We start from the raw sequence: 72,089 nt of genomic DNA on the forward strand, positions 1-72,089 counted from the left end.
TTTTGCAACTGTTGAATTTATATAGAATTAATCAGTTTACTAATCGTAATTATATAATATAATATTTCTATTATCCCGCTGTTGATCAATCATAACAAAAACATTCATGAGTGACTAATTCTTTTTTTTTCTGGACGTGGTGATATTGCCACATAAGCTTGACGCTTGGGCGTGGGATATGGAAATGGAATATTGTAGCATATGAAAAATGTTATGTCTAACTGGGATTCAAACCTGGGACCTCCGGATGAAAAACCAAGATGCTACCACTCCATCACAGAGATTGGCATTTAATTAGATCAGCAATCATTAAATTAGGTAGTGGTTATGGTAGTTCTGCCTCACTCAGGGCAAATCTCTCAACACCCCTCACCTAAACCTGTGTAACAAACACATCAATACTCACATACAAACAGTGGCAAGTAATAAATTGTTGCATATTAGATTACACTGATCAACAATGATTTTGTTAGATGAGAGTGAATAACTGATTCTTATATATATAATCAGAATTTTTCTATCAGGCTTAATTTTTTTGTAATTACCAATCTTATTTTCAGGTAGTATATTATGCCTGAACTCCAAAGCATAGCATTTTATTATAATATTTGTCAACTAAATAGCTTTTGTTTATTTATTGCAGTACCTTAATTGTTGTCACATTGATTTGTTGGACATTAGTTATGTTTATTATTTACACACTAAATTAAATGAACAAGAATGTGACTCATTTTCCTATTTTCATCTTACAATAAACATATCTGCTCATTAGTTATTTTATATTTACTTGTAAATTGTCATACAGACTAGAAAAATATTTTTAATTCTCATTCAAATGAGAGTTCTCGTGTGTAACATGCAGCTACGTACTGGCTTTTGAATTTGCAGGTATATTTTGTTCACCAGAGTGTATGTTTATTAAATTAGTGCGTTTATAAAGTGTTAATTTTTAAACAATATTATTTATTATAATTTATTATTATATAATATAATAATGCCTTGTAGTTGCATTAATCATCCAAACAATTTCTGCTACTCTGTGGTGAGGTAATGTTGAAGTCTCGGAAAGAAATATAACTTCACTGATAAAAAAGTTGTATGAACTGTACTTTGGATGTAAATTAGTTGATCAGATAAATCTTGGGCTCCTCATATTTGCTGTGCTTCCTTTGGTAACATTGTGGACTGGTTGGCTAAATGGATCTCGTCACATGCCATTTGCATTCCAATGGTTTGGAGAGAACCGAAGGATCACACCACAGACTGTTATTTTTGTGTAATAAAGATATCTGGAATAGCAGCTAAAACTAGATGTACTGTTAAATACCCTGTAATTCCCTCTGCCATGCGGCCAGTGCCATATAGCCAAGAGCTTCCAATTCCAGTACCACCAGAATCATGAAACTTAGATCTTGTGCTGACTTATTAGGCAATGAAGAAAGAGTTCCAAACTTTTTAGAAAATAGATTTACTGAGTCCCATTTAATTAATCAGTTAGAATTAAATGATCTGGTTCGTAATCTTAATTTATCAAAGAATCAAGCAGAAATATTGGCATCAAGACTGAATTAATGGCATCTTTTACAACCAAACACTAAAATAACTGCTTTCCATGACAAACGGTCAGAATTTGAACATTTCTTCTCTCAGTATGCAAACTTAATACACTGAATATAATGATGTGGACTCTTTATTGGAAGCTTTGGGAGATATGCACCATCCTGACGAATGACAGCTTTTTATTGACTCATCACAGCTTAAAACTAAGCTGTTCTACTTCACATTGGAAATAAATACCTATCAATACCATTAGCATATGCTGCTCACATAAAGGAGTCTTGTGAAAATACGAAACTTCTATTGAGCAGGATTCAGTATGAGAAATATTTATGGCATATTTGTGAAGATCTGAAAGCAATAGCAGTTTTACTTAGATACACTAAGTTCTGTAGCTTTTTGTGCAAGTGGGATAGCAGGGATAGGAAAACCCATTACATAAAAGAGTATTATAAGCCAAAGAGAGAGGTACTGACTGTAGGAAGAATATTGTTAGTCAGGCATTAGTAAAACCAGAAAAATTTCATCTTCCGTCACTACATATTAAGCTAGGTTTATTCAAAAATTTTGTTAAAGCAATGGATCATAATGATGGTTTCAGTTTCTACAAAACAAATTCCCTAATATAAGCGATGATAAAATAAAGAAAGGTACATTTGTTGGACCACAAATAAGAAAACTAATGAGTGATCTGGTGTTTGAAGAATGTTTGAATGACTTGGTGGAGGTTACTGCATGGAAATAATTTCAAAATGTGGTAAACAACTTCCTTGGAAATCATAAGATCAGTAACTACAGAGAACTTGTGAGTGAACTCCTTCAAAGCTACGAAGAACTTGGCTGTAGCATGTCACTCAAAATCCATTTCTTACATTCCCATTTAGATTTTTTCCATTGATAAACTGGATTTTTTTTTATCAGTATGAACAATGAGAACACTTTCACCAGTTGATATCTACAATTGAAACACGATACCAGGGAAAATGGAAACAAAAAATGTTAGCGGACAATTGTTTGAATCTAAAGAGGGATCTACCTACAGCAAATTACAGTAAAAATCCAAAAGAAATAGATTTTAGATAAGCACAATATGCATGTAATTTATTGTCATACTATGTTCACCATACACCTTTTGTTCCAAAAGAAATTTTGATTACGAAAAAACTGAGCCCAATAGAAAAAATGTATTAACATATCTGAAATCAACATAAAATGTACTATAAGAATCAGTCATGAACTGATTCACTCTCTCATTTAAAAACAAAAAATTAGATTTTGTTGACCAGTTAGTGTTATTTAATACATATGACTACTTTTTATTAATCATAAATTGAGCTTTTCTCAAAGCTCAATTAGCTGTTAGTGAAACAGAATGCAGCTTCAAAAAAGAAATACAATGAGCACTTAAAAGTTTTCCACAGCAACTGGAGTTAATAACTTCCAACCATTTCATAGGAGGGGCTATCCTCCTATCCAGTGTGATCAATGAGACTGGTGTTCTGTACAAAACCTGTGAGAGCACCACCTGAGATAAGACCCTCTGTTTCGATGTCCTGCGATCCCGATATTGGTCATTATCTGACCAATGACAGCTACAGTTTTTCAGTCTTAACCAACACTTCTGTTACATATCTCTGAAACTTGGCATTCTTATCTATCCACACCCGTTCACTGCAGGGGTAGGGTGGACTACTGTGGTACTGACTAAATGAAATTGGGGTCAGCGTATGCCAACGAGAATATGACATTCAGATCTTCTTGGGCGAAAACTGAAGCCCAACTTCCGGCAGGCATGAGACAATAATATTTACCACCTTCTTCCTAGTTTACATCACTGCCCCCATTGACTGTTACATCAACAAGTTCCAAATCATCAGTGAATATCAGTCATTATTGATCAATCAATAATTTCTTTGATAGTATTGATCCCATCACTAAGCCCTGTGGAACACCGCAGCTCATTCTGATCTGTACCTCTCCTTTGACGATATTACCCACTGCTGACCTTTTGGAGAGATAACACTGGATTATTCTCCTCAGGTACGGACTGACTAACATAATCTAGAACTTTACAAGTGAAAGATGGAAACACTACTCCCATAGAAGTATATTATAAAAGACCAATAAATGTTTTACTGGTCTTTTAATTTTAAACATTTTTGTAAAATTATTTTTTTAACATTAATGACTGGCTGTATTATTTGACATTTATTTCATCATCAATTTTTGACTATGATCAAAAAGAAGAACTCCAAACAAAATTTCAAAAGATTTTTTTATATAACATTTATTTCAGACTACATTTGCTTAAATTTTTTCCTGTTTAAAATATATCTGCGAGTAAGTTCAAAAATCCTCCTTTGTAAGTTTAAAAGAATTGGATGTTGAAAATGTTGTTACAAATTTAAGTTTTAAATTATGCTTATTTTAATTTAAGCTTTAATTTTTTATCCAAAAAGTTATTAATAATAATAATAATAATAATAATAATAATAATAATAATAATAATAATAATAATAATAATAATAATAATAATAATAATAATAATAATAATAATAATAATAATAATAATAATAATAATAATAATAATAATAATAATAATAAAAATATAACAAAAATAAAATAATAATGAATTTATTTCCAATATCTTCAGATATTTTTACAATCATTTATTATATTATCTAATATTATATATAGCCTATTTAATCGTTTACTCAAAAAGTTATCTGTAAATATTTTAATTAAAATACTGATTCTAAATTTCAGTTAGACAGAACTACTGACTTTTTACAGTTTTACTATGTATTTTACGTTACAGAACACTAATAGTATAGATTTGACTAAAAAAACCAGCCATCCCATACAGAATTTAGCACAGTTTAACTAAAATATATAATTTTCTATAATATATTACTGCAGTTCCTCTGTAATAAATATAAACCAAGCTATAGCAACAGTTTAAAGTTCTACATTAGGCAAACAGGATGTAGTATCAAACAATGAACAATAAAGACCAAAATCTCTTTTACAGTGATATACAGGTAATATTAGCTAGCCACATCATAGAAAAAGTCACAAGTACTATTATAAACAATCTCAGTTCTGTGTATACTCAAAAAAGGATAAACTTAGTTTAGTGAAACATTGTGAATACAATATAAAAAAAACACATAAAATTAAACATTAAATTAACAGACCATGTTGATTTAATAGACTATTAAATCATATCCCATGTAACTTCCTAACAAAAAATTATCAATACCTGTGGCTATTGATACATGTGAAATGATACCATTTATAATGTCATATAATAGAGGATGGAAAGTGGCAAAAAATGGTTGAGAGAGAGAGGAGGGAGAAATTATGTAAAAAAAATTCAGGCAAAATATCTTCTTTCTCTGTATTTAAAGAAATTGTTCGACGTATAACTCTCACTTTTAATTATCATGGATAACATCACATGTAATCCAATGAAAATTATATAATACAAAACTTCATCCGAAAGGTTTTATAAGTTGGTTTGATTGTTTTTGCACGATCTATAAATGCAAGTAAAGTAATGAGTGAATGCGCTTCATTTGTGCATATAACACATGTTACCGTGACTAGAGTAATCTGAATAATATACTTACTTCATTGTCATCCAAACTTTGACAGTCCTTATTTCCTTATTTCTGTGCTGTGTATGTCATAAGGAGACAAGACTTCGCACGAGCACGGAACTGAAACAACAGTACAGCTGTTTTTTGCACTGCAGTCTAACGTGTGACGAGACATGAATTCATCATTATGAACGGGAATCAAGAAGACAGCATAAAGTAAAAGCGTAAGAATTCACGGGGCAAAAATTTCCGAAACCGAACATCGGAAGAAGAAATCATGATGACAATCTTTTGGTATGCAAACACCTCGTTTTTTGTCGATCATCTAAAAAAATCAACGAATAATAACTACCGCATACTTCTGTGACGTGCTTATTATTAATAAAGTTAAGCCAACAGAGTTGAAAAAACGCCCTGGATCTCAGCGCAAAGGCCATAATTCTACTTCAATATTAACTCAAGATTATTAGCACACACTATCTCCCAAAGCGGATTAATGCCTTATCAGTTTACACTATTAATTCAAATAAATATATCCGATAACAATTTCAGCAAAAGTATATGACAGTATGAATATTTAAAATTATAAACTTCTAGAAAGAAATATATGTTAAAAAATTTAATATATTGAATTATGTACAGTTTTTAAAAAAATTGAGTAAATAATATGAATTATATAAATGCTAGAAAACATTGTCAGAAATTTGTTGATCGTTGTACAGAGGAAGTTCAATAGATCGACTAAATACAATAGCATATTCTTTTATGACGACAGTAAGCAGCTAATTACATCGTTTACTCGGGAAGGTGTATTGATGTAAAACAATTACATTCTCAATACAAATTGGAATAATCAAAACAAATAATTAATACATTTTTCAACGTAAACCGTGGCAGTTCTTCGTAGCTACAAAATTTTTCTTTTATTACACTGATGAATTTTAAAAAGATGTGTACTTTAAAAAGATGTGTATGAATATCTATGTATCCTACCATCTAATGTATAATATCTATAAAAGTAATTGATTTTTATAAGATTTTCGCCCCTGCCAGCATATAAATGAGATCGTGCAGGAAAATATAATGTTCTCAAAATATTGCTATTGTATAATGAAATATTTTACCTTTTGGTAATTATATAACTACGTGACATCGTATCGTCCCGTAACTCAGAATGAATTAGGAATTACGAATATAAGTTGGCTGTCATTATTTTACTAAATGACTTATGTAAATGAATCGCATACTCTAATGTTAAAGGGCGTCTGTTTGTATGAGAAATTCGTTTTCTCTCTGGATGCGCATTCACTTTATATTTTTACTCTCCAAACAGAAATATTTAAAAACATTAAATATTCGATTACCATACCTTTTTACTTTAAATGAATTTAATGTTTCAACTTTTTTCAAAGTTATTTTATTTTATAAGTAATGAAGTTGATGCACTAGTTTTTCCAATTTGCGTCCGTGAACGGAATATTTCAAAATGTGTCACCGAAGCGAAATATGACACGGGTTATTTCTTTTTGATTAAAATTACAACAATAACCCTAACACAGAACGTCAATTTCAAAATTTCACGAATTTGCACGAGTATAAATTGTACACTCTCCTTATAAGCGTATGGATTTTAAAATAAGTTAATTCCTTTTCTTGTGCTTCTTTTATTTCTTCTCTACTTTCGGGAAAATAAATCCAGTCTGCATCATACGAAATATATTACAATACATTAAATACTGAATTTTAATTTCTTTTAGTAAAAATTAATCTACTTTAGCCAAAAAAAAATTAATATTATGTTCATTAATTTTATATCCAAATACTGTATATATACACAAGTGAATGTATTTAAAATATATATTTTAGATTATAACGGATAAATTAAAAAAAAAAAAAAATTATTTCGGTGTCGAAGGCAGAAAATCATCACTCTACTATTATGATTTGATATTCTACATGATTTACTTTATCTAGAAAAAAAGTTGTACGCTAACAACAAAAATGTATCCTAATTATCACATTTCAAACTATTTTAACTCTTTTTTTTTTTTTAATTAAAAAGTAACCGTTTTAAAATGGTTATTATAAAACTTCTTTGGTCATTGATATACTCCAAACTTATCAGCATTTATTTTTTTTTTACTAAAAAATTAATTTAAACTACTATCCGGGATAAAATTTAAAGGTAAATAATATAAAAAAAGAACAACTCATATATATATATATATATATATATATATATATATATATATATATATATATATATATATATATATAAACCAAAAATAAAAATAATAAATTTAACAAACAAAGAGGATTGTAAAAGGCTCCTTCTCGGATAACAAAAAAATAAAATTTTTTAACGAAATTCGTAACAGTATTAAAAGGTATCTAATATACCAAACTTCTAAGTAATAAAAATACCCGGTCCACAACTTCTTTATCGTTACCCGGGATTCGACGAAGGTTCCTGGGCGATTTAAATTTACGACGCAAGGTCGCATAACGGATATAATCCACAAGGATCTGGCGCACAGTCATGAGGCAGTTGCATCGTATGCATATCGGTGCGTTTACTGCTGATATCAGATAACCGTGAGAAACTCTCGTATGTCCTATCCGCAATCGGCAGAGGACCACTTCCTCAGGACGATTTTTCTGCAGAGTCCTATGGCAACACAGAATCCTTAATGTGCCGGAGTTAGTTACCAACGGTAGCCGTCCAGTCTCCTTGCCGCTTTGCTCGAAGAGACTGTTTTATACAATTAATAAAGTCAGAAGCAGCAGCACGAGTGGTAAAGGGAGGTTAATTGCATGCGTCTTTAGTAGCGGAATCTGCACGTTCATTCCCACGTACCAAGGAATCCCAACAGAAACTTCTTTGTTTGTTGCGATGGTTCGACTCACTGATTGCGTTATAGATTTCAACGACCAAGGGATGTTTAGAGTAAACATTTTCTAAAGTTTGGAGTGCACTCGCTTCACGACTCGCTACAAATAAGGATAATTCGGTACTTAGGGTTAATGATATTCACAGTATAGCTATTGCGTCAGGGTTTATCTTGGAGAGCATATAATGAAACGTTTGCTGGAAGACGTTAGGTGGTGTTGATTGTTTATTGTAAATCGTAAGGTCAAACGTAAAATTTGTAAGGTTGATTCCCAAAGAATCGTGTCAAAAGCCGGGTGATTTGGCTGTTCTTGAGGCAGGAAAAATAAGAAACCAAAAGCTGGTCCCGTTTATCCCAAAGTGATAGCTCACCACAGTCAGCAAGTAAGCTTGCGACAGGGCTGGATCTAAATGCATTTTTGGCAAGCCGAAGGAAAGCATGAGGTACAGCATCCGGCATTTTAAACACGGTATGACGCGCTGAAGAGTAGGCGACACAACCGTAATATAAAGGATACCGAAATAAGGAATAATAAAAACGTATCGTACATGACCGATCGGCTCCCCAATTAGTGTTGCTAAGAACTCGCGGCATATCTAAAAGTTTGGAACATTTTGTTTTTAATTCTTTCATGTGTTTGACCAAAGTAAGGCGGCTATCAAAAAATAAACCAAAAACTTGATAAATAGTTAGTCGGACTTTTTATTTTTACGTCGGTGAAATCGACTAGAACGATTATACAAGGCATTTTGAACAGCGTATTCTATTTTTGTTTCGCGTCGATTTCAGCGGCAGTTCGCGGAAAATGGATCCAATCGGGAGCTTTTTCCGTTAACCTTTGCAGAACATAGTCGACTGTTTTACAGACGACAGTTCTATGTAAGCCACAATCTTTGCTGATGCCGCTTTGAAACCCCGGATCAAGAAATATTTTCATCTTCTGATAACAATTTAATCCTTCACCCTTTCCTTTATTTACCTCAGACAGAAACCGATTACATAGATATTCAACCGATTTTGTTTGAAGCAAAGATATTCTTTATATCTGCTAGCGCCGAAAGGATCTACGCTCTATGTAAATTTGCGATTACGCATGACTCATCCATTTTACAACGCTCAGCACTTGATTCTACTTTTTAGATCGATCTGATCGATCTATTAAAATTTTTGTAGTAATTAAAAGAAGAAAAAAGCTATTATTCGCTTCCTTTTTAAGTATTTACAGATACTAAAAAGTATTTATGTGTATTTTACAGAAAATACTCTTCAGGACGGTAAATACTCAAAAATTTATAAAAACCAAAAAATGTTAATTTTTTTTAAATTAGAAGATATGTACTTCATCGGTAGACATGTACTGCCCGTATTTAATGTAAAAGATGTTACATTGCGTGGAATATTATATTTAGCATTCCTGATGCTGAGTATATATATAAAATTTTTAAAACTTTACTGAATGACCGAAAATTACATTTTTGAAAAAATCTTTGTATTCATCACAACTGAATTTTCAAAACATACGTAGTCAGTTTTTCTTAATTTAATAGATATTACTAATACTGATTGTAAATGCCATGTTGTTTCATAAAATATCGATCATTGACGTTTCCAATAATATTTGATGTAACATTGTACAGCAAATATGATTACGCATTCGTATGTATGATTAAATTCCATAAAAGCATAAATTTTTTAGATGACCTGACATGAATCACGAGTTACTTCTAAAACTGGTAGAGTCATCCTCAAGAATAACAAACATTCCGTGCCGCATTTACTAAGAAATGTGAGGACTGAAATGTTTCCTGTCGCCTTATTCATCGCGTCAAACATATCAGCATGCCGAGTCCGCACAAAATATCAACTAATATTTAGCTGACAATGGACTTTCAACTGTGCTCCGTAGGAGTCGCGGCTGTAGAGCTAGGTCACTTTCAGTATCTGGAGTTTTCGCCTAATTAAGGTCATATGATTGTTAAAAATAATTGTTAACGATTAAAAAATAATATTTAAAAAAAAAATTTTTTTTTTCAAAAATCCACACCAACCTCCAAAAAATTCTATTTTAGTCTTCTGCTATGTTTTGACGACACAGGTGAGCGGTAGAATTAAATAAATGAATAATACTTAAAGTGTAAAAAAGTAACTTGGTGTGCCCCGGTTTCGAACTCGATCAACCGGTCGACTCGGTACCTGCGTTAAGCCTCGAATGTCACTTAATCCCAGCCTTCCGCTATCGTTATCGTTCTGCCGTTTCTGGTTTTATGTTTCTTTTACTTATTTTAGTTTTCGTTTACATTATAGTCGGATTAGCTGTTTTAAGTTTTCTTTTGTACTTTGTCTCCTTTGGTTTTTAGTTTCTTCTAAACTTTAAAAAAAATGTTTAAACCGGTGGCTTTCTTTCATTTATGTGATACTTTAAGGTTGTTTCTTAGCTCTTTTTTTGTGAAGCCTCTTTTAGTTTTATAAATGTTCAACTCTGCGGTTCTCAAAAATACATTTTTTAAAGTCTATATTGTTAAACTTTCTTTTTAAAATTTTGATTTTTTTCATTATATCTAACGAAAATTATTCGCAAACTTTGTTAAGTTTGATAGTAAATTAATAATTTCAAGATAAATTTAATACAATTTAGAAATCAAATCTAATAACCCAATAATTTCATTGCAAAATCAATTTTATTTCACCCAAATCGGTTAAAAAAGTTTGGAAATATTTTAATATCTCCATCATAATATTAAAAAGTCCGTCTGACGTGTTTTCTTTTTCTGAACGGGTAGGTACAGAATGCTCTTAATTATTAATTCAAGTGTTAAATACATTTAGAAAAAATAAAGGAGTCAGAACAATCGACTTATAAAATTTTACGATGAGAAAAGATGCTAATCGAAGGATCGAAAACTGAGTTTTGGATTTTTTAAATCTGTTAATCCATATAGCTAATTTTTTTCTGCAATCTTTATGAACGACTAATTTTTGTTAAAAAAAGTGGTCACTTATACTTTTAAAAATAACAATATCTACCTTTACAAAACCGGACAACGGAACTGTTTTCGTTTATAACTCGATACTATATTTACGATAAAAGGATCTTCTTATGGTATCGTTTTAATAAATTTCCAAATCATTTGAAAAATCTTCCAACCGATGTATTTAAAATAGAATAAGAGACTTTTTTTTACGGGAACGTTAATGAATTTTTAGATAATATTAATTAAAAAAACAACAAAAAAACACGATTTATCTGTTTCCCGTTCAATGTGTACTAAAAGATGCGCTCAAAGTAATCTTTAATACCGAAATTTTAAATCATTTTGTAGTAATCTTTTATATTTAATGTACATTATATTTTAACATTATTTCACGCGTTTGTATTTAAATAATTAATTTGGATTTCAAACACATCCATTTTTTACAGAATTTTCGAAGAAAATTACGGTTCTAGTTTCGGTTACACGGTGAGTGTGGGATTGAAATTGAATTTTCTTTATTTTTTGAGATATCAGGAAATTTAATCGAAAAAGTAGCAGAAGAAAATAAACGTTAGAGAAATTAAAAAGACAGGAATGTACAGATATTCACGAAAAATATAACAAACTTTCAGGACTTGTTCTAACACTGTAGGCACAAAACAACTCGGCTTACCGGTCTCAAATTAAGAAAAATACACTTCCAGAATATTGTATTTAAAGGAAAACATTCAACGTGGTTCTAGCATTCCACATATCGGTTATCTGTTTAATACAGAGTGATTCACCAAGTATATAACAAATATTTAGGACGTGAAATACCGGTGAAAATAAAATTTATACTAATATATGTTCGGAAACGCTTCGTTAACGAATGTCGGTTGGCGAAAGATTTCGCCCTGCTTTCTGTGCCTTCCATAAAATTAAGGGCAGAACGAAGAGGTCTTCGGAAGTAGAAGAAGGAAGACCAACCACTCGCCTCAACATCACGGACTGGAGTCCGGAACAGAGCCCAGCAGAGATGCGTCCTGAAGGGCAGCCATACCAGAAGCGGATGAAGAGCTTCTACACAACCTCTCCTATTTCAAAACTTACAATAAGACAAAATAACCCAGCAATTGCGACTCCTCCGGAAAAGGGGACGCATTGCTCCCTCCTTATAGCTAGTGCCCCGTTGTGGCGTATTCCTGCTAGCCTATTAAAGAGTTAGCACCGAAAGGACTTCAGTGGACGGTCTGAAGGGGAATTACGTCGGAAGGACAGGCTTTATAAGCCTAGCCTTCCGCGGTCGGCCCATGAAATGGGTTCGATAACGCTGGTTTAACAACGGATTGGAATGCAATTAAATCCGTCTTAAATTCACTAAAATAATAATAGACAAAACTTGAAAAATTAGATCCGAGATTAAAAAAAATAACCTTTTAAAAAAAAAACAAGCCCGATTAGAATGATCCAGCAGCAAGGGACTCTGTCCAGGTTCTGCGATAAAGTAGGGAGTAATAGACTCCTGCCAACTTTGCATTCCATTCCATTCCTAAAATTAAGCTAGACTGTAATACTGGCATCCAAATTAAGGGAGAAGTTGTAGTTTTATATGAAATCTGACCTGAAAAATTGAAAAACGTAGGTCTTAGAATTGTATTTTTTGAGAAACTGTGTTTTTGAGAAATTTGGTGTAATAAAACAAAAGATTGTAGTTGAAAAAAAAAAACACTATTTTACGTTTGGTTTAAAATAACATTGTTAAACGGGGATAAACACATTAAGGTTTTAAACAAAATCTGTAGAGAATTTGATTTCGAGTAAAACAGTACGAATAAACTGCACAGAAACATAACGCAAACAAAAGAATTTGGAAGTTTATTAAAAAAAATATTTGAAAATGCGATAGATTTTAATCGGTATTAAACGAAACAATATGTTCAAAATTACAAAACAAAAGAATTAAATATTTTAGAAAAATAAACGAAATAGAAAAAAAAATCAATAAAGCAATAAATTAGTTATTTTTAAAGCTAATTAATAATTAATTTTATTTAAATTTATTTAGATTCCAACGATTAAGGTTTGCATTTGAATAGTAGTAAATATTTATTGCTGTTAACATTTTGTTTCGTTTAAATGCGTAGTTAAAATCTGCCACATTTTGAAATATTTTGGTTTAAATAAACTTCAAAATTCTTACATTTATTAAAAAATAAAAAATAACTATTAATTTGTACACATCTTTACGTGAGACTACATCCTCGTCGCTTCTACTTTAAAACCATATATATATATATATATACTCACGAAATTCCCTCTCTTTTCTATTTCACCTCTCCCCCACCATTCCAATTCCATTTCGGTTGTTAATAATACGCTAGTCAATTCAACAAACTGAATATAACTGTCTTTGATTTAGCTTATCCCTTTTATAAAACTTACTAGTAAAACCACTGTCACACGTCGTATTTATTTATAAATAAAAATTCTTGTTCAAGATATGAATATAAATATTTTAGACGACAATAAACCGACAAATGAATATTTAACCGCCTTACATATAAATGGTTTTAAATCCTAGATAAATAAACACAATACGGTTCAAATTGAAAATATTTCATGTATCGACCGTATTTTCCTTAAAAGTAACAACATAAATACCGTTTTGAAAACGGAAAAAAACAGATCGCTTTTCCACTTCAGTGCATACTAATGTCGACAAACCAAACAAGCTTAAAAGTAATTCGACCATCACTAACGTAACTAAACTTAATTATGAAAATTTAGAACAAGAAATATAGATCAGCATTTATTCTAATAACTCGGATAATATAGCCGACTACCACACTGACAGAATACATAAGAGATTACGCTTATACATTTATGATATCCCGTAAAAAGCAACCGCTTAAAAATGGACAACCCCACGCACAGTCGATTTCATTAGGAAGAAAGACAGTAGGTTTACCAAAAAAATTAAACAACCGTTTAATATCAGAATGAAAAAGAACTATAAAAAATACATTTATTTCGAATAATGTAATTTCAAAATAAAAAATTGAGTATTTTAATAATAAATCTCTGAACGTATAAGGTAACGCAAAGAAACCTTGCAAATATATTACCCAAATGATAAACCCGATAAACGATGAACGTCAACCGAAAATCGACTCTGAAATCTTAAACGATCACATTGTGAGAAATACGCCAAAAAATTATCGAACGATAATATAAATATTAAATTTTTTATATAAATATTACATCGATGACATCATGTCCTGCAGCTAGATTCGCTACCGAACCGCTGATACTAATGAAATCTATAATACATTATTCGTAATTTAAAAAGTAATTTATTTATCGCCAAGAATAGAGAATTGAACTGGAATCTGTCTGAATAAAATTCAACTTTTATTGTAAATCTATGGGAATCCACACAAATGCTAGACAGTTTTTTTTTATCCGCAGAGGAGCACATCTGCCATTTCAATTTATCAGAATAAAAAATGTATTTAGGAAATTCTTTTTTAATCATAGGTCCTAAGTCATTTTTTTTTAACCGTGTTCCTCAGTCAGATAACGTACATAGGGAAGTGGTGTTTATAATTTCGTTGGCATGTTAAAATATCAATTTTCTTTTGTTATTTATTAATTTGTTTTTATCCAGATTAATTTTTAACCATTATTATTATTATTATTATTTATTTTTCCATGAAAATAAATCATTACTTTAAATTATCTCAGATAAAAATATTAATTTTATAATTTATCAGAGAACAGAATAAATTTTTCCAAACATTTTTTACAAAAATACTCAGAAAAACATTTTTTCATGAATTTTATACGATCGCTTACTTAGTGATATCGTTAAAAATTAGTCTTATCGCTTGAAACATAGGTATACAGTTTTACAGGTTTGAGAGTAAATAAATTAGTTTATAGTATCTTCTCTACGTTCTACTGAATGTAGCAAATTAGACGTGCATTAATAACAAAATATAAAGAACACAAAATAGAATAAACCTTTTTAAACCTCCTCGTGGAAACTGAATTATTACGTAAAGTTACGAACCGCACCAAACAAATCCTAACTTAAAATACGGATAAAATTTGCGCGATCCACCGCTCAGGAAGACAAAAATTGCTAATTACGTGAATATTATTCTCATTAATAGTAACATTTCCGTTGTGTACATTACGTAAAAGATTTGGACTTACAATATTAAGTCCAAATGATTGAATTACTTTTAAGATCGTTTTGGTTAATCGATATTAATATGTGAAAAAGCGGTCTGTTGTTCATAGGCCGCTTTTCAGTACAATCAATAACCATTATCTTGTAATTTGAGTTAATAGCCTAATAAAAGTAAATAACAATAAATACTGTAAAAATAATTCATTTTTTATCTGATGTTTTCGTTTCGCACCGACTGAATCGAGGTTATTTATTAATTAATTACACGGCAGCTATATTTTAGGTTATATCGATGCTGACAAACCGCGATAGACAATAACGTATTAAAAAAATACCGGTAAGGAGTAACAAATCGACTCACCCGGTATATTACTGCACTAATGCAATCACACACGTTGCAGTAAAACTCACTGCTACAAACAGCAGCTAGGATAGCCCTTATCCCGAACATAATACAACAACGAATTTTTAACCGTTGACCTAACTTGCATTTCGAAACGGAAGCGGTTTATTGCATTGTTTCTCAAGCTGTGGAGCGCGCTTCGTAGGGGGGCCTGATAACATTAAATAAGAGCGCGAGCATATCGAAAAGAAAATATTATTAAAAAAATGTATTAATTTGCCGAAAGGAAAGCAAAATAAAATACATTCTTACATAATAAATAATAAAATATACATTTACACTGATATAATACATTTATAACTAGTTTAATAATTATTAGCGACTCCCTTGGGCCCGTCTGGCAGAGTTAAGTTTTCTAAAGGAAGGTTTAATATTCGAAACAAACACTCTTCTTTTTTCTATATTCTTTTTCTATATTTAGCCGAGATTTATATTTTGCCTTCAAAGCAGCCACCGCAGAAAATCCGGTTTCGCTAAGGTAGGATGTTGAAAACGGTAACCGTACACGAAACGCTCTTGTTTTTTGTACAAAATCCATCTACCCCTAACAAAATTCAAACAGCGATTTTTAATAGATTGTCTTTTGCTTACGCCACTTTCTACGAAGACTATGAAGATTTCTTCGGCATTTGAAAGCCCTTAGGTAGTATTTTGGAACGGAAACCTAAGCTACTCGTAACTTGCTATCGAGTTTTCATCAGCAAGAAAAACTTTTTAAAATTCTTTGTCGGCACCGCTAAATGATTTTCAACGGTTAAAAAAACAACTTTTAAATTTTTTTTTTCGGCCCTGTAAGTTTTAACACGTTCATTCGCATTTACAAATATTTCTAGATCTTTTTACTTTAAATTTCTGCTCCGCTATTCCAATTTTCTACAAAAACATTAAATTTATCACTCGTACCAAACATATGTGTATTTCCTCCGTGGAACTGAAGATTCAAGGTATTTAATTTCTCAAATATATCGACCGAGTAGGTCAGTTCCATCGTAAATAAACCATCTCGAAACTTCTCGGCTTCCGGTCGGTTTTCCTCTTCTACAAAAATAGTGATTTTATCTCTTAATTCATAAACACGTTGAAAAAATTTCCCGTGTGATAAACATATTGACCCGCAATGAGATAGTAACGCTGTGAATGTACTGCGACCGTGTCTTTACGAAGTGCAGAAAATATTCTTGATTTTAGGGGTTAGCACAATACACAATATTCAGACCGCGAATCATTTCTTTGGAAACCAGAGCTTCTCTGCGGATCATTCAATATATCCAGACACGCTGTGGAGATTTTGTTTCGTAAGTGCTTTGGAATCTTAGAGACACTGAAGGAGCACCATCGGTGCATATTCCGACGCAATTTTTCTACTCTACGTTTGCCTCGTTTATAATATCATTTAAAATAGCAAATAATGCGAGCGCTGTTGCTTCGAGTTCTATCGGTTTGCATTAAAGGTGTTCTTCTACCGTTGACATACCATCACAAAATCGCAACATAGTCAACGAAATACTTTCTGCTATTTATTGCTATCTGTTGTCTCATCAAGCTGAATTGAAAAACGTTTAGTCACGCGACTTCCCGAAAAGCTGATGCTGTACATCTTCAGCTACATCGCCGATTCGACGGGCAACAGAGTAATTTGATAGAGGTATGGACTGTGATTGTAAGTTTTCACCGATGGTGTGAGGCTTTACATGAAACTTTGTAAGAGGCAAGTACGGCTTTTTTTCACAAGGTATTTTTTACAACGATATTGTCTTTCATGATTTTAATTTTAATCCGAATAATTCTCGGGGTTTGTTACCGTACTCGCTATGAAGCGTTTCCAAATGTCGTTTAAGTTTATTAGGTGTCATGCTAACTGCTGAAAACCATTTGAGCAAATGACACGCACGGCTTTTCTTTTTTATTTACTTCAGTACTAGTAAATCCAAAATTTAAGATTTCTTGAGAATATTTTTTGATTTTATTTTCAGAACCACCCTCCTCTGTGCACCTGTTGATGCTTCAATATCGTCTAATGCTCGCTTACACCCGCTTAAAAATTTATCCGTGATTCTGTATAAATTTACCGCCGTGAATATTTTATATCGTTAATCGCAATTAATTCGCAAATTACAACATACGCATTCACGATAGATTCGAATAGCGATATAAGGATCGACTCGACCGAGACCGGCTGGAATCGAACGAGGTGCAGCATTTATACACGTTTGCGCAGACGTTCCAGAATTTTCGAGACGAATCGGAACTTATCGCGAAGTCGCGAAAATATCCAATATGGCGGACGTATGACTGAGAGCAATAGAGAGGCATCGATTCTGGTTTTGTCAATACAGCGGGCGGATCGGAGTCGGCAAATATCAGTAAACTTACTTATTCTTGGCAATTTGTAAGGTTTGTAATTAAGGTCGTGTGTAGCTTTCATGTCAAAATACTCAAAATACATATTTATTGTATGAGAGGGGCGATGAAAATTATGATTGAAATTTGGGTCGCAAATACTGAAAGGTTGAAAAACGCTGTTTAAAGTAGTAAACCAATAACACAAAGAAAATAAATATTTCTTACATCAGTAACCATTTTAGAGCCGTAACAAAATAATAAATACAGTATTGCGAATCACGTACAAACTGCTGACGCATCGTTATTTGTAATGTACGACATTATTTGTGATTACGCTTGACATGCCGACACCATCAAACAAGTAACGTAATAACATGTATCAAATTATTTTTAATTTACTTTTTGTTATCAAGATTCATTATAAATTATAAAATATTTAATAAAGATTACGAAATTCAAATAATGTGCAAACTACTTTAACATCATAAAAATGATTTACTATAATACTTTTGAAAATAATAACTATTAAAAATAAAATAATAATAATAATATGTGTGTGTGTGTGTGTGTGTGTGTTATACTGTAAAAATGATTACTATTTTTTCACTGAAATTTCGATTTTGTTTTATCTTCACTTTCGTGAAGAAATTATATATATATAATATATTATATATAAAATATGTATATAAATGTGTAAATAATATATATATATGTATATAATATATATTATATATAAAGTATGTATATAAATATGTAAATAATATATATATATATATATATATATATATATATATATATACACCGGAAAGTTTTTGTTGAAATTAAATTAAAAAAATATTCAAAATTAACATCAAAGAATAATAGCTGCATATAATTTTGTATTACGTTTATCAAGTTACTAGGCGATAAACATACCTCGCTAAAATTTTTATAATTTAACTAGTAATGCTTTCTACTATGTATTTCAATTTACTCAATGTATTTCCAAAAAAATATTCGCATCCTGCGAATGTAAACAACGTCGAGGAATACATAAACCGGTAAGTAGAAAATTAAATTTTTTATAAATAATTATGTTTACTGCTAGAACAATTTAGATTCGGAGTAACAGTACAAGGTGAAAAGATAAAGATGCTACGATTTGCTGATGATATAGTAATTCTAGCCGAGAGTAAAAAGGATTTAGAAGAAACAATATACGGCATAGATGAAGTCCTACGCAAGAACTATCGCATGAAAATAAACAAGGACAATACAAAAGTAATGAAATGTAGTAGAAATAACAAAGTGGACCGCTGAATGTGAAAATAGGAGGAGAAAAGATTATGGAGGTAGAAGAATTTTGTTATTTGGAAAGTAGAATTACTAAAGATGGACGAAGCAGGAGCGATATAAAATGCCGAATAGCACAAGCGAAACGAGCCTTCAGTAAGAAATATAATTTGTTTACATCAAAAATGAATTTAAATGTCAGGAAAAAATTTCTGAAAGTATACGTTTGGAGTGTCGCTTTATATGGAAGTGAAGCTTGGACGATCGGAGTATCTGAGAAGAAAAGATTAGAAGCTTTTGAAATGCGGTGCTATAGGAGAATGATAAAAATCAGACGGGCGGATAAAATGACAAATGAAGAGGTATTGCGGCAAATAGATGAAGAAAGAAGCGTTTGGAAAAATATAGTTAAAAGAAGAGACAGACTTATAGGCCACATACTAAGGCATCCTTGAATAGTCGCTTTAATATTGGAAGAGCAGGTTGAAGGAAAAAATTATGTAGGCAGGCCACGTTTGGAATATGTAAAACAAATTGTTAGGGATGTAGGATGTAGAGGGTATACTGAAATGAAACGACTAGCACTAGATAGGGAATCTTGGAGAGCTGCATCAAACCAGTCAAATGACTGAAGACAAAAAAAAAACTGCTAGGATGTAATTTATTAAAAATATTTCACTCACACCCACTGACAGACAGAAACAGGGAGAGATTGAAAGGTTGCTTGGGACTTACGTACTACTAAAAACGCAAAACATCATTTGCACTTTGGCGCAAGGTCAAAGTAGTAGTAAACAACACGTTCACCGCATGAACTGGAATACGAGTGAAAAATATGTTTAAATTATTTTTATTATACTACTAAAAACTTCCTAGAAGCTATATATTTAACGATGAAGATTAAATATATGATATAATTATCATTTATCATTAAGATAAAATGATAAATGAAAAAATGTCAGAACTTGCCGGGAATCGGACAATTATCGAGTAACTATGCTCGTTATAATGATGGAACTATCTTAATTTTTATTTCCGAAATATGTCAGACAAAATTAGATCGTTCTTTGTGTCCTTCATTTATACAGTTGATACAGTTTATACAGTCTTCTTTAATCGTAGTCGAAAAGAATCGATTAGCCACCGATGATAATTTTAATTTAATTTTATTTAATTTGAAAAAAGGCCTACACAATTTGTAAGAAATATCAGTGTTTTGTAATTTCTTCCCAGCAACAGTTTGGTCAGCACAGGACCCGAAACTTTAAACGAGCTGAAGAATGCGGGTTTCAAAATAGTCGGCATATTAATTAGTAATTATATTACTAATATTATATATTAGTATTAAGCATATTATATTAGTTTATAAAAGGTTTCTATAAATTATAATTTCCGCTTAACAACAATTATTAGTCGAGATTATATTCTAGCACTTTCGGTAAATATTGTTTCCATCTTCAGGAACATATGTTAATTAAATATATATTTAACAATCATTTGTTAATTAGATGAACAAGAGATTGTTATCTGTTATGAATAGCGGTGTAATGAATGAAAATACAAAACCTAATAACAATATAATTCGTAATAATGCAATTAATTGGGAACATAAGTTTTGAGCGGACTTACTCAACACTGCTAATATTGAATTTAATGATAAAGAAAGTAACATTATTAAACACCCGTACAAATTAATCTATCAATTTCAATAATCAATCTTTATAAAACAAATATTTTAGAAAAAATTTCGTATATATTGTAAGCCGTTGCACCCCTTAAAAAATCCCGAAACTGTTTTTTCGATATATATCTGAAAGAGTATTTTGTAAGCCCCAATCTAGCGAATACGTATCTCGTTTAATATAGTCGGAAAGGGGGAAAATTTGCAAGGATTGCTCAAATATGCTTTTTTTACTTTTCTTATTACTTTTATGGCTGATTTTCAAAAAATGAAGAAACTTGTTTTTAAATATTTAAATGAGAATTACATACGCCAAAGACCAAGTTGATATCTTCATTTGTTACTAAAAATAAAAAAAAAAATACTAAGTTTCATTGTTACTCCGTTTTAACTCTATATACTGGGAATTTAAAGAAATTCATTTTACTGAAATGGAACACCGTAAGAAGAACAAAATTCAAAATTTCATCCGTTTTTCAGTACTTTTACTGGACGTTAATGAATCAGTCGATCATTCAGGACATGTTCTTTTCTATATACCGGGTGATATTTCAGTACGGGAATAGCTTTATACTGCGTATCTGAGAGGTATTTGGAAACGGAAAGAAATGGAGTTCTACATAATTTTAAAAAATCTGCCTTAAATTTTGTTTAAGTCTGTTTTAATCTGTTTTTTTTTTTGATCTGATTTTGTTTTAATCTGTTTTTAAATTTTGTCCGCCATATTGAATCAATTTTTTTTAAATAGGAAGTTGGACGTATGACGCATGATTTCAATGGTGAAAACCGTTTTTCTGTTAACCTTCATGGTCGAGGTATAAGCAATCATATTTTCCATGACGGAAAAATCGTGTTAACAATAAAACGAGGTAAACGGGCTGCATGAACACTTTTATTGTACTTTACGTTCATAATGCATACAATAATGATTTTTAACAGATGCTACGATACTGATAACAAAAAAAAAATACTGATCGTAAAAAAAATTGCAATAAATAATTATTCATTATTCAACAAAAAAAAAAACAAAATGGAAAAATATCGGTAGTTTTGCTGAAATAATATTTTATGTACTTTTCACTTAAAAAAATGTGTATAATATAATTTAATAAGCGTGCAAGGAAGTCAAATGATGTCCATACCATTAAGATGATTAGCTATTGAAAACTTTAGTTTAATTGTGGAAAATTGTCCAGATACAAATCTCGAATCGAACCCAAGACCTTTGATGTAAGATGTAGTAAGCAAGCACGCTTTCTGTGACACCGACGCAGCGATATTACATTTTTATTGTTAATTACACTTCGATTTTTTAAATTTCTGCTTTAAATTAAAATAATATTTATCAGAGTAAGTAATATTAGTAATATTTATCAAAAAAAATCTAATGCGGACACCACATGACTTCCTTGTACGTTTATTAAATTACATATACACATTTTTAAAAGTACATAAAATATTATTTCACTAATAACTTTTTTATCGTATTTTTTTATTGTTATTATTGAATTATTATTTATTGTATTTTATTTTTTATAATCAGAGGTTAATAATTATTAATAAATTAATATATTTAGACTAAAAAAGTTAAAAAAGGGAAGAAAATGATGCAAACAAAGAAAGAATAAAACGATTAAGAGCGGATGATGAATAAAAATGGAAAAAATTTGAAAACTAGAGAACGTATACGCAAATTAAGATCAGAAGAATTATATCAAACCAAAGAGCGATTAAATGATCGGCAACAAAAAACAAATAAACGAAATGATCGACTCCGACTAAGAGAGAATATTGTCTGACAGTATCAGAGGAGTAATGAACTAAAATATAAGAAAATATTTTGCAATTTATTAAAGATCGGGCATGTATGCTTCAGTTTCTATGTTGTTCTTGTGAGAGTCTATTTTTCAGTCGCTGTAGTTAACTTTAATGTAGATAAAATTAAACGGAAATTCAGAATAATTAAATAAAATTAAACAGAAATTGAAATAGAAAATCCAAAAATAATACGATTCTAAATTATAATTTTCAATTAGTATTAAGAAATCAGATGTTTCACCAAATCTGTTACATATACACATGTGTAATGGTGCCTATTAAATTACACATACACATTTTTAAAAGTACTTAAAATTTTATTTCAGTAATAACTTGTGATTTTTTTTTTATTATTGAATAATTATTTATTGTATTTTTTTTTTACAATCACGGGTTAATAATTATTAAAAAAATAATTATAATTAAAAAAAAAAAAATTTAAACAAAAGGAGATGAAGTCTTATTCAAACCTATGTGCCTTCCTTTATAAGCTCCAAATATTTCATTAATTAAAATTTTATTTGGCTATAACTATGGAACCACTGAAAATAAGTATTCCTTATGATTATTACAGTTGAAAATCTCTTACGATATATCGTTGAGGGCTTATTACTGCAGTTAAGAAAAAGTCCAAAATCAAAATGTTTTTGGATTTTGGACTTTGTTGAATACTTTTGGTTCAGTCGATTGCAGTCAAAAAGGAAGGTGCACAACTAGATTTTACAACAGTCCTGTATCAACATGCTACGTTTTGAGTCGTACATAATCGTTTTTGAGTCGTAATACGTAGGTACGTATTTGTACAGACGTCACGCCGAAACTATCAAAATGGATTCAGGGATGTTCAAAATGGATATTTCCGTTGAAATCTGAAAACCGAAATTTTTTGCGATCTCAATACTTTACTTCGTGGAAGGAAGTAAAAGGGATTATAAAAACACGCAGGCGAATGTGCTTTTATGTATACGTGCAATCATCACGATATCATGTGCTGTTGAAATTATATATATATAAATTGAATATTAGATAAAATTAAATAACTGAAAGCCTTACCATTACCCGTTCATGTACCGTTGGCGATGTTCTTCAGCTAATACATACAGGTTAATTTTAAAAGTCGCTTTCATTTATTATATTGTACATCGTAAGTTATCACGATTAATAAAAAGAAATCACAACAAAAATATCGGCTAAAATTTTTTGTCGAATAAAAAAATTAATAATAAATCTGACCATCTAAAATAAAATCCGACCGTTTTGATCTGCAGAATACATTAATATAAGTTAAAAAAAGTGCCAAAAATTTGTAAACTATTTCGTACTGAACGATACCTTTCTAAAATAGATACCTAATTTATTAATCACGAAATGCAGACAGGCAAAAGATTTCGTTATTAACAGAAACGTAACTTTTAAAAAAGTTAGATTAGAACTTCAATAAATATTGATACACGAAATAATTAATAAGCAGCAATTATTAGAGCACATATAAATAGAAATAAAAAGTTTAGTCTACCAAAGAATCCGCAACCGTCTTCTAGTTATCGGTACTTTTTTGAAAGCAAATCGTTTTTATAAAATAATCTATAATAAATTTTATTTAATTTAAATTAAAATAACAGGAATAAAAATATGTTTGGCTAAGTTAAAAAAAATTATTTTTTAAAGCCTTACAAATCGAGCAAAAATAAAACGTTTAGTTCATTAAACTACCATAATTCCTGCTAATACTTGTACTTAATCGCAATATTTTTCTTAATACAAAATACTGTTATTCAAAGAACTTACCTAGTTACATGTAGAATTCGTCGTTTAGATTCACATAAAATTTGATAGTAAACAAAATTTGATACGGTTTTAAACACGGTACTACATATCGTAAAGAAATACATATTATTACTGTATTTGACAACGTTAATCGTAAATAACACTTACATTAGATTAATAAGTTATCAGAAAGAAAATATCACATAATATGCTATATAAGTTTTGTTTATTTTCACTATAATCGCCGTATATAATGAAAGGAGCTAATAATATTATAATCAAATATAATTTTTTATCAACGTAGCAAATAGTTTGACACACCAGTTGTTTTGACGAACCAAGTCGAAGGAGGAGAGGTCGAATGCACTCATAGCAACTAACGCTATCTTGTGCCATTTCTTCGTACACTCCCTCTCACAATCAAAATTATGAGCAAAGTTATCAGTTAGTAATTTTTTTTTTTCACTCTATCTTTGTTAAGAAGCCATCTTTTTATTTAAATTGTTAGGCTTTTTTACTTCCTTGTACGAAATAAAGAAAGTATTGTGATCACGAAAAATTCCTGTTTTCAAATTTCAACAGAAATATCCATTTTGACTAGTTCGGCGTGACGTCTGTACGTACATATGTATGTATCTCGCATAAATCAAATACGATTAGCCATAGGATGTTGAAATTTTGGATTTAGGACTGTTGTAACATCTAGTTGTGCACCTCTCCTTTTGATTGCAATCGACTAAACCAATAAAGTCCAAAAAAATTTGAATTTAAAATTTTTTCTTAACTGCAGTAATAAGCCCTCAATGAGAGATTTTCAACGATATGTCATAAGTGATATTTATTTTCATCGGTTCCAGAATTATAGCCAAAATAAATTTTAATTAATGAAATATTTGGATCTTACAAGGGGAAGGCACATCGGTTCGAATTCGACTTTATTGAATTTTTTTAACTTTTTTTATTTTCATTTACACGGTCTTAATGTGATGAATAAAACTGATAGCCGGATAAGCATAATACGCTACGAACTTTCGCCAAGCTGAGAAATACTCTTAGATTTTCAGCCTAAGGGTAACGTTTTTTTTAATTGATAATACCCAGAAAAACATTAAACATGTCAGCTATCGTTCAAGCCAAGAATCGGACCCAAAACCCTCAGTATATCATTCGGTTTTTCTGTTACGGAGATGACAAAATAGATTACAAAATCCGAAATCCGACTAAATCTAATTCCATATTATTTAATGAACTTTCAGTTTATTTTTTGGATTGTTTCATTCATCGAGAGCCAAGTATTATTTAAGAACGACGAAATATATTTTAAAAGATCTAAATAAAATTAAATTAGGATTTACACGTGTAATAAAGTGTATTAATAAATAGATCTGTGGGTGTACAATATCCATTTGATTTTGATATTGCAGACGGGCTTAACAGTAAAGTACCGAAATCGGCTAGATATGATAACTTTGAAATTTAGATATAATACTAATCATTACCTCTTTACGTACCATTTGTAGTTTTTATAATCTGTCATAACAGATGTGGCTTTGTTATTTTTCTTTTTGAGCTGATAACTATTAAAGTAATTAGAGAATGCGCTATTATAAATTTTCCAGATCCTAACCGAGTAACGAATCCGGAACATTTAGTCTAGCAGGTAAGCAACTACCTCTCTAATATTGTAGAGGTCACGTTACATCTAAAAAAAATAATACTATTTTTTTTTAATCCCTGATTTCATATTTAGACAAACACAGTAATAGTTAATAATAAAAAATGTACGCGTGGGTGAGGGTCCGTATTTACATGTATTTGATTACTTATATAAACTGATAATTAGGTGTAATTAAATAATAAGTGAAAATCTCATTATAACCCCTTTGTGTCTGGTTGGCTGTTAGAGTAATACGTACATTTATAGTGTAAGTGAAAATTTATTCTCATTAATATAAGTTCCGCAAGATTGATAATAAATTTTAAAAATAACAACAGTAATTTAGTATTAGACAACGCATAATGGATGGTCTAGTTAAAAAAATTGATGGTGAAAGAAGCAGTTTGCGAACTAAATTTTAGATGGAATAATTTTGTTGTTTAAAAGTGTGGTTGTTGTGTCTTACGGGCGATGGTCGTTAGAGTAGGGGGGGGGAAGGAAGACAAACGTCATGATGGTAAACTAAAGAAATACAGGCAGTTGTTTAGTCTTGCATTATTGGCGGGAAACTGTCGGATATAATTACTCAATTCACCGTACCTTTAAAGCCTCTAGCCAACAGTGTTCTTTAACGTAACCTAATCAACGCATCCATTGTACATCTCTATTGGTATATTCCTTATTACTGATTAAGGTAAGTTTTATTTGCTTTTCTAATATTAGAATTTTTTAAACAATTATTTGCAGTTATTTTATTCTTTGTTTATATTATTCAAATAAAATACGAGTAAATTAAGCAATATTTTTAACAAAAATTCTTTCGTATAAAGATTAGAATTACTGAACAAGAAAGCACTTCAGTATAATGTAAATACACCTTAAATAAAATTTCACATAAACACATACACAAAATATTTTATTAAACCTCCCCTTTGAGATTATTGAGTGCGATGTAACACCCGATAAACCGTCTTTATTCTGTTCGTTATTTACACACAATTACTGTCATTGTATTTACTAAATTAGTATCTACTCAATATTCCATTTTAAAAATATTTATTAATTAAAAATGTTAGAATCCAGTTTACACTTGTTTATTTTTACGAAATAAATTAATAATTATTTATCTTAATAATGTATCTAAATAGCAGTGAAACTGTGTCGAAAAAATAAATAAAACGAATCACGTTATATATTAGGTTATTCGACCATTAATTAAGAAGGAAAGTAAAATATATTGTGTATCAAATTAACTGTCTCATATAAGCAAAATGTATTTCACGAGGAAAAAGAGAGTTTTTAAGTATCGAATTTAATATTTCATTTTAGATATATTAACAAGTTTTAAGTCGGGTAACTAGAATGAAACGTGCTACGCAAGAAAAAATTTGCATCGGTATCGTTATCAAAAATATACTCTGATTTACTGGAGCTCCTTAGTTCGATTCCCAAGTAGCTTACCGTTTGTTCACCGATCTCATTCGTGTCGTTAAATATTCATAAATGAATAGATTTAAGAGGATAGGTAGTTTGACGAACTTATCATTGTTCTGTCACTCAAGAAAATATTTTTAAATAGCGAAGGAAATAGTGAATATTTGTAAATAGTGATATTTTTTGAATAGTGTATTTTTTAAATAGTGCTCTCTCTCAAAAATTTGAAAATTTTATCTGATTTAATTTTTGTAATTACAAAGGTTTTGCTATAACAAATTTTGAGTGAGAAAAAAAAATTATATTTATATAGAACAGTATATTTCAGTATTTATATATAATTAAAATTGTGCGCGCGCGCTTCGGTTACTATACACAGAATACTATTCTTAATAGGGAGGGAGCTTGTATATGAAACAATTCTAACATTTTGTGATTGACAAATGCTATGTTGCCATTTATACTGATTTTTTTCTTCCCCGTTGACTCTTCACCCGCCAAAATCGGCATCTCTTATTTTACTCCGTTGCGTTTGACTTATTCAATACCTTTACATAATAAATCTTGCAACCAGTAAGGAAGATGAAAAAAAAAAGTCAGTCTTAAATTCTCATTCAACAATATGGTTGTACTATTAATGATTTTGTCGTTTATGTAGTAGTGTTAAAAAGTTTAAAAAAATCATACTTAATAACTTTTTTGTTTATGTTAATTTTTTAATTTGTATAATACAGTTAGTAAAATGATCACTGATCTTATATATCCGATCTGTTGATTAACCGGACCTACATATTTTATTTATCCGTAAAATTTACATAAATCATTGCTTGATTTAAGTACTCGAATTATCAGAGAGATTTTCTTGTAACAAAATTCAGAAATAATTTGTGATTCAAATTAAATATAATCTGAGATTAATGTTTATTAAAACGTCGACATATCTCAAACATTTTGCGACTTAAAAGCGATGACAAATCTAAGAGAACTTTGATAAATCTTAAATAACGTTTTTGTTTATGGTAATTTTTTAATTTGTATAATACAGTTAGTAAAATGATCACTGATCTTATATATCCGATCTCCTGATTAACCGGACCTACATATTTTATTTATCCGTAAAATTTACATAAATCATTGCTTGATTTAAGTACTCGAATTATCAGAGAGATCTTCTTGCAACAAAATTCAGAAATTAATTATAATTCAAATTAAACATAATCTGAGATTAATGTTTATTAAATTGTCTAATATTCGGATCTCCATACCTCAAACATTATGTGACTTAAACGCGGTGAGAAATCTGAGAGAAAAATAATTATTAAAATGCCGGAAAAAAAATCGCTTGTTTAACCAAGACTCAGATTTAAACAAGTTTGTATTTATAACGAAGTTATTAGTTATGTAATTTCACAGCCGATGGTAAATAATGGCGTAATGTGCTAACATTTAACTTATCACTCCTTCATTCTCCTTCATTCGAGATTTGTAGGATATGAGAAATACCAAATCTTGCTGGGAATAAACCCAGAACTTTCCATTGACGCTACTACTCTCTCCGTCGTACGTGTTTCCTCAGCATCATTCAGGAAATGCTATTATTCTGTTTTATATTTGGGCTAGTTATAGGCTGAAATTTTTTCATTGTATTTTATTCATTTATTAATTATTAACTCGTAACAAAAATAAAGCTAATTGGCCAACCCGTTAATTTAAATAATTATCGATTCCTCGACTGTTCCGCTCACAAAATCGTTTTTCTGCATTTACACTCTCAGGCTGTTCCTTCATAAAAATAAAGATTACAGGAAAGTAATTTGGAAGTCATAAAATCTTTGTAGGCATTTTATTAAAAGTGAATTAAACTTTAAAAATTAATGATTGTCTCCTCCAATAATATTTTATGGGGCCCGGTGTATATGATTTTTTTGGCATCTTATAAAATTGTCTTTTATAATTTTTTTATTATTATCATTTTTTTAATTTCAGAAATTAAAAAATAATAAATTGTATTATTTTTTATTGTTATATTTATCAGAGACATGATTAGTCATAAATGTGTCATAAATAAAGTACGATTCATTTGTCCGCTTGTTTAAATGTAAACATCTGTCATTTTTTTCTTAATTGTTAATGAACGAACTTAATTATTGTTAAAATTATTAATGTATGAATCTTTAATTTCCTTTAAAATGTTGAAGAAATAACATTAGTAAGTTCTACGTCTGTTCTAGCTAGGCAGCATATTTAATATACAATTAAAAATGTGAACTTAATTAAAAGTATGAAACTATTGCAACAATATAATGAATGATTAATTCAATGTAAATTTCAAGTAAGATACTTGGTTACCCGGCAGTTATTTAATGTATACACAACCAACGAATTACTCCGCGGCTGGAATTGTTGTACAGGTATATACACCCTTCCCTGCGGTGAAAGAAGTAAAGTTGTCATTTGTACGACTGAACTTCATTTCCGTTTTCAAAAGGGTAGTTACGTGAAACTGCTTCTTCCTAATTCTCCTTAGCGAATTCGCCAGCCGTAACTCTATAACAAATTGTTTTCGGACATAAGTTTGTAGAACTTCTTAATTTCAAGCTCTGGAATCGGTTCCCAAGTTTTTTCACTTTCTTCCTATATCATTTTGTGTAGGTATATGTATATATAATTACATAAATTAAAATATAAAATCTATAGTTTATATTTTTTATTGTTTTTAAAAACATCATTTACGGGAAGATATTTTCTTAACTAAAAGTTTGAATAAAGTTTATAAATTCAATGCGTCGATGAACTTGAACGTTTAGAAATATCTAGATGGGATTGCTCTCCTGTCGCAGTGAGAAATATAATTTTTTTTATTCTATGAAATAATTTCAAACAATCGGTACACGGTTCATAAAAAATATGTCAGATTAAAATTAAGTTTGATTTGGCTATATTTATTCCTTATAATATTTAACAGAACTATGATCGGTATAAATATGCTGAAGGTCCGATAACGAAATTATTGCTGCAGTGCATTTTTAGTAAGGAATTAAATGATCTTTCGACCCCTCAAAATTTGCGGGCACCCACACGCACCAAAGAGAGAGTGAGAGCATGAGCGAGAGAATTCTCGCGCTGTCTGAGGTAGACTACTGTTTAAGACAAGGGGTGATGATACTGACTGTGATGTTACATTTACTTTCCAAGAGCGACTCTTACTTTTATAATTGTGTTCTCTAAATAAGTATACGTTTTCTTACTAAATTTTTACAGTATTTTGTATTTCATTTTATTCGCTAGTGAAATATTAAATCTCACATTTTAAAATATTTAAATGTTAGCAGAGTGATAAATTATAATGTTATTACTTGTATTTACGAGCGTAAACAGTAAAAAAAAAAAAAAAAAAATTTTTACTGTAGTTAAAATGTAGTACTAGGTACTACCGGGTTCGAATTCCGGTCAGAATTGGCTTTTTTATACGTTTTATTAAAATTTAAAAATAAAAGTAAATGAACTGGATGTCGGTATATTGTCGATTCAAATAAAAAAACGTATTAGATATTAATATATATAAGAAGAATTAACAAACATAATATGCGACGATTATTAACCGTTGGTAGCCGCTTTATTATGGAGACAACACCGCCCTTCTGTCGCCGGTTTCTCGCCGACAGACTAATCGTAGAGCGTTAGAACAGCCTTCAATAAACACATGCTTTACACGCTACAATATAAACTCATATTTTGATAAATAATTCAACGATTCTATAATATACATTATATTAAATTAAATTAAAAATTCCAACCGCGCCTGAGATTCGAACCCTGACCTTCCGGACGAAAGATCCCACCTAACGAGGTCAGTCGGCACACTATTTGTCTAGTTGTCTCGATGCTTGTTGAAGTATTAAATAACATTATATTTTTTGTAGTTATAAACATAAAAGGATTACATAAATGTAGGAATGTAGGTTTTTTATAGCGTCTAACGCAATGTTGTATTTATCTAGCCGTCTTACTTCTATGTATTAGAACCTTAAATTTAATCGAGTTAATTACAAGTTTTACCGATTACTTTTTTTATCCTTTAATGCTTTATTTCATTTTATAAATTAGTTTATAACATTCTATCGTATTAAAAACTGGCCGACCAGTCGATATAGTTTAATGTAGTAAGATATAGTTTAAGAATTTGGCTTAATTTTTAAATATCTCATTAATTTCATCAGCCTCATATTCCTTAAAATATACGTGTAGGATATTACGAGGTCGTATTGTAAATAAAACCGGAAAAATTTATCTGTTATTATTTAATATTAAAATTTTACTTTACAAAACGGATAAACTATCGTAATATTTTTAATATGTTTATTAAAATTAAAGGAGATTAATTATAATTTTTATAAAATGTTATTAGTATAAAATAATAGACTAATCTTAATTTAATTTAATTATACCGAATGTCTACATAAGAAATAGGACTACTAACAATGTTTCCCGCATAGCAATATTGACCGTTACACGGTTGTATTTAAATTGTATCGCGTGATGTAGTACTGGCCTACGGTAGCCAATCAGAGCGAAGGAAGCCTGCGTTTGTAACCCCTCTCTCACCCTCCCAACATCGTCGCATTAGTCACCGACTGACATTTTTTATCTGACGTGTCCAGCTACAAAAAAAAAATTAAACGAAAAAATTATTACCTCTAAAATTCCTCTTTACAAAATAGTCCTCTTTCAGCGTATATCGATACAATTTTACCAATTGTATTTATCATCGGCTATTGAACAACTTTTTTATTTATTAAAACATTTGCTACTATAAAAAAAATATTTTATTAATTTATCATTAAACATATCGTTTTAAACTTAATCTGAATTTTTTTTAAAAATATAGCGTAAATAATATATTTACAATAAATAAAATAAAATTGTACATTTTAGTATTTTTTTTTTTACTTTTTCAAATAATCACAAAACATAGTATTTTATTTTAGATAGGGTATTCATTCATAAACGTAATAAATGATAACGATGATGCAAGGTTAGCATTTCATTAAAACGCTTGAAAGAAACACAGTGTGATTTGACTCGCTGTAATGAAATCGGTTTAGTCGTCTCATGAAAATTTGCTACTTAATTAGACGGTCCAAACATTTTACATAATGTACTACAGAAATGTTACTATTAATGGGAATAATATTTATGCAATTAGCAATGTTATTTCTTATTGAGAAGTGGATCGTACAAACTTTTTCATATTTAAAGTTTAAAGTTAGGATTTGCACGGCGGGTCGGTAACTTTATGTAAGAATTCAGTTTCCACGAGAATGGTTACAAAGGTTTATTCTGTTTTGTGTTTTTGTTTGTTGATTTATGCACGTCCAAGTCGGTGATACAGTGAAATGTAGAACAGAGACTACAATTTAATTTATACTCAAATTAGTGACAGCGTATATCTAAGTAGATTTTCAAACAATGAGTTATTTTCAATTGCAATATTTGTAATACCACTACGTTAGCAAACGTATCAAAGTTCTGAAAAAAGTTGTTTTTTTCTTCGTATATTTCTGTAAACTATGTTTGGAAAAATTCTGTTTGTTTTTCGATAAACGGTAAAATTTTATTTTTTCACGTTAGGCAAGGTAGGCGACTGCCTACGGCGGCAAAATTTATTTTTTAGTAAAAAAATAAACACAACTCATAAAAATATATTTCGATTCCTTTTATCTAGACAATAATGTTATTTACTATTTATTAGTAGTTTTGTTTATTTTTTAAAAAGTATATTTAAATTATCTCTGAAAATAGTAGGTACTAGTTTTAGTTGTTAACTCGTTAAAAAAGTAATTTTTTTTCTCGATAAAACAATTTTCCGTTAATCGTATTAGTATTATTGTCTTAATTCAGTTATATGCCATTTTTCTGGCTAACATGGTTTTTTTTATAAGTCTGTTTTTTTAATTTTTAATTTTTTTTAAGCTTGGGGGCGGAATTTTTGGGGTTTGCCTACGGCGGCAAAAACGCTAGAGCTGACCCTGCGTGTTTATCTGTTTTAATTTGACGCGTTAACTTTATTCTCATATAAAATGGAAGAGTAATAATTCAAAATTAATCGAGATAAAAGCTAATTAATAAATAACAAAGGAAAATTTATATTTCAAAAAAGTCTATATTTTAACGCGCCAGCAGGAAGCGTTTACACCGCTTTTAAGGCCGTTATCACAAGATCTGACTGACAAACACTGTGTTAAAAAAACTTAGCGCTTAATTAAAACCCGGAACCTGTAGGTGAAAGGCAGAGATGCTACCACACCGTCAGGAAAATCTATGATATTGTTTTTTCAAAGAAATCTAACAAATCATATACATCTCCATTTTTACTTTCCCGTTTAGATAGCGCTATAGGTATAGAAGAGAAAGTATTGTAATCGGTCCGATTTGGGAATACGCGGTTTTCACTGGATCTTGACGTTTTGATACCTAAGGAACCGAATAAACCAAAAAGCTGGATGTAAATTTTTCGGATGTGTTTGGGGTCGGCCCCTAAATTACTTTATATCTCCAAAACTACTGGACCGATTTTGACCAAATTCGGTCAGATTACTTTTATATATGAAGCATTCATTTGACTACTTTAGAGTTATTTTTGTGGGGGTTGTTTTGTAGCAAGTCTATAGCAAAAACCACTAACATTTGATGATTTCAAAGCAAATATTCGTTTTATTATTTATGGAATTCAATCTGATTTAGTGAACGAATTATGCAAAATTTTGATATAGACTTTGGTTATGTCATGCAAAGCCGTGGAGGCCATACGATTGATATTGATTTTTGGACATAATGTAACATTGTAAGCTTCGAAATAGAACACGATTGGTTGATATTAGACGTATTTTTTATTTTATAGAAATTTTACTTTTTGCGTTGAAAATGAAAAAACCCTATATACAGACAGGATATACAAATAATATAAATAAAAGGTTAAACTAAAAATTTTAATTTACTAATTATCGGCTTAAACCAATCACAATTTTTTAATAACAATACATTAGTTCGTCCAGCGACCAAGTGGTGGCCTGTCCCAATCCCCCGTCCACCGTCCGGAGTCTGAAAGTAATGATGTTTATTAATTAAACAAACCATTTGGCGAACGTTATTAATTAAACTCTTTGAATCGGTATATCAATATATAAAACGTGTTTTGTGAATACAGGGAACCGTTTCATTTCTCATTCTATATTCCCTAGTATGCTTGAAAAAAGGTTTTTTTTTTATTGAAATTGTTTTGTTATATTTGTTCGTACAAAAGTTATGTATATATATTAAAGAGAGTTCATGAGCAATTACAAAACTATGATATATAGTCTAAAATTCATTTTATAATTACACTGCTACTTGTGCTAGAAAAAATAAAGTTTTATTAAAACGGATAATAGTCAAAACAAACGCTATTATATAAGAAGTGATAATGTATAGAAAAACTATATAACAAAAAGTCTTGTACGTGACCACTTTGTAAACCAGCGTTGAATGCACTAATTTCAAAGCTAAGTAATTGATATGTTATAGAAAATAATTTAAAAAAAGTTAATTAAATTTATTTTAAGTAAAGGTTATATTTAAAAATAAAAATTCTAATTCAAATTAAATTAACTTGCATTCCTATTTTAATAAAAGAAAAAATATTTAATTAAAATTAAAGAGATACTTCTTTCCATGCAGTGTAAACATTTTATTTGCTTTACTATGCGCGCGAGTGTGTGTGTGTGTGTGTGTGTATGTATGTATTCAAACGTAATGGACGCACACTTAGATCGCATAGACAAAAAAACAAAAGAGGAATAAAAGAAGTGAACAGATTTGTTAGTTATTTATAATAAATCGTTAAATCACAGTCTGCTTACTCACTAACATCTGTCTCTCTCTCTGCACAAATATATATATATATATATATATATATTAAAACGTATGAACACTTGTTACATGAGATACAAAACATCAACCTTGACTTGTTATTAGTAATATACTGGACAGCTGTCGTTATTTTGTCTATAGAGATGACACAATGTTAAATGATTTATGTCTTTATTGGTTCTCTTACGGTTTTTTCTTTTCTCACTTTTGTGAGAAAAGTAATTGGTTTCACTTCTTTTTTTAACGGTATTGTTTGTTAGTTGCTTTATATCTTTCTTTGCTAATGTATTTAAACCGGTCGTATTCTTTCTAATAAATGCAATAACATTTCTTCAAGGCTTCTTTTTCCTTGAAAGACATCTTTACCACCATTTGAATTATTAAAAAAAAAAAAAAAAAAAAACAATCATTTCTTTAATCTTTTCTCTGTTTTTTTCTGTAAAATATTTTTTTTTCAATTTTGGACCATTTCTTAACTAAGAACAGGGGATGATTTTTAAAAATAAAATATTACTTGTACGTATTTCCGTTTCTTACCCTGATTAAGAAAAAATATATACTGTCCCTAAAGTCGCTTGACCGAGAATTACAGTATTTTAAAAGCTGAATCAATACTTGTGCTTTTAAATCGACAATTTTTTATAGATAATAAAATCTTTTATACATTTTTTAAAAACCATACAAGAATTGCTCAAAATGCTCCCCATGTACTCGTACTTCAACACATTTTTACAGCGTTTTTTTACATTTGTATCAATCTTTTGTACAAATGCTTGTTTCCGTTTAACACTGCTTCATTTTCTGGATATGGCTGGAGTTTGAGGAAATTTTTCTCCTAATTGCTGAACGACTTCATCGCTATGGTCTTCCACCATTTTAGGAGAAAAACGTAAGTTAGTTTATAGTTCGTGGTTAATTTACAGATCAACACTGGTAAACATGAACAGTGAACTACTTAATCGCATGGGAAAATGAAAACAATATAAGTAGTGTGTCACCAACCTAACAAATATGACATTTTTTAAACGACATTCGTCATATGACATAAAATATTAATATTTTATTTCACCGTCAAGCGACTTTTGGGACACTATATTAGTAATTAAAATTGATTATTATTATGAAGAAAATGAACTGGTATTTGGAGCTGAAAACATTTAAACATATATATATATATATATATATATATACACAGGTGTATCACGAAGTTCTTCTTCCGTAACTTTCATAACATATTCAAGTCGTGAAAATAATGGATAAAGTTCATACAAACATGACTTAAAATGCTTCGTTTTCGAGTTACGACTAGTAAAAGCTTGCTCGGATTTCAGCTACCCGGTGAAATGAGGTCGTACTGAAATTTTTAGGACGTTAATTAAGGAGTAGAATTACAGATTTGTTATGATTTTTAACCTAAAAAATGGAATAAAATATGTCCTAGAACCGTATTTGCAGTTTTTTTTTAGATATCTGTGGTGAAAACAAATAAATTAGGATAAAAAACCTGTTTTTATGTTTGATGTACAATAAGTTTATTAAACGGGTAATAAACCATGTGTATATATGTATGTGTGTGTGTGCGCGCGCGCGTGTGCAGGTGATCCATTTAACTCGACAACCACTGACGTGATCTGAACAATTCTTTTACCAATATTTTAATTAAACCGAAAGAATGATTTTAATTAGAAATTTATCCAGGTATCTCCATTATCGTGGAAGCTTGAACTTTAAACGTAATTGCGGTAGTATTTTATAGCGTCAATGTTTTTACGGTATAGTTTTAGTCGTTGAATAAATAATTTCCTAACGAAAAGCTGCGTTATTTTACATGCTGAAATTTAAAGGTGAAGATTATATTTATTTACTAGTTTATTTATCAAAGTCGGGTAAATTGTTCTTGTGATGTAAACCATTAAAGAAAAAACCGATGCGGTCACTACATGACTTCCTTGTTCGACTATTAAATTACATATACGCATTTTTAAAAATTGAAAAGTACATAAAATTTTATTTCATTAATAACTTATTGAATTCGAATTTATCGTAAAACACTTTACAATTAAAGATTAATAATTATTAATAAATTAAACGTGAACTTTATTTTTATAATTAACATTATTACAATCGGTATACTTCAACTAAAATAATTAACTTTCCACATAATTTTGCGTATATGTTAATGATAAGTTAAACAGACGATGAAGCGCATCGAACGAGTACTGCAACAGAACTTTACTCGATGAGAGTCTATTCAGAACTGAATAATTATTCTGTACACTTTGGATGCAGCTGCATCGGTAGATTTCTAAATATTAAGTGATAAGAAGCACACGTGGCTTATGGAATGCAGTGCGTCAGGAGTTTACGGTAACATACTCCCCCATCCACAAATAAAACACCGTGGGTTTGATTTTCAGGCACAGGTGTTTTTTCCTATAAATATTTCAATATACAATACAATAATAACAATTACAATTAATATACAGTATAATATTATTACCCAAATCGATATATCAGCTGTGACCGTGTTATTTTTCATATTACTTTTTTTTACAGATATTAAAAGGAATAGTTTAAAGAAAAATAACAGTTTAAGTCTCCAAGATTTAATTCATAATTTTAGTGAAAAAAATCTTGTCGAAGGTAGATGTGCTGAATATGGAAACAGATTTAATACATAGAATGGAAATTCATTCTTTAGGAAAACTGTTGATCACTCAAACAAAATTATTCGAAAATGACGGAGTATGTTTACGCAAAATAACTGAAACTAAAGGAATAAGATAGCGTCTAATGATGCTTACAAACTATTCGGGAAAAAATATAAAGTTAAGTGCAATATTTCATCACGGGCAGTCAATGAAGAAGGACGATCATACTAGCACGATCAAAATTGGATTAAAGCTAATGATTCATTTATAGCAAAAAAAAGTTGGCCACGAAATTCCAAAAACGTTTACGTTTTAGTTTTAGAACAAATTTGCTTTTTTATTAGGTAACTGAATACAATCGACGAAAAGTTATTAGCAAACGCACAACAGATACCGGAATTATTATAAACATAAAAATAAAAACAGTTTCAATTTAACGAATGCACAAAAAACAAAATACAGATGATATCAAAACTCCCAAAACAATAAAATTGTTAAGGTTTCGATGAGAGTTTGTTGTCGATTGAAAACATCGAAAATCCAAATTCAACAATTTATTTAATTATAGCACTTCAAAAAGATATTGTCCTAATTAAAAACGTACAGTTATGTATAAAAGGCGTCATAATAATTGTTATAACTTAAATTGAAAACATTAAAAATCGAAAATGCAAAAAATCTTGCCGGCCCAATATCGTACTTCTAAGAACGAATTTGAACGAAACTTCAATATTTTACGCTTACCATTATCATTTATTGTTCTACGTAAATGCACTGCGATCTCAACAGTAAGTTCAACTTTGTCCGTTACGGGGAAAAAATTCTATAAAGAACAATAATCAATTTCTGATTTCAATAAAAAGATCAGTGTTGATCAAATATCAATATCAGGGGCAGTACGGGTCGATGTGACAATTTAAAGTGAATGTTAAACACCTTAATATGCGAATTAATTATCATTTATCTAATTATACATTTACTAATTATACATTTTTACTAATTGTCTATTTATACATTTATCATATATTCCTAACGGTTAAAATGTCACATAATATTAATCGTATGTATTTTTACCTTTAATAAAACGGTTCCTTGATATTTTGAAAATTCAAAGTGATGAAATCATTTCTAATGTCACCTTCACTCTAAGGTATCATAACTTCCGGTACTGCCTCTAATTGTGTATTAATTAGCTTGGGAAATGTTAACTTACTGAATAAATATTAATTATTAATTATATTTCAATTTTGTGTACGAAATTTACGTTTTGTTTTGCTATTTTCAAATTATACAACATTTTTTTCTGGAATTGAATTAATTTTTGAAACAAAGAAAATTACGAACCGTTAATATTTTTTTTTTTAGCCGATTAATTATTTTCAAAGATTGAATCATTTGATACTGTCATGAATTAAAAATAATAATCAAAATTTTTTTCATTAACTTTAAACATCGTTAAAAATTAAGAGATAAAAATGTTAAGTATATTTTCAAGAAAAATTCGAAAAAAATATATAAAATAAGATGCACATTATTTTGCATGATACTTCCGAATTGCATCAAATTATTTTATACCGTACAACTTCTTATAAATGACTAATTAGGATTTAGAACTAGAGAATGATCGCTCGTATGATTTGCATTGTGAATTATCACCTTTGAAAAACAAGTCAGGAAGTAGAACGCTCGCTTACGGATCATTAATTATTACGATTTATGAAGTCGTTTAAAGTATGAAATCGGGCCGGCAAAAGTTTTTGCATTTTCGATTTAAGGCGTAAAAATTATTATCTCGTCTTTTATACATATCTGTACTTTTTTAATTAGAACGATATCTTTTTGAAGAACTATAAATAAATAAATTGTTGAATTTTGATTTTCGATTTTTTGATGTTTTCAACCGACGGCAAACTCGTCGAAACCTTAACAATTTTTTTATTTTGGGAGATTTGATTACACATTCACATATGTAATAATGCCTATTAAATTACACATACGCGTTTTTAAAAGTACATAAAATTCTATTTCACTAATAACTTAAGATTTTTTTTATTGTTATTATTGAATAATTTATTTATTGTAATTTTTTTTTAAATCAGGAGTTAATAAATAAATCAATATATTTAATTTTAAAAAAAGTTAAAAAAATAAAAGGAGATGAAGTCTGACTCGAACCGATGTGCCTTCCCCTTATAGATCCAAATGTTTCATTAATTAAGATTTCATTTGGCCATAACTCTGAAACCGTTGTAAACAAATACCACTTATGATATATCGTTGAAAAGCTCTCGATAAAACCTTATTACTACGGTTAAGAAAAAGTCTAAAATCCAAAATTTCCTTGGATTTTAGGTTTTTTTGGATACTTTTGGTTAAGTCGATTGCAGTGAAAAGGGGAGGTGCACAGCTAGATTTTACAACAATCCTACATCCAAAATTTCAACATACTACCGCTAATCGTTTTCGAGTTATGCGATATACGTTTATACATATATACATACGTACGTACAGACGTCACGTCGAAACTAGGCAACCTGGATTTAAGGATAGTCAAAATGGACATTTCCGTTGAAATCTGCAAACTGAAATTTTTCGCGATTACAATACTTTCTTTAGTTCGTACAAGGAAGTAAAAATAAGAATATACAACGAAACTCTTAATATAATTCGACGCAATATTTCGGCGTACGAGAAAAGGCTTTTATCTATATATATAAAAATGAATGTTTGTCTGTCTGTGTGTTTCTTATGCCTTCCTAAACCGTTCATCCGATAGCGTGAAACTGTGGTTGAGATATTTAGAAAAATTGTATTTTTGGACCGATCTGGCTCATATTCAAAATATACATTAGTTACGTGAAAAGAAAACTTTATTCAAAAACTATACCCGCTAGGTGGCGCCGGTGTCGTGATATTTACGAAACAAATATAGAAACAGACTTTCTTTTTCTATATATATAAAAATATATATATATATATGTAAGGCAATGTTCATATGTCCGCTATAGACTAAAAAACTACTGGACCGATTTACGCGCGGGAAAAAAGGGAAGAAAGGGAAAGGAAAAGGTTAAATTTTGTGAAGTTCCTTAATGTTTTATCAAACTTTTAATTATGTTCATTTAAGCTATAAATATTCTCAAATCTAGCAATAGCGAAGCAGCGTCGTGTCTTCTAGTATTTAATAAATTTACCTTAGGATTATTACGTATTAATACATTTAAATAATTAATATGAATTTTAAACATTTTTTTTTGTCTTCAGTCATTTGACTGGTTTGATGCAGCTGTCCAAGATTCCCTATCTAGTGCTAGTCGTTTTTTTAATTTTCTGGTGACCCCTTCCTTAGTAGTCCCCACCCGGAGATCCGAACGGGGGATTATTTTATCTCCGGAATATTTTACCAAGGAAGGCGCCTCCATTATTGTTATGTGAAAATGCAGAGAGCCACATTTTCTTGGAAAAAAAGCAGCTGTAGTTTTCCATTGCTTTCAGCTGCGCAGTACTCAGAGGACTGAGTGATGTTGATACGGCCGTTTAAGTCGTCCTGACTCACGCCCCTAACAACTACTGAAAGAGCTGCTGCCCTCTTTCAGGAATCATTCCTTAGTCTGGCTCTCAACAGATACCTCTCCGATATGGTTGCACCTTCGGTCCAGCTACTCTGTATCCCTGAGCACTCAAGCCCCCTCACCAACGGCAAGGTCTCATGATTCATAGAGGAGGATTTTAAACATATCTGTTTTCATTTTATAATGACGTCACTTATATAACGCATTATTACACCGATAAAAATAAATTTATTTACCGCCTACATCACATTCGACATAAAAAATAAACTTATTGAATTTCTACTGTCGGGCAGAATCGGAATGTTTAATTAAATTTATAAATTTTGTATAAATTACTCAAAATCTGAAAACCAAAAAAACCGCTCAAAAGAATTTTCGGTACTCTTCCTTTAACCGTCAAGAATAGAGAATAGTTATTAATTAATTAATCTAGCAGTAATATTGAAGTTATTAATGTATCAAGTCGTTTTGTATTTAAACGATATCAATATAGTCGGCCTCGTTGAACTAGTACAACACGTCCACACTGTTCGCGTTCATATAATTCCGTATCTAGCCGGTTATTAATCACCGATTAAACGACATTGTCCAGTATTATTTTTGCTTTTCGTCGTCTATCGTGAATTTTGTGCGATTACAACTAATTAATTTGAGCCCGTATACGATTTAATAGCTGTAGGGATGGGAACGCGATCCACAACTCCGTCCGTAAACAAAACCGATATGTAACCGACTTTAATAAACAAATAGCCGCCCTATATCAAGAAAGGCTCGGCAACAAGAGACTATTGACTGTGTTTTGCGATTAATAGCGGGATATACATCTTGCGTTCCTTTGCGTTCAGGAAGACTCGGTGCTAAAAGTCCTAGCGGAAATATAGAATACTGTGCAAACATTAATAGAATTTTATCGCCGAGCGAGTCGAAGGTTTAAGTGAGTTTACATATTTTAAAACCGCATTTACTTTTTGTTTATGATGAACCGATCGGGGGCCTTTTCTGTTTTCCCCTCAACGGGTTTTTTGCGTTACGTATTACGTATTAGTAATCGGTCATGTCTGGTTATTTGGTACAGCATTACTAGACATTGGTGTCGCTGCCTGTAATTAGTCTGTGTCGATTTTATTCAAACGTTGATCTTCCAAATGTACCCGAGAGAGGTACATTATAAGCATTATCGCTTATAATTATAATCTTTTCTTTCTTTTTCCTGATTAGCCTCCGATAATTACCTTTCAGATAATACTTCAGAGGATGATATGTATGAGTGTAAATGAAGTGTAGTCTTTTACAGTCTCAGTTCGATCGTTCCTGAGATGTGTGGTTAATTGAAACCCAACCGCCAAAGAACACCGGTGTCCACGATCTAGTACTCAACTGTGTAAAAATAACTGACTTTACAAGGAATTGAACGCTGGAACTCTCGACTTCCAAATCAGCTGATTTGGGAAGACGCGTTCACCACTAGACCAACTCGGTGGGCTTATAATTATAATCTAACCAAACTTAACGTACGCTCGCTAACCTTGACTAGCGAGCGTTGGTTAAGTTTGGTTAGATTATATTTATAATTTCTCTTGTTTGAGCGATTACTAAAACGTAATACGTAAGTTAAAAAAAACATTGCGGGAGGAAAACAGAAAAGGTCCGATTAATTCACCACAGAAGCTTTTGCAACTTGTAAGAGAGAATATGGAAATGAAAATTCTTAGCGCATGAAAAAATGTCACGCCTACCGGGATCGAACACGAGACCAACGGAAAAACGCTGAGATACTACGGAAATATTTTTATTAGAATATCCTAGAACGACAAAAGTTATTTATCTGATTTCTTTTATTCTAAAATCAGTCTAGAAACACATTTTTTTTTTTTAAAGTAAATTTTGTTTTTAAGATTACTTTTGGAGCGTTTGTTGTTACTTCCTTTTATAAAGCAAAGGAAGTATTGTAATCGCGAGAAATTTCGCTTTTCAGATTTCAACGGAAATATCCATTTTGACCATCCCTGAATTCATTTTGACTAGTTTCGGCGTGACGTCTGCACGAACATATCTCGTATAACTCAAAAACGATTAGCCGTAGTATGTTGAAATTTTGTATATACGACTGTTCAGACATAAATTGTGCACCTTTCCTTTTGGTTGCAATCGACTAAACCAAAAGTGTCCAAAAAAGCCCAAAATCCAGGCAAATTTGTATTTTGACTTTTTCTTAACCGCAGTTATAAGCCCTCATTGAGAGCATTTCAACGATGTGTAATAAGCGGTACTTATTTCATCGGTTCCGTAGTTATAGTCAAGTAAAATTTTAATTAATGAAATATTTGGATTTTAGGCGTAGGCACATTGATTCGAATCAGACTTCATCTCCTTTTTTTAACCTTTCTTTTTTTATTTAAATATATTGATTTATTAATAATTAACCTCTCACTGTAAAAAAAAATTACGATGAATAATAATAATAATAAAAAAGAAACAACAAAGTGAAAAAATATCAGCAGTTTTTAATGAAATAAAATTTTATGTACTTTTCTTGTGTAAATGTAATTTAATAGGCGTACAAGGAAGTCATGTTGTTATTATTAGGAGAGCGGTTATTTGTTTAAAGGACTAAAAGAGCAAAAAACTGTATCTACAATTTTTAATTTTACTTTCTGTTATTGATCTGTCGTACGAGTATTAAAAAGCTGTTTTGATAATGCATACATCTCCGCAAATGTTCTTGACTGGGAATGAACTAATATACTTCAATTAATTTTAATATAAAACATGTTTTCACAGCGATTGTAGTAGTATAGAAACCTCAGCCTTTGGATCTGGCCGACCAGTTCTGAGCACAAGTCACTGATCTAGAACCTGAGGTTTTTTTTCACGGAGAGCACCGCCACTTTCCAGTTAAATTTTCACCACGAAAGCGTCTATATACTACAAAAAGCACACCAAAACACGACTCTGTTTTCTTCAATAAATCAACACGTTAAAAGATTGATCCAGAACCCGAGTAAGTTATTCAATACATTAAAGAAGATCGATCCCGTATATGAGTAAATTATTCATTACATTAAAAATAACAAATAAAATAATTTCTACTTATGAAGGTTGTTTTATTACTTTGCCGGTTAACGGCGAGTAAGCCGCTACATTTTCATATATTAATAAACAATACGCGATTGTATTTGGTTTAAAATTCTCTTCAACTTCAATATTAATTTCCCTCTAAATCTTCGTACGGATAACAGTTTGAATTTATAAATACTTTAATATTTTTAACGTTGCACGAATCAAATTCCGATGCATTTTTAGTAGCTTTAAAATCTATCGGTTTGAAAGTCTACAATAACGATCTAGATTTGTCCAATTGTGATGATGTTTTTACATTCCAAACCGTAGATTTTGTCTGTGGCACTATTGGATTCTGATGAATTTCCTAACTGCAAAACGGTATGCGCAATTCGTCATTTTTTTCTCTCAATTTGGCCAATTCCAACCGATATTGACGCGATACCTTTTAAATATGGTACAAGCCATGCAACATCTGTTATTTCTAGTCTAGATTTATGATCTGAAACCGTGGTCAGTATAGCGTTTACATCATCACTAGTTCGTTTCAATAACAATTCTTGCCTGTTGTTTTATAATTATTAAAACGCCCCATTGTCGTCTATATTAATTTTATTTGAACCAGTAACAATAGAATCGAATTGTTTGTCATTAAAATTACATTTTTCATAATAGAGGTCACGGCTACGTTCTTCGTGCTGGCCACCTCTTGACCGTTATTTTGTAAACAATCTCATCGAATAGAAAGGCCCCGCCAAAATTAACCAATTCTGGTGTTGTTGATTTTTTATTATTTTCACCAAGTTTCCCACGAATACGTAGACAACTGTAGCCCGGAACGGTATACTCCTCCGGTTGATTTATTATTATTATAATTTTATCATCCGTTTTAAAGTTGTTTTCGAACGGGGTGTGTTTATATGTTAACGATTCGTCAGTAGACGCGACTTTAAATAATTCATCTCTATATAAAAATAAATTATTTTTCATTTCAACAACTTATTGGTGCTTTTTAATTTTCCACCGACAATTTCAAATCCTAGAGATTTTAATTTCTTAATGCTTTCCTCTGTTAGTTTATATTTAACATCGTCATCACAGTCACTTTTATATGGCATTTCTAATAAAAATAAAATAAAAATCAAATTGCAACAACTTATTCGCATTCTCTCAATACCAACGCCATGCTTACTCGTTCGCCGCGTAAATTTAACAACTGATCGTTTTCATCGGTCAATTTTATTATCAAGTTGGTAATTTCTTTTTCATCTACCGGTACGAGTGTAATATAAAATGGACATTTTTCAATCGTTTCACCAGATCGACACTCAGTGGGAAATCATACAAAATGCAATCTTGTTTCTCGTTTTTATATCCGCCCGAAATAATATTACATTTTACACGTATTACATTTAAAGAAGCGATATTTATTATTCGATCTGAATGATGTGTTTGATTTGGTTTGCAAATTCTCGCCCCATAGCCCAATAGATTGCCAATACTTGAATCTGTTCTGAAAAATCTATCCACACGGTGCTTTTAATTTCACATTGTAACGTATTGGTATTCGCCTTTAACGCGATTGATTTTTTAATTTTCTTCATTTCATTTTGTATATATTCACCGACATCTTCAATTTCATAACTACCCGTCGGTATTATGTAATTTTTCTTTGTAAATTCATAATTGTTATTTTCATCTTTTTTAACGTCCTTGTCGAACGCAAAACACAATTTATTATTTTTGTTTTCTTCAACATTTGGAATCGTGTTGGCCGTCACCGACGGCCAACACGTCTTAAGCCTGTGTCGTCAACAATTGTTAATGTCAACACGTTTTAAGCCCGATTCGTATTGGCCTTTTGAAAGTTCTATCGGAGGAAAAAAAAAGTTTTTTTAATCGACGAATCGTTTCCATCGATCGACAATAAACTCGACATGTCTAAAATGAGAAAAATAAAAATTAAAATGTACAATTTATTCCGATAAAAATTCCAAACACAATCGACCACAAATTACAACATCATCATCGGCTTGATATCTGTTGTCATTGTACGTTACGTTATATTATAAAGCTTCTTCTTCGGCCAAACCCATTATAAAGGCTGCATGTTTATGTTTAAAATTTTTATTAAGTTTATCAATTTCAATCATTTGTTTCTCCTTTTTCATTACTCTATAAAGACAAAAAAGGAACTTAAAAACGATCATTTTATTAACTTAAACGTTACGTTAGAATGTTAAACATTACGTTATACGTTATGTTAAACGTTACGTTCAATAATGATGAATTTATCGATATTGTTTCCATATCGACCTTTATTTTTACCCTTTTTTTTGTCGATGGCTAGAAAATTATATCGGTTTGTATTTCAAACTTGATCGCACATCGATTTATAATCATCAAAAGACATGTCGACGTTTACATGATCATCGTAAATGTGTTTTAAATTTAAATTGTCTTGTTTGAATAAAATTAAAAAATTGCAATTGTCACGTACGAGTTGTTTTGGTATTTTGGTATATGTTTGTGTTAGATAAAAACAATCAATTTTATTACGACGTCCCCGTGCAAAATAAGCACCGATGTTATTTTGTTTCTCTCTATTACATCATCAAAAATCATTTTTGAATGCGGTTCAATCGCCTCTGGTTGAGGGACTTGATCGTTTTCAGTATATTCATAATAGCCCGTTTCAGGATTCATCATCGTTAAATTTGACAACATTCTATGGAGAGGTTGATGAAGCGATTTTGAGAAAATGTACAAGTTTTGAAAACGAACACCGTTTTCTTGAACTGAAAGATTAAAAACTACATTTGTTCTACCACAATTAGATGGGCCGCATACAATATATCTAACGGTGATTGGCAATAGAGAACCATGTTTAAATTTGTTTTTAAATGTACATCCACCCAATACATTTACAATGGGGAGAACAATGGAAGCAATCGCCTTTCCGTATCTTGCTATTCATTTACCATTCAACGCCATCAGAGATTAATCCAGTAACAATGTAATCAAAATAAGAAAGGCGATAGATAATATTTAAAGCAATAAAAAGAAGCAATCGCCTTTTCATATCTCGCTATTCATTACCATTTGGTGCGTTATTGAACTTTAAACTTGGGTGACGAGGCAGATGGGGTGAATTTATGAAGAGAGACTACTTCTGGATAATAAAAAGAGAAGACTTCACCGAACACAAAAGGAAAGTAAGAAAAAAAAAAAAAGATAAAACTAAATGTCTGCAAAATAAATGTAGTAATTTTAATTGTTTTTTTTTTGTCTTCAGTCATTTGACTGGTTTGATGCAGCTCTCCAAGATTCCCTATCTAGCGCTAGTCGCTTCATTTCAGTATACCCTCTACATCCTACATTCCTAACAATTTGTTTTACATATTCCAAACGTGGCCTGCCTACACAATTTTTTCCTTCTACCTGTCCTTCCAATATTAAAGCGACTATTCCAGGATGCCTCAGTATGTGGCCTATAAGTCTGTCTCTTCTTTTGGCTAAATTTTTCCAAACGCTTCTTTCTTCATCTATTTGCCGCAATACCTCTTCATTTGTCACTTTATCCACCCTTCTGATTTTTAACATTCTCCTATAGCACCACATTTCAAAAGCTTCTAATCTTTTCTTCTCAGATACTCCGATCGTCCAAGCTTCACTTCCATATAAGCGACACTCCAAACATATACTCTCAAAAAACTTTTCCTGACATTTAAATTAATTTTTGATGTAAACAAATTATATTTCTTACTGAAGGCTCGTTTCGCTTGTGCTATTCGGCATTTTATATCTCTCCTGCTTCGTCCATTTTTAGTAATTCTACTTCCCAAATAACAAAATTCTTCTACCTCCATAATCTATTCTACTCCTATTTTCACATTCAGTGGTCCATCTTTGTTATTTCTACTACATTTCATTACTTTTGTTTTGTTCTTGTTTATTTTCACGCGATAGTTCGTGCGGAGGACTCCATCTATGCCGTTCATTGTTTCTTCTAAATCCTTTTTACTGTCGGCTAGAATTACTATATCATCAGCAAATCGTAGCATCTTTATCTTTTCACCTTGTACTGTTACTGTGAATCTAAATTGTTCTTTAACATCATTAACTGCTAGTTCCATGTAAAGATTAAAAAGTAACGGAGATAGGGAACATCCTTGTCGGGCTCCCTTTCTTATTACGGCTTCTTTCTTATGTTCTTCAATTATTACTGTTAAAATAAAATAAAATGCTAAACATTTTATTCCAGTCTACGTTATTGAATGCCTTTTCTAGGTCTATAAACGCCAAGTATGTTGGTTTGTTTTTCTTTAATCTTCCTTCTACTATTAATCTGAGGCCTAAAATTCTTCCCTTGTCCCTATACTTTTCCTGAAACCAAATTGGTCTTCTCCTAACACTTCTTCCACTCTCCTCTCAATTCTTCTGTATAGAATTCTAGTTAAGATTTTTGATGCATGACTAGTTAAACTAATTGTTCTGTATTCTTCACATTTATCTGCCCCTGCTTTCTTTGGTATCATGAATCATAAATATTACACACCAGTTTGTATAATCTATCAATCGCTTCCTCACCTGCACTGCGCAGTAATTCTACAGGTATTCTGTCTATTCCAGGAGCCTTTCTGCCATTTAAATCGTTTAATGCTCTCTTAAATTCAGATCTCAGTATTGTTTCTCCCATTTCATCCTCCTCAACTTCCTCTTCTTCCTCTATAACACCATTTTCTAATTCATTTCCTCCGTATAACTCTTCAATATATTCCACCCATCTATCGATTTTACCTTTTGTATTATATATTGGTGTACCATCTTTGTTTATCACATTATTAGATTTTAATTTATGTACCCCAAAATTTTCCTTAACTTTCCTGTATGCTCCGTCTATTTTACCAATGTTCATTTCTCTTTCCACTTCTGAACACTTTTCTTTAACCCACTCTTCTTTCGCCAGTTTGCACTTCCTGTTAATAGCATTTCTTAATTGCCGATAGTTCCTTTTACTTTCTTCATCACTAGCATTCTTATATTTTCTACGTTCATCCATCAGCTGCAATATATCGTCTGAAACCCAAGGTTTTCTGCCAGTTCTCTTTATTCCGCCTAAGTTTGCTTCTGCTGATTTAAGAATTTCCCTTTTAACATTCTCCCATTCTTCTTCTACATTTTCTACCTTATCTTTTTTACTCAGACCTCTTGCGATGTCCTCCTCAAAATCTTCTTTACCTCCTCTTCCTCAAGCTTCTCTAAATTCCACCGATTCATCTGACACCTTTTCTTCAGGTTTTTAAACCCCAATCTACATTTCATTAACACCAAACTATGGTTGCTATCATTGTCTGCTCCCGGGTATGTTTTGCAGTCAACGAGTTGATTCCTAAATCTTTGCTTAACCATGATATAATCTATCTGATACCTTGCAGTATCGCCTGGATTTTTCCAAGTGTATATTCTTCTATTATGATATTTAAATTGGGTGTTGGCAATTACTAAATTATAGTTCGTGCAAAACTCTATAAGTCGGTCCCCTCTTTCATTCCTTTTGCCCAGTCCGTATTCACCTACTATATTTCCTTCCTTGCCTTTTCCAATGCTTGCATTCCAATCTCCAACTATTATTAAATTTTCATCTCCTTTTACATGTTTAATTGCTTCATAAATTTCTTCGTATACACACTCTACCTCATCATCATCATGGGCGCTTGTAGGCATATAGACGTTAACAATCGTTGTCGGTTTAGGTTTTGATTTTATCCTTATTACAATGATTCTATCGCTATGTGTTTTGAAATACTCTACTCTCTTCCCTATCTTCTTGTTCATTATCAAACCTACTCCTGCCTACCCATTATTTGAAGCTGAGTTAATTATTCGAAAATCGCCTGAACAAAAGTCGCCTTCCTCTTCCCACCGAACCTCACTAATTCCTATTTTAATTGTAATTATAATTATTTTTGTATTCTATTACACAAGCCAGCGATGAGTTATGTTTTTAGTTTTTAATAATTGATTCTTATGTATTTTCTACTGCTGAATCCGAAAATAACCTTCTTTTTTCCCATTACGTCGGGCTTTTTTGCAAATCGTGAATTTCAAGATTTGTAAAAAGTTGACAAATTGTGAAAATGTGATACAAGAAAATAGATATAAAACTTTTTTTTTATAATAAATTAATGTAATATATTCACTTTTATGGCTTATACTATGCATTCTTATAGTTGAACAATCGAGTGGTTGAAGAGGTTGGTAGGGCAGTCACTGACCCCTTTGTTTCTAATGAAAATTTCCACAAAATAAGCCTAATTTCTATTATAGTTCATTTTAAATTAATTTATTTTTATTTGTTTATTTAATTCATTTTTATGAGGTAACTCATGCCTTTGGAAAATATTCCCCCCTCATCACCCACACTGTTAATGATGAAGTATACACTATTCCTTCTATTCACCCTCCCTTAATAATGAAGTATGTAAAATACTTACATTTCTATTCCATGTGTCGAAGTTTATTTGGATGGCTTACACTTTGCTTGGCACTTTTCCTTCTATGTTCCCTGTAGGGTTCATCCCTGTATAACATCGAGCAATAGTCTGCCATCATCGTAGTAATACTTTCCTTGATACCTTCTTTCAATTTCTTTCATGTCCTGATGAAATCTCTCACCCATCGCTTCACTAACGACACCCAGCTTTTTAGGAAAATAGTCCTAGTCCACAAGTGAATTTAGGAAGTGAAACTTCAAGCTCATGGAACATCCTAAATTTTTGTACTTCTACAGCAAGTTTTCAATGATTGATTTGAAGTTCAAATTCTTCTTATTGCCCGGAGACTTGATTACTACATCTTTAAAGGCTCCACAGGTTTCTTTATCTGCAACTTTCATTTGTTTCTCAAATTACCATCTTTAAGAAGTTTTCTAATGTCAGGACAAGTAAACACACCCTCTCTTAGTTTGGCGGTTGATGGACTGTAAATTTGTCACAGATATATTTAAAACATTTACCTTCTTTTGGTAAGGCATTGACAAATTGCTTCATCAACCTTAACTTGATATGCAGAGATTGAAGAAGAACTCTATTCAGATATATGAAAACTTTTCAGAGCAAATTTTGGTTCCAGGTTCTAATGAAGTTCTATTTGACCAATCTTTCCTTATCCAATCATTTTCATTGTCTTTGCTACCCTACTCACACATAAAACAAGGAAACTTTGTGTATCCTCCTTGCTGTTGTAAGAGCATCGATATTATTTTGAGATTGTCGCACATAATCCTTAACACAAACACAATCATTTAATTTTATTGAAAATGAATTCCAAATCATTGTAATCCTCTTTTAAATGGACAGAACGTTTGACTGGTATTGACGGACACGTATTCACATTGTGAGGAAAGATAACTTTGAAGCTTCTTTTGGATGAATCTATGAACACTCTCCAACCACTACTTTTGTAAGGAATGTTACATAAATTAAAAGTTCACTATATCAGTGCAGAAGACTAATTTTCCTTCTTCCAAAACATATGGTAGAAAATCCTTTTTTCTGTACGTGAATCAGGAAAACGAGGTGCTGACTGCTAGCAGGTTCTTCTCTTTAAGCATCAAACCAAGCAATTCTGAATTTTCTTTGATCAGATGTATACATAGACTGTGAATAAAGCTATGGTGTGCAGCTATCTCCAGATTTGTACTCTTCAATGTTATCTTAATTTAAATCAGTTATGGAACCATCTATTTCAGGTAAATTTTCTGGTGGAATTGACACTGGTACGTCTAGACCATAAGGAACCGGGTGTAAAGCAAATGGCATATTTGGATAGATGATTCTTTTTTTATTCTTCAAATTAAAACTGTGAACACCAGTCAAACAGAAGTAAAAATCATTGGTGTGATTTCATGGCTCTGGCTCCTACCATACCATTGGAACTCGAAATCTGAACACTTCTTTTTCACCCTTTGACCACCATCTAAGTCCTTAAACACATGGGTAGCAAACATAATGGGATGCTCAAGTTTTGTCTTGATCTCTTATTTTCACTCCGAATTATGTGAGGTACACTTGTCGAAAGAAACTTTTTATATCTTTTTTCCACCATTAACTCGCTACAAATTAAGAAAAAGAATCTGCAGAATTTTTGCAGTCTGTTGAAGCTTTTTTGAAAACAGAAATTTGCTTTATGGCCTGAAACTATGTTTTCCGTTAACAAAAACACATTTATAATCATGGAGGATGGAAAAAACTTGATTTGAGCTCACTGATGGTTGAAACAGCACTGATAGTAGATGCATAGTGCATGAGTGGTGCAGATAGCTGCCAATAAACATGTTACATGTTGTTAAGTCTTGTCACAACCTGTCAACCGAGCTCCTCCCACCATCTCATCGCCATCAACCCAAACCACTTCCTGACCCACCTCTTCTGACCATTCAACAGTTTAGTTATAAGAATGCACAGTATAAGCCAAGAAAGTGAATTTATTATTAAAAAACGTTTTATGTCTATGTTATAGTATCACAGTTTCACAATTTTTCAACATTTTACAAATTTTGAAATTTGCGATTTGCAAAAAATTCTGACGTGATGGAAAAAAGTGAAGGTTATTTTCTGATTCAGTGCTAAAATATACATAGAAATCAGTCACTAAAATGTTAAGAAAACATTACACAACCCAAATTTTGCAGGCTTGTGTTATTTAAGAAGTTTCTCAATATTTGAAAAGTCATAACTAAAAATCTGAGGGTGATGAAGAAAAACTGATTTCATTTTTAAGATTCAGCATAAAAATACATTCTAATTCGCCTACTTTTATCTCAGTTCCAAATTTTTTTTTGTTCTGTTGTGTTAAATGATTTATAAATTATTAAGTTATTCTGTTTTATTTTGAAAAACCAATAAATAATAATTTTTTATGATAAGGAGAAAATATGAAAATTTGTTTTGCCTAAACAGTAAAGAAACATTCAAAATTTCTTAAACATCATAAACATGTTGAACATAAATCTATCACAAACATGCTGACAAGATATCAAAAAGTTAAAACAGGACCACTTGTTTAAAAAACATTACATTTAACATCAGGATCAAACGTTGAAAATCACGTATTACAGGTTCAAAACTAATGAACAAAGATATTAACCGTAACAGGAAACTTAACAAATAGAATGTTATTGTAATTGCAAATATGATGGAACAGAATGGAATTTAAAATTGCACTAATTTTAACAAATACAACATATTATACAAAGTGACATAATGCGGACTAAATAAACTATTTGACTACATATTAAGGGGGTTCCAGACCACTTTTAAGATAGGTAACATCATAACAGTGGTGACTTTTACTTAACTTTTTAGACTTTTATTTTCTTTTATTTAAATTCATTTTATCACCTTCTATGATGTCAAGATTTATTTTTTGTCTTGAGTTCACTAAGCTCAAAAAAGGAACTAATTAATGTCAACATGCAAATTCTGTATTTATTATCAACTGAATTATTAATTATCATTTACTTTACACTCCCAGTTGTAAATTGTCAACTCTTTAGTTTCCACAAAAACAAGTTTTTTTTAAGCGTAACTAAAACTAAAGTTATAATAAAATGTTTAGTGGAATTTGTTTGATTAGTACTGTCCCTTAATAAATTACAAGTTGAGTTACAAAACTGGTTATTCTTTTGATAATTGTTCTTAATCAACCAATCTTATATTAATCAATGCAAGACAGTTCCAAATTGAATGAGATTAATTTATATTAGTAAAGTGATATTAATGTATAAAAAAAGGAAATTTTTTTTTAAAATGGATTTGAATTAAATTTTTGTTATTTCTTCTTTTGTGATCCCTGGTATTCTTGCCAAGACCTAGTATCCTTTTATCTGTGATTTAAATCCTTGAGTTTGTGTTTAGTATGTCAGGCTATCATAATACAGTATTTTATTAAATGTTCATCTTAAAATTTAATTTTTTTGTTACAGGATATAAAGGATGTATGATATTCAAGAAGTAACGATTAAAATTCATCAAATTTTATTGTTTAAAAGCTCATTAAATGTATAAATAATATACAGTGAACGTATCGCCAATAAATTTCTTTTACTATGTATATGCCTTTAATACTGTAGCATATTACAGACATAAAATATTGTAAGCTCTTCTGACCAAGGTTTTACCACGGTTTCCCTTGGTCCAGTAGGGTAAATGCCCGAACAGTTAGTTTTACTTTCCGTGGCTTAAATAAATTTCCTTATATTTTAAACAATAAAATATTATTAAATACTTAACTAATTATTTTTTGCGTATTTGATTGCCTTAATCCTCAACTGTTAGTTGTTAATGTATTACTGTTTTATATATATTTCTGTTGTTTAACAGAAGAATGAACTCAACTTATTGTCAGATTGATATAAAATCTTTATAATAAACTATGATGCTGCTCTGATCAAAATTTTACCATGGTTTCCCCTGATCTATCCAGCTAAATGCTGGAAGAATTCCTTTTTTATCAGTGTAGTAATATATTAGAAAAATGAATTTAAGATATGGTGCTGAAAATATATAACTATATAATATGTATAATTAACTGTAAATTTTGTGATGTTGCTATTATTATTATTATTTTATGTTACTTTTATTATTGTTTATTATTATTATTATTATATTTTTGTTAATTTTTTTATCAAAGTTTTACCATGGTTTCCCTTGATCTATCCAGCCAAATGCCTGCACAGTTCCTTTTTTATCCATGAAGTAGTATATGTATGCACTTCAAATGCGATGTGTATAATGTATTATTAAATACAAATTAGAAGAAATGGTTTATTAATCTATATTTATCGGAATAAATACTAGAACACAAACGTCTGCTTATCATTTGCACAACTACCATCTGATGAGTCCAGCTGTATCCTGTTTATGCCACATTCAAATTTATTGGAGTATTCTGTTATTTTATTTATAGAGTGAATACATTGTTTCAATTTGTTGGTTTAGAAAATTTTTCATGTATTTTACCTTTTAATAAAAGTATTTTTTAATAAATTTTGCTTTGACATGGTCACTAAGAAAATGCTCTTTACTTTCGTTTTAGAAGTCCCTAATGAGCTGATGAGTTATTATTGCCTATTTAAACCAATTTAAATCATTTAATCCAATGATTCTCTACCTTTTTTATCTCCACAACCTCCAAAAAGTATAAATAAAAAAAATATATAATGAATATTTTGCAACCCCCCAACAACAACTCGATGAAACCTAGTTAAAAATATTTTAGCTGTGTTGATGTGACGGGCGGGGGGGGGGTGTATGAACATGCATGTATATAGTGTATAAACATGAGCAAATTACACTTTCCAACTTTATGTATACATGGTCCTTATAATTTGGTCTACTTGTATAATATTCACTATGAGAGCAGCATTTTTGAACATGCATATGGTACATTTGAACACATTGTGTTCTCAGCAGTACGAAAGAGGTGCAAGGAATTGCAGAATCACAGTTTAGTTTCAAATGCAAAATGTGCATCTAAATTGATAAACAGAAGCACCAAAAATGACTAAAATCTGGTTTACCACTTATTAAAAATTTACATAATCATAAATCTTCAGCTGACAAATGTATGTATGTCTACAGGCTCTGCATGTTGATATGATCCAGTACAACCATGTTACAGTTTTATAGACAGGTTTGTGTTTTAGAAGTAGGTTATATAAAAATTTGTAATGAACAGGATTAAAGTAAAGAAAGAATGTATTAATTTAAAGTAAATTAAAGTATTTTTATTAAAAAAATTATACAATTTACAAATTAGGAAGAATTTTTCTAGTAAAGGCACTTACTTTTATATGGATTTGAATACTAGACCATGGATACCGGTGTTCTTTGGTGGTTGGGTTTCAATTAAGCACACATCTCAGGAACTGTCGACCTGAGACTGTACAAGACTACACTTCATTTACATTCATACATATCATCCTCATTCATCCTCTGAAGTAATACCTTACAATGGATCTGGAGACTAAACAGAAAAAAAGAGAGTAAAATGTAAGTTGAAATTAGAAACGAAAGAGAGGAATGAAGTATAAGCCCGCTTGCATAAAACAAAACAGTACTTAGTATAACCGAGATATAGTTATAATATAACGGTTTAAGGATTGTGATGGTGTTCTAGTAAATTCAACAAAGAATTTCTATCATCACAGTAAGGGGCTAGTACATTATCATGTAAGGAAAACAGGTGCTGAAAGTTTTGGTGATTGATATGGTAGTGCCCCTTTTGAAGAATTTCCAGGTCAGTAAATTACTTTTTTGAGTAAGTTTATAAGATTTAGTGCTCTCACAAGTAATACACAGTTTATTTATCACTGCATTATGCTTTTGTAGAGTCAAGGTTAAAGTTTGGGGTGATATGTTGGGGTGGAGCTTACTACAGTGTTCTTTGATCTGTTTATATTGCTCAGAAGCATGCAGTACATATAATATTGGGTAAAAGTAGATGAACTGAATCCTTCCCATTATTCAGAGGCTTTAAGATCTTGCCACTGCATCGTATGTATTTCTATAGAATACCAATGACGTATTATGAAGGCTGTAAACAAGATAGGATTCTTGGTACTTTGGTTACAAAGCCTTTGCGGCAAGCGGATAGTGTAGTTCCTCCTAGGACAAGAATTGAGTAATTTAAATGTTCTTTCTTAGGTCTAAAAATATTTAATCGCTTACCAAGGGAATTTAAATCCATAGAAGACTAAAAGGTTTTCACCATCAATTTATGATCGGTTATTGTCAATTGAAGATGTAGAGAGTTTTATTTATTGGTTGACCTGTGATTCTGGGTGGAATTGGTGACTAAAAGTTTCATATTTTTATTATCTTTATTTTTCTTTCAATTTTATCTAGGATTAATTTCATTTTAAATTTTATCACTGTATTCTTGTATGTATTTATGGTTCTGAGTTATTTAATCAGTACGTATGTACATATAATCTTGTCACTAGCTGAAAATTTTAGTACTGCAAGACTTGTATCGTGCAATTAATTTTGAAATCCACTTAGAAATCCACACTTGTAATAATTGATTAGTTTATTATTTTATTCGCTGAAAATATTTCGATAGTAACCTGCAATAGAGTTATTACTATAGAGGGTATCTAGTTGAACAAGATTATGTGATAATTGTTTACGTTTATTATTTTACTTCTCATTTTATATTGCTTGGTTGTATGTCTACTAAGCTTATGTATTAAACATTTTTTAACTGTAAATAATTCTATTTTCACTTGTAATCTGTTTATTCTGTGGAATTAAGATTATTATTATTTAACATATGTGTAACATTCCTTCTTGGAGATTTAGTAGTAATTAATTTACCACTGAAATAGCAAAACTTATTACGATGATTTATACAAATACAAGACAGTTATTTATTAATTACTAGCAATACACGAAAAGTAATATGTATAATTCGGTGCAGTTATCTGTATTCATTTCATTATTTCAAATATTCTAATTCTTATTTCAACAAGTTTTTAAAATCATACCGTGCAATGCTATGCTGGTTACGGACAATTTCTGATGATGTTATAGATTTTTCATTATTTGTATTTAGTTTCCTATAACGCTACTTAAAATTGGTATTTACATAAAAAAATTGTAATTGTATATTGTTTCAAAAATAAAACTTTTTTTTTAATTTCAATTGTGAAGTGTTCAAAAGCAAATTTTAGGAAGTTCTTCGTCACCAGCATTCTTATACTTTTTACGTTCATCCATCAACCGCAATATATCCTCTGATAACCAAGGTTTTCTACCGGTTCTCTTTGTTCCGCCTAAGTTTGTTTCTGCTGATTTAAGAACATTCTCCCGTTTTTCTTCTATATTTTCTACCGTATCAGTTTTACTCAGACCTCTTGCGATGTTCTCCTCAAAATTCTTCTTTACCAACTCTTCCTATCGACCTACTATTCCTTCCTATCGATCAGACTATACTATTGCACCAGGGTTTATCTTGGAGAGAATATAATGAAACCTTTGCTGGTGGAAACGTTTGCTAAGACGTTAGGTGGTGTTGATTGTTTATTGTAAATCGTAAAGTCAAACGTAAAATTTATAAGGTTGATTCCCCACGGAGGATATGCGCACGGATAAGTTGGAAAGATAGATGTGCCGATATTTATATGCTGCGGTAGACGTCGAGTACAAACACGTACATGCGCAGTACAACGTGGATGATCCTCATACCTTCGCAAATTAGGATTCCAAAGAATCGTGTCAAAAGCCGGGTGATTTGGCTGTTCTTGAGGCAGGAAAAATAAGAAACCAAAAGCTGGTCCCGTCTATCCCAAAGTGATAGCTCACCACAGTCAGCAAGTAAGCTTGCGACAGGGCTGGATCTAAATGCACCTTTGGCAAGCCGAAGGAAAGCATGAGGTACAGCATCCGGCATTTTAAACACGGTATGACGCGCTGAAGAGTAGGCGACACAACCGTAATATAAAGGATACCGAAATAAGGAATAATAAAAACGTATCGTACATGACCGATCGGCTCCCCAATTAGTTTTGCTAAGAACTCGCGGCATATCTAAAAGTTTGGAACATTTTGTTTCTAATTCTTTCATGTGTTTGACCAAAGTAAGGCGGCTATCAAAAAATAAACCAAAAACTTGATAAATAGTTAGTCGGACTTTTTATTTTTACGTCGGTGAAATCAACTAGAACGATTATACAAGGCATTTTGAACAGCGTATTCTATTTTTGTTTCGCGTCGATTTCAGCGGCAGTTCGCGGAAAATGGATCCAATCGGGAGCTTTTTCCGTTAACCTTTGCAGAACATAGTCGACTGTTTTACAGACGATAGTTCTATGTAAGCCACAATCTTTGCTGATGCCGCTTTGAAACCCCGGATCAAGAAATATTTTCATCTTCTGATAACAATTTAATCCTTCAGCCTTTCCTTTATTTACCTCAGACAGAAACCGATTACATAGATATTCAACCGATTTTGTTTGAAGCAAAGATATTCTTTATATCTGCTAGCGCCGAAAGGATTTACGCTCTATGTAAATTTGCGATTACGCATAACTCATCCATTTTACAACGCTCAGCACTTGATTCTACTTTTTAGATCGATCTGTTAAAATTTTTGTAGTAATTAAAAGAAGAAAAAAGCTATTATTCGCTTCCTTTTTAAGTATTTACAGATACTAAAAAGTATTTATGTGTATTTTACAGAAAATACTCTTCAGGACGGTAAATACTCAAAAATTTATAAAAACCAAAAAATATTAAATTTTTTTTTTAACACGAAGCCGAATTATTTACTGAAAAACGGACCAGAAAAAATAAATACTTTTTTTATTCACTTCACCAAGTAATCGTCATAAATCCCAACACAGGCACACTTTATGTAAGCGATTTTCCAGAATCGACGTTCTTTTGAGTCAGAAAAATAAGTGTATCTAAATGGGTCAGTTTTAGCACGATAGCGATACTTTTCTTCGTAATTTTCATCTCAACCAATTTTTTTTGCAACAAAGTTAACTAAAATTTAAAATCACAACTATATAACCCACCAATCAGGATTGTTTTTTTAATTTAAATCTGATATAAGCTTCATTTTTCTTGGAAATTACATTTTTACCACGAATATTAAAAGCATGGAGAGCGCTTTCATTGTATTACATAGCAAATTATGACTGAAATGTATATTAAATATAATTAAGGACGCCCCTAGGCTTTTATTATTGGTGATATAAGATGTAAAAAGAATTATAAATAAATGTTCACGTAAAAGTACATTCACTATTGCGAATAGAAAACAGATTTATAGACCATTTTCAATATAAAATATTATTTGAATTTAATCGAAGATGTTATATAAATATTTATTCTTGAATTAACATGAAAGTGAAATTATTTTCCTTTTTTTAGTGCACCTTTTAATAAAAGCGTATTTTAAATTTATTTATTATTTTTTTTATTCGTTTTGAGAACAATATTTGAGATTTATTGTAGATGTATTATAAACTAATTGTGAAAATATTAAATGGCCACCATTTTTATAGGGTTGTCGGAGCCCGAAATGTTTTACCCCAAGATTTTTGTTTTTTAGAGCGTGCGTGTATGGTAATCTAATACCGAAATATACATCGTTTTCAGGTTGGAACGTTTGCTAAATTTTATTTTATACATTTATTTTTTGGTGTTTGATTGTTGAACAGCTATGTAACAGGTACTGCAGATCATTTTTGTAATAAAATCTAAAAAACATTCGATGACCGCGAATGTAATGAAAAGTTATTTAAGGATTGCCATATTTTGTTAGGATTCTGTATAATAGTCCCCATAAAATTAACGGTAATTTTTATAAAAACGTTACTTTGATACGAAAGTAGTACTGTAGCGATTTTTTAATTTCTTAAATGAGTAAAGATTTTTAATTTTATATATAATCGATTTCATATAATATATGCTGTTATAAAAACACAAAGATTAAAAGACAGACCCGATGGAATCGTGCTCGGTTATTAAACCGAAACGTCTCTGGTTTGATTCCCGGCTAACTTTAAAAAAAATTGTAAATAAATAATCAATAATATAATGCTAACGATTTAAAAAAAAAGTTGTCTATTAAAACGAGACAGCATAATTTTATTTATGAACTCACCGTGCGAAGCCGAGTAAAAATTCTTATTAAAATTTGTTTATGAATATTTAGTAAAATTTATCAATTAATAAAGACTTACATATGTAAATAAATAAATAAATCTTTATTCTCATCGAAATATAAAAATACATTATATACATCACGTCAGTATAAGTTATAAATATAAAAAGAAATTATAAGATAAAAAATACACACTGGAAATTGTTTTAAGCACATATTTATGTACGCGTTGAACGGAATGCAGAAAAATCATCTTTTTAATTAGTATTATTTAAACTTCATTAACAGAATAATATTGTTCCCGTAAAAGAAAGGACACCACAGTTGATGAACAAAGCCCGTGCAAAGCCGGGTACAAATTCTAATATTTTTTTTTAACCTTTAGTACAATCTACTGCTTACATTTGATTATTGTTTTTATATTATCTATCTTTATTAAAACAACACACAGTAAAACTAAAAATAAAACTGTTAAAAAACGTTCGTTAACGTAGACTAACCTTTCAGTTTTAAAATTTAATAATAATTTGGTTAAATTGTAATTAGGTATATTTAATTATTAATAACCTTAAAACCGTTACAAGATTTTCTTAAAATACTGCTACAACCATTTATTCTTTAAACATTCTTTCAATCTTTTTGCTCGTTACAATAGATTTTAATTTCATCTAACCTATCTTTGCCCAAAACATATGATCTAATAAAATCTATATACAGCTGCATTGATCACGTTTTTTTTTATTGATGAATATTTCTATAAAAATAGAGATTGAATTATTTTTTAATTTACTATAAAATAGATATTAAATTATATTCATAAATAAATAAAAGAAATTAAAATTATTCACTGATTAAAATTAGAGATTATAAATGCAATTAAGAAAAAGAAGAAAGTTAAACGGGTGAACAACGATCATGTATTCGACGTTATCGGTTACCATACGTCTCTTCGTCGTCAACTACCGAACCGTTAACGTTGTATCCGTCGTTACTTTAAAATAAAATGTAAAACTGAACAGGATTTTAAGGTAAAGTTAGGTAAGCTTATTGAACACAACATATATATGCGATGAATAATGTTATTTTATAGTTTTAAGTATTTTAAATTGAATTATTTAACTAAAAGTTTAACGTAAATGGTTACTGCGTTTTAATAGAAAACGTGGCACATACATTTGCCCAAAATTATAAAATGCACTGATGCATTAAATATTCATTTAATATTTTATTTATTTTTTATACAAATATGTATTGATAGAGTTATGAGATGATATATTTTTTGTTATATTTGAAATTGATTTAATATGTTTGATAAAAATAGTTTTTCCACAATGTTCCATGCTTTCATGGTGACATACTCATTCCTTTTTTTTGTATTATAGTAATGTAATTAAACATTTTTATGCATCAACATTTTCAATTTCTTAGGAATATTTATATTCTTTAATTCAATAAGATTATTTTTTTCTATATTTTTATTAAATTATAAAAAAGCTGTTGCAATTAAATGCCTGATACCTTACATAATGAAAGATTATTCATTGTAGACTGTGAAATTTTGCTTTCCATTTTAATTAATGTGAAACTGAATGTTTCATATCTTAATTTACAGTATAGTTGTTATGATTGCAGCAGAATGAAACTGGCTGCTACCTTACATAAAAAAAGATTATTCATTGCAGGGAATTGTATTTTTTCTAAATCTTATTTGATGTGAAACTGAATGTTTCATATCTTTATTTACAGTAGGATTGATAAAACGTGAGGAACAGAATGAAATTGGCTGCTAACTTACATAATCCAGGATTATTCATTGTAGGCAATTGAAATTTTGCTTACAATCTTATTTGATGTGAAACTGAATGTTTCATGTCTTTATTTACAGTAGAGTTGTTACAATGGTTGCAACAGAATGAAATTGGCTGCTAACTTGCATAATCCAAGATTATTCATTGTAGGCAATTGAAATTTTGCTCACAATCTTATTTGATGTGAAACTGAATGTTTCATATCATATGTTACAATGGTTGCAACAGAATGAAATTGGCTGCTAACTTGCATAATCCAAGATTATTCATTGTAGGCAATTGAAATTTTGCTCACAATCTTATTTGATGTGAAACTGAATGTTTCATATCATATGTTACAATGGTTGCAACAGAATGAAATTGGCTGCTAACTTGCATAATCCAAGATTATTCATTGTAGGCAATTGAAATTTTGCTCACAATCTTATTTGATGTGAAACTGAATGTTTCATATCTTTATTTACAGTAGAGTTATTACAATGGTTGAAACAGAATGAAATTGGCTGCTAACTTACATAATCCAAGATTATTCATTGTAGGCAACTGAAATTTTGCCTACAAACATGAAACTCACCTTGAAACTGAATGTTTCATATCGTTATATTTACATTTAAATTTTTAAATTTGTTACAGCAGAATGAAATTGCTGCTTATTTACATCAATTATTGAAAAAGACTGGTAGAATTTATGCTATTTTATAAGCAGTAATTTGAATGTCTTTATTTGAGTTTAGATGACCTCTTGTAATTTTAAATAAACAAAATAAATAAAAATTATTTATTTTTATTTGGGCATAACATAAACCATTGTTTTCTGTTATTTCTTCTTTTTTATAAAAGTATTTATTGATTTTATTTCACGAGTACTTTTTTTAATAATTTTAAATAATAGTAGCTTTATAAACATACTAATAATGTTATTTACTAGTTTCCTATCATTCATCTAACCTTTTTTCAAAATTTCTATAACTTTTAATTGACGGAAACCTGAATATAACATAACTTTCAGAATAGATTACACTTTATGGAAGATTCTATCAAATACAATGTCCCAAGAGTTTACTTTTTCCAAGTATTACTTTGAAAAATTCTATATTGAATAAACAGGATGTAATTTCAGACAAAGATAAAAATGAGAAGATATAACTGTTTCTTCATCGTAAATAAAAACAAATCATTCATTAATATATATGTGCTTTTTCGAAAGCTTATAGAAACTATATACTTAAATATATCATAATTCATATTTAAAGATTTAAATCGTTTAAGAGAAAGAAACATGCAGCAATTACACCACATTAACATTATTTATGCTCTAAGCTATTATATTTTTCATTTATATCTCAAGAGATTTTAATCTCTATAAAAGAATTATATTTTCTTTTAATTAACTAATTAAATTATTATATAATTAATTTAATGAAATATAATTTAATGTTTACGTTTAGTTTCTTTCATCTCTATATTTCTGGAAATATGGAAACAGAAGCTTTTATTGCATATCTGTCACAATATGTAAACTCTCATAAACTAACCTCATGATTTTTTCCATAATCCTTTCTTTTTCCTTATCCTTTTTAAAAGGATATAATAATCCTTTTTTTCATTTTACTTTTTTCTTTATTCCTATAATTCTTAAAAATTATTTTGTCAAACAAATCGATTATAGAAATATATTGCCTGACTTTTGTTTTATGTCTGATTTTCTCTTATTATATGAATTCTATTGGAAAATAAATAATTTTAATCAGATTATATTTAATAAATAATAAAAGATAAAATCTGTATAAAAGGGAATTCATGGTAAAAAGTTAACATTTCAGTAAACTCTCCCTTGTTTCTTTTTCGTTTGGACCGTCTATGTATCGCATTAAAAAAAATCTTCTCTGAATTTTCTTTCCTTTTCAGCCATTATTTTTTTCATTCTTTGACTTCATCTCTTTCTTTGTGGGAAATTTTCTTCCCCATTTTCCTCTTTGTTTTTCCTGAAAACTATTGAAATTGTTTTTTATTTCTAAAAGTATATCGGTATAAAATTTTTCTTCTTTAACATTTAATTCTTTTAGATCTTTCTCATTTTCATGAAACCATCTATTTTTCTTTTTAATTTTAGAAATTTAATTAAAGATTTTTTTTTAATTGGTTGTCCATTATGTTTTTTTTTAAGTTTCCATATAAGCCCTGCACTTCTTCATATGATTTTAAGATATTTTGATTATTTATATATTTGGATCCTGAAATTTTTCTTAAATTTTCCTTTCTTTTTTCCAGTATCAGATTCTTTGATCGTTATCATCATTTCTGCAGGTTATAAACGTCTGTCCTGTTTATTCAGAATTTTTCATTTTTCCCCAGCAACACAAATTTCCAAACATTTTTTGATGGATGACTATCCCATGTCCTTGAGAATCGTGAAATAATTTTTCGTCATTTATATACACAATTTTACGATTTAATTTTTTTATTTACCCTTAGTAAAATTTTGAATAGTCATTTTTATATGTTCATATTTTACATTTACGTTAATTATTCCATGGCCAAATATAACAGCTCCTTTTATTTTCACAATTTTTTAGATTTCTAATTTCATATATTTCTCTAGATAAATATCTTATGTACCCTTTCTATACAATATTTTTTTTTTTTTAATTTTCTAAATTAATATTTTTATAGTCTTCATATTTATTCTTTGAATAATTATGATTTATCATGCCATTCTCAGTTTGATATTCATTAATGACAGGCATATATATATATATATATATATATTATATATATAATAATAATTATTATCTCAACCTTCCAATCAGATTGAAAGTTGTAAACATACATTTTCAATATGTTAATGCTTAAAACTTTTTTTTTTTTTGCTGAAATATAGCAACATTAATATGTACATAAAAAAATGTAGTATTACTTAAATGCAGTATTGTAGTATTACTGACAATTAATGTACTAACTACTAACAATGACTAACTATTAACTTTAACACTAATTATCACAATATATGTGTTTATAATGGGTTATATGTTTTTATAATGGTAATGGTTTTTTTACTAACTTATATTCTTCTTATATTATACTTTAACTTTATATGTGTTTGTAACGGATAATGGGATTTTTATGTACAATATTCATGTTGTTATTAAATATTTAAGTATAGATAAAATTTTAGTATAACCACTGATGAATTTATTTGATAACTACAACATATTCAAAGAATTTATCTGATTGTTTGAGGTTATGATAATATAATAATTAATTATATTATAAGAAACTTCTTGAGAAGTTTACTGTTTTTATTAATTTTTTCATCTTTGAATTAATGTTTTATAAAATATTTATAATAGAATCTTTTAATGAAGTCAGTATTTTAAAATAAGAAAACAAATATTTTCTGATTCGTTTAGTTTCATCTATCGCAGTTCAAATTTTCATAATATAAATTATTATTGTTATTTTTTTCATATTTTATGATCCGTTTTAATATTTTCACTGTGAAGTCTTTCTATTTTCCGATTCTCTTTTATTTGTTAGTACTGCTTTGGGACAGAGCATAACAAATTAAAAATTAATGCTTTTCAACCAGAAGTTTCTAGGTTCAATCCCAATCGTTTTTCTTAAGCAACAGAATTCATCAGTTCAAGTACGGGCTTAAGCCTGTTAATGGTTTGAGAAAAAATAAAAAGTAAATAATTTTATCCCACCCGGTCCCATTAGTGTAGATGTTAAAATATATTGACCAAAAGTTATTTTAAATATGTTGCTGGTGTAGATGTATAATTTATTTGTGAATTTAGAGATTTGTTTTAATTTTATTGTCCAGTGTCGGTAAACAAACACTTATATATTGTTTAAATCAAATAAATTAATATTATTGTTATTATATGGATCGTCCACTTTATTTGGAAATAGATTTATTATTCTGTTTTATCGCTTCCTTTATATATTCAATTATATTTTACTTCTATCCGGGTGTTTTGTACCATGAATTCGATAGAAAAACTTTTTCTTCATTGTTTAACCTATTTTGCCTTGATTAAGCCGAGCAAAAACTCTAGAACCAAAATACCTTTCTAAAAACATTTAAAATTTATTCAGATAAAAAGATTGTGTAGTTATTTTGAGATAGAATTCATTTGTTTTATAATTTGTTTCATAATTTTATTTCTTAAAATTCTAATAAAAGTTTTTCATTAACCCCTAATAATTCATACTATATTATCATTTGAAAACAAGGTTAAAAAAAGAGGGCGATGCATGAAGCTGTACGTGGAAACTTCTAGAATGACCGAGATGAAAGATAAAAACATACAAATCTTATTTTTATTTGTACCGTACTTGTCTAATCATAAAAATTCATAAAATTAAATTTATCAGAAAGTTCCAAAAAGCTAAATCCATCTGTTTTATAACAGCTGTTGCAAACTCAATTTAGCCAGTAAAATTTATAGATTTTTTCCTATTTATAACTTGTTCTACTTCTAATTTCATTCTCATCACGCTGTCATATTCATTACAGTCTTCCATTTTTATGGGAATCGGTTAAACTGCTGTTTCTTATAATTAATTATTATTCGCTAAATACAACTACGATTTCAAACTTTGGCTTTTTCACTTAACAATAATAATTAATGGCTATTTGTATTCAGGTTTTGATTTCTTTATTTGCAAATTGTAAAATAAATAACTTTACATGACAATGTCAGTACGTCGGTTTCATAGTTTAATTTTTTCTCCATTAGTTCATTGAACATCTGCATAATACAATAAGCCTCCCTGATTGTGTTATTGATTCATATGTAATATAATTGTGTATTAAATTTAATTGGCTTTATTAAAATTATTTGCTGTAGTTTTTTATCTAAAGGCATTTGTATCTGCTAAAATTGGTATAAATATTCTACCGGTTGTATGCTGTAGTTTGAATGAATTGTAAGGTTACAATTCGATATTAAATTAAACCAGTAACCATTATAGAGCAATGTACTGTACATCACATTATCAGCATCATCATTCTCTGCTCTGCAGGGAATGATAATTATCATGTAAATGATAATATATTATCATTTACAACAGAAGATGTGCTTTGCTTTGCAGGGTACATATTTTCTGCTTTGAAGGAAATTATACGATGTCAGCCATAAAAAAGATGTACTGTGTACTGCAGGGTCACCAGTTTTATAATATAATACTGATAAACTAATCTGTAGACAAGACAGATCTCTGTCTTGCAGAAAATATTGACTTCAAGCTATCAGAGATGTGTTCTGCTCAGCAGGATACATGGTGAAATCAAAATATTCTCTTGCTTAGGAGAGAATGGCTGATATGTTAAAATATGTATAGTGTTCTAAAAATGGCTTTAGGATCTTGTTTGCGTATAAAAATTAAACACTGTGGAATATTTTGTGTTTCTTTATTTAAAACTGACGTACTATTGGCTGGATTGCCTTGGGTCGATAATTCTTCTGGACTATAAAACTCACAAAACGGAACATTTTTGCGCATAAGGTGATCCTTATCATCTTATTAGATGGTCCTTCGTGAATCATTCTAAGGTTTTCTTCCCCATCAAATGCGACAGTTTTGTTCATTAATTGTACCGTTTAATGAGAAACGAGCATCATCGCTAAAGATTATTTTATGCTAAAAATGTGGATCCGTTGCCTTTTTGAATTATCCAAGTAAAAAAATTTCTGCGTTGCTGATCGTTCATCACCATTAACTCTTGTGTCAGCTGAATTTTATATGCATGTAAATGCAAATCCATGAGTAAGATTCTCATAAATTTTACCGTGGAATGCATAATTAATTCTTGAGATAGCCCTGAAATTGATGTTTACGCTCATTTGCGATACGTTCTCGAACAAAATTAATGCTTTCAGCAGAACGTGCAGATTTTGGCCTGCCTGATCGTGGTTTGTTGAGAACAGACCCAGCGTTTTCAAAATCTTTCACAAAATCTCCAACTGTTTGTTTCGTAGGACGATAAAAAGCTCCGAAAAAATTACGATATGTTTCTTTCATGAACTGACCATTTTCAAAACAAATTTGTATAATTTCTACACGCTGTTCTTACTAAATCGCGGTGCCGTGGTTAGATTTTTGCACAACACAATTTGGTATACATAAAAGTTTGCCTGAAACAAAAAAAATCTTTGTAGTTTTATTCAGTGTCATTTAAAAACGTGAAGCCATTTTCGGAACACCCATTATATTAAGCATTAGTGTAATAAGCATAAATATGTTGTTAATTCAATAAGCGACGCGTACGTGTGAACGCGATCACCCGTGTCGGTCACCGGCCGTCCTTCGATACGGGTCAATTCGTTAATGTGGATTACGCGAATGGTATAAGATGGGTGTTACTAATGTTAACACCCATATGTATTTTTATGTTGTGTCTTTTCAGGTGTAATTCCAGCTTCTGCAGCAGCAGCCCTTCCAATTGCCCACCCGAAGGGGGGGGGGGGAAATAAACCCATTTTTCAAAATTATTTTTGTTATTTAAAGATAAGTTTTCTTTGTATTAATACGTTAATGAAAATTATTTTTTTTATTTTAGTTTAAGAAATCTATAAAATTAAACGTATAGATTATTTAACATGTTTTTTATTTCTTTAAGGGTTGTGTGGTTTCTTTAAGGGTTGTAATTTTGTATTTTTTTAAATGCTTGCTATATTAATCGATTTAATTAAGGAAGTAATTTACAAATTTTTAATTAATGGGGGGACAATCCACCTTGGCCCTTGTCCTTATCCAGCGAATTGCAGTCAACTTTCATCAGCGTTCTTCAGTTCGTCACTTCAACTTCGGCAGCAGTCCTCCCTAATACCCACCCAAAATAAAAATATTACCTAATTTTTCAAAATTTTAATTTTTGTATTTCTTTTACTACTACTATTATTATTATTATTATTATTATTTTTTGTACAGTTTAATTACTAAATGGAAATTTAATTTTGTTACAGAATTAAGTTAATGATAAATTTGGTTGAAGTTTTAAGAAGTATTTTATAAATTATGAATTTAAAATTTTTTTATCAACTGCAGTAGCTTTTTTAATTTTATTCAACTTTTTTTTTTAATCATAAAAAATAATTTTATTTTTAATTTTTATAAGGGATATAAAAGTTTATTAATATTATTTAATTATAAAATATATTAAGTGTAAAATATATACGTTATCATTAAGGAGGGGAATGTCCACCCTGTCCCTTTTACCCGATCAGCAGTGAGCAGTCGATGTGCAGTCATCATCTTCAACTTCAGAAATATTGTTTATTTTTTTTTGTGTGTTTTAGTTCGAATCAGGATAAGCTCATATCGGTTCGATGAATTTGATAAAAAAAATTTACTAATTAAAACTATTAATTAAAGATACTTAATAAAAATTTAAATAGTTTTTTTATTATTTTAAATGAAATAGTCGTACGTGTAAATGAATGAAAATTTAGCGGATGCAGAATGAAATCGTGACGTTATTGATAACTGTAATTATTTCCATGGTTATTCATGGAAATAAATAATAAGAGCCGACCCTGATTTGAAATTTCAGTTTTAAAGAATAGGTTCTGCGTTACAGCGGTCTTATTTTGCAGTTCTTCAGCATCTGTATCTACCGACGCAAGTCTATGCCGGTGGATACCGCTGATGTTCTGGCAGATGATAAAGCAGTTTGTTGTTCGTTTACCGGTAGATTTTGATTATAAAAATGAAAAAAGAAGACGAATCGACCTGGTTGTTATTAGCAGGGCTGCAACTATAAGACCGCAAAAGCAAGAGGGCTAAAAAATTAAGGTAATTTTTACTCTATCATTAATGTAAAATACGTTATTCAGATCACGTGGCAGTAAAAGCATTCAGTGAAGCGATAGCTAGAAAATTCTGATGCTTCTTCAAATTTCCCACGTAATCTTTGTATTGTTTTATATTTATAATTTTTATTCGTACTTCTATTATTGAAAGCAAGAGGGCTAAAAAATTAAGGTAATTTTTACTCTTATCATTAATGTAAAATATGGTATTATTCAGATCACAAAGCATTCATTGAAGCAATGGCTAAAAAATTCCCATGCTTCTTCAAATTTCCCATGTAATCTTTGTATTGTTTTATGTTTATAATTTTTACACATTGATGTTATTTCATATATAGTTTTTTTTTAATTGATAAATTAGGTCCTGTTATCCAATCAGTCTTTTAAACTTTTTGTACAAAAGTTAATTATAAACAAAGTTGATTAAAAACAAGAATATTCTTTGTCTTCATTATTTAATACTTCCTAATTATACTAATATTTGACATCACTACATTTTATAATTGACTTAATAATCTAGTTCCACATTCCTTTTCAGGGAATGTGGAAATGCAGAATCAGATGAAGAAAAAAAGATGTCAGAATTACAATTTATTTGAAATGAATTTTGCCTTTATAAAACAACCTGAAATGATTATAAAAACTTAAATACAACTGTATTTACGGTGATTTTCTTTGCAATTTACATATTTATAATGAACTTTCTATTGTAACAGAAATTGTATTTGTAATGGCTAATCATAAAACGGTTGGTGAATGCAATATTCATTGTTGTATTAGTACTGAATAGACTCCCCATCCTGACAACAATGACCAATAAGGCTTTATCTCCATTGTTAACTACTGTCATGTTATGTGAATATGTGGAGAATGACAAAGTGATAATCTACCCATTGATGAATAGTGACGAAATAAGACGAATAAACCTATATATACCCTATTTAGGTAGTAGATACCGACCTAATTTGTAATTTTTTGAGATCACATTATTTTTAACCTAAATAAGAATAGAAAAT

General features: G+C 30.1%; 1 long non-coding RNA gene across 1 annotated transcript; it reads left to right on the forward strand.

Annotated features, from left to right (window-relative positions):
* The first annotated feature begins 26,711 nt into the window (after positions 1-26,711).
* Positions 26,712-55,435, forward strand: LOC142320243 (uncharacterized). The gene is made up of 2 exons (XR_012755325.1): positions 26,712-26,834; positions 54,754-55,435. It is a non-coding gene; the product is annotated as an uncharacterized LOC142320243 (long non-coding RNA).
* Positions 55,436-72,089: the final 16,654 nt, after the last annotated feature.

This window comes from Lycorma delicatula, chromosome 2, assembly GCF_047948215.1.
Source record: "Lycorma delicatula isolate Av1 chromosome 2, ASM4794821v1, whole genome shotgun sequence".
NCBI classification, from domain to species: domain Eukaryota; kingdom Metazoa; phylum Arthropoda; class Insecta; order Hemiptera; family Fulgoridae; genus Lycorma; species Lycorma delicatula.